The 56,593-nt window shown below is 52.3% G+C and overlaps 1 protein-coding gene across 1 annotated transcript; it reads left to right on the top strand.

Moving 5' to 3' along the window:
• The first annotated feature begins 21,335 nt into the window (after nt 1–21,335).
• HES1 (hes family bHLH transcription factor 1) lies at nt 21,336–24,463 on the top strand. Its single transcript, XM_035133224.3, has 4 exons — nt 21,336–21,822; nt 21,938–22,033; nt 22,693–22,780; nt 23,467–24,463. The coding sequence occupies exons 1-4, from the start codon at nt 21,715–21,717 to the stop codon at nt 24,024–24,026; spliced, it is 852 nt and encodes a 283-aa protein (XP_034989115.1). The 5' UTR covers nt 21,336–21,714; the 3' UTR covers nt 24,027–24,463.
• The last annotated feature ends 32,130 nt before the right edge of the window (nt 24,464–56,593 follow it).

Below are 56,593 nucleotides of genomic sequence, written 5' to 3'. Positions count from 1 at the left end.
GAAAAGCACCGTTTAGGAACATGGGAAGAGGCCGCTGGATCAGGCCAAAGGGGGAAACCGGCAAGCAGGATCTGAGAACAGGAGCAATTCTCTCCTCCTGTGGTTTCCAGCAACCGGGATTCGGAAACATGGCTGCCTCCAACTGTAAAGCCAGAACAAAGCCATCTTGGGTAGTAGTAGTAGTAATATCCCAGGCCGCTGTGTGCTAAACTCCATTCCGGATTGGGGCCTTCCTTAGCCAGAGACCAGCAGCAAGCGGCCAAGGGCTGCTTCATCTCCCGGGAGTCTCCATCCCCTGGCCTGGCTAAAGGCAGCGCGTGACCCGAGAGTTCCCCGGAGGCTCATCTATCGATTCACGGGTCACCAGAGCAGGTCACAAATAAACAGGCAATTCATTAATAATGTGGGACTGGCAGGCAGGGGAGGGGGAAGAGTCGCATGGGGGGCTGGCAGATTCCATTTGGCTCTCCATGGGGCTGACATTGCCTCTCCTGGCAGGCCTCTTAGAGGGGACCTGGAAGGAAAAAGAGGGAGAAAAAGGTGGGAAGGAAAGAAGGCCATGGGGAGGCCAGGACTGGACTGTCAACCCCCCCCCCCCCGCAAGCTCTGCTCCTGTGATTTTAGGCCCTTCATGAGGATGGAGGAAGGAGAAGGAGGAAAAGAAAGGGGGGAAGCAGAGAGATTCCTGTTCCCCATCCTAGGAAAAGCCACACGCTCCATTTGGCAGAGTGTTTGCTGGGCCTCCATCTGGGACACCTGTCTTGGTTCAAGTCTTTCCTTTGCCAGAGGCTTCTTTTATTTCCTGGGATGAGCCACCCCCTATCTTCTCCTCACCTTCCCAAATCAGCCACTCTCTTTCTGAGGGGAGAGAGGGGTGTTCAGGTGTGCGATGGAAGAAACATATAGCCAGCACGTGTAGAGACAAAGTCAGAAAAGCTAAAGCACAGAATGAACTCAGGCTCGCCAGAGAGGTTAAAAGCAACAAAAAGGGCTTTTATGGGTATGTCCGTAGCAAAAGGAAGAACAAGGAAACAGTGGGGTCACTTAGAGGAGAAGATGGTGAAATGTGAACAGAGGACAGAGAAAGGGCAGAACTCCTCAATGCCTTCTTTGCCTCAGTCTTCTCCAAAAAAGAAAACAATGCCCAACCTGAAGAATATGGAGCAGATGATTCAGCAGGGGAAACACAGCCCAGAATAAGTAAGGAGGTAGTACAAGAATACTTGGCTAGTTTAGATGTATTCAAGTCTCCAGGGCCAGATGAACTACATCCAAGAGTATTAAAAGAACTGGCAGAGGTGATTTCAGAACCACTGGCAATAATCTTTGAAAATTCCTGGAGAACAGGCGAAGTTCCAGCAGACTGGAGGAGGGCAAATGTTGTCCCTATTTTCAAAAAGGGGAAAAGAGAGGACCCAAACAATTACTGCCCAGTCAGCCTGACATCAATACCAGGAAAGATTCTAGAGCAGATCATTAAGCAAACAGTCTGTGAGCACCTAGAAAGAAACTCTGTGATCACTAAAAGTCAGCATGGGTTTCTGAAAAATAAGTCATGTCAGACTAATCTGATCTCATTTTTTGATAGAATTACAAGCCTGGTAGATGAAGGGAACTCTGTGGATGTAGCCTGTCTTGATTTCAGCATGGCCTTTGACAAGGTGCCCCATGATATTCTTGTAAAGAAGCTGGTAAAATGCGGGCTAGACAATGCTACCAATCAGTGGATTTGTAACTGGCTTACTGACCGAACCCAAAGGGTGCTCATCAATGGCTCCTCCTCATCCTGGAGAGTAGTGACTAGTGGGGTGCCACAGGGTTCTGTCTTGGGCCCAGTCTTATTCAACATCTTCATGTTTCACATGTACTGCTCTCAAGCCAGGTGTCTCCCATCCTGTATTTGTGCCTTTCATTTTTATTTTTGCCCAAGTGAAGTACTTTACATTTCTCCTTGTTAAAATTCATCTTGTTTGCTTTGGCCCAGTTGTCTAATCTGTTAAGTCATTTTGAAGTGTGATCCTGTCCTCTGGGGCAGTGGTTCCCAACAGGTGGTCCGGGGACCCCCAGGGGTCCGCGAGCTATGCCAGAGGGGTCCGCAGGATGCTATTAGAATAAAAAATATATTAAATATATTTTGTATCATAACAGATTTTTTGTTTTGGCCACTTCCTGCATGAGCAGAGTCTAGCGCAAAACTAGAATTAGATAGAGGCAGTAGTTCTGCTGTATGCCGTTAGGTGGCGCTTTACAAACACTACTGTTTTGCAAAGAGGCAGCGTGCGCATTCTACTAACGCTCACCTCCCCAAGATGCTTTGCGCGCGTCGGCTTCATTTGTGCGCTACTGCGCAGGCACCCTGTCTTCTCCATTCCCCTCCCTCCTCCCTGGCGCGCGCTGCCTCTTTGCAAAACAGTAGTGTTTGTAAACAAAGTGTTGTTTTTCGCGGAAGCTACAGTTCACGTAGTTAAAAATGGACCGTTGGTTAAAAAGTGGTTCGTTAAAACGACAAAGGCCTACAGATGAAGAGGAAGAAAATGTGTTTGATGTTCAAGCAACTGTAAAAAACGTATAAATATAAAATATAAAAAGACTCTTAACTTGGCTCTCACTTTTTAATTTTAGGATTAGGAATTAATGGGGGTCCTTGTCACAATAGCGGCTCGATGAGGGGTCCTCGAGAAAATTTTGTTGGGAACCCCTGCTCTGGGGTATTAGCCACCCCTCCCAATTTGGTGTCATCTGCAAACTTGCTCAGGATGCCCTCAAGCCCATCATCCAAGTCATTGATAAAGATGTTGAATAAGACTGGGCCGAAGACAGAACCCTGTGGCACCCCACTAGTCACTACTCTCCAGGATGAGGAGGAGCCATTGATGAGCACCCTTTGGGTTCAGTCAGTCAGCTAGTTACAAATCCACTGAATGGTAGCATTGTCTAGCCCGCATTTTACCAGCTTCTTTACAAGAATATCATGGGGCACCTTGACAAAGGCCCCATGAAAAAAACTAAGATCATGGCCACTGGTCCCATCACCTCCTGGCAAATAGAAGGGGAAGAAATGGAGGCAGTGAAAGATTTTACTTTCTTGGGCTCCTTGATCACTGCAGATGGTGACAGCAGTCACGAAATTAAAAGACGCCTGCTTCTTGGGAGAAAAGCAATGACAAACCTAGACAGCACCTTAAAAAGCAGAGACATCACCTTGCCGACAAAGGTCAATATAGTGAAAGCTATGGTTTTCCCAGTAGTGATGTATGGAAGTGAGAGCTGGACCATAAAGAAGGCTGGTCGCCGAAGAATTGATGCTTTTGAATGATGGTGCTGGAGGAGACTCTTGAGAGTCCCATGGACTGCAAGAAGATCAAACCTATCCATTCTTAGGGAAATCAGCCCTGAGTGCTCACTGGAAGGACAGATCCTGAAGCTGAGGCTCCAACCCTTTGGCCACCTTATGAGAAGAGAAGACTCCCTGGAAAAGACCCTGATGTTGGGAAAGATGGAGGGCACAAGGAGAAGGGGACGACAGAGGGTGAGATGGTTGGACAGTGTTCTTGAAACTACCAACATGAATTTGACAAAACTGGGAGGCAGTGGAAGACGGGAGTGCCTGGCGTGCTCTGGTCTAAATGATTAAACAACAACAAAAGGGGAATGCATTCTGCTAAGTAAAGGATCTTGCTAGCGCAAGTTAGGAAGGATATTAATAAACAATCTATCCTCTCCTGCCACCCTGAAAGCTCTTTTGCCAGGGCACAGGCATTGCCCCCCCCCCAAGGCTGAGCTGCCAGGCGAGTCTTTACAGGAAATTCGATAAACTCTGCCTGCTGCTCCTAATGCAGATTCGTGAACACTTAACAATGGGTTGGGGGTCAATAGAGAAAAGCCCTTTACAGCTTTCTTCTGTCCACTCTCTGTGAATTACCTGCCCGGAGTGGGTTTCGGGGGTGCGCTCTGCTGCCGGTGTCCGCCACGTCGAGGCTCGCCTTGCCTGTGCTCCTTGCTTGGCGCGTGGCGGCCGCCCTTTCCCACACTCTGCCGGCTGCGCTGCCAAGCCCCGCGGCTCGGCCTGTCAGCGTTACCAGGCTCGGCAGGCGGTAATTCCTGAAGAAAGCCGGGGCTTGAAGAGCTGGCAAGCCCATATTTGCATGTCTGTTTTCCGAGGCCCCTGGAGAGGATTACGTAAGTCCCCCCCCCTTGCCTTCTCTGCTTCCCCAGAAAACATTCTTGGCATAACTCCATGAAAGAGGCTCCAGCCCCACATGGGCAGCGAGGCGGTAGAAAGTGCACCCCCCCCCAGGCCCAGTCTTGGCTCTGGGGAGCCAGGAGGGGTGTTATAAGAATGCCCCGGGGAGAACAATTCACAGAATAGTGGAGTTGGAAGGGACCCCTAGAGTCATCTAGTCCAACCCCCGACAGCGCAGGAATCACAGCTAAAAAGTCACTCCCTGGCAGATGGCCACCCAACCTCTGCTTAAAAACCTCCACGGAAGGAGAGTCCACCACCTCCCATTTGCGCCCCTCTGAGGGCGGGACCTGCTCCAAGGACCCCTAATTCCGAGGTGCCCCTTCCCGCTCTCTGATTGGCACATGTTCATTTGGGGTTTAGCCACACTTACCTTTCCAGAGCTGCTCCGCCGAAACCTGCTCTTTAAAGCTCAATTGGAGCAAATGTCAATCTGCAGAAAACACAAATGGACCTTTGCTCTGATTCAGCTGCAAAGAGCAGGTTTTCCTGGGGAAAGCTGGTGGGAAGGAGCGCAAAACACACACAGACCACCATGAAGCGTTAAGAGTGGGCCTGTGCCTGGAAAGAGGGGGACATCACGCCAGGCACAATTTTTTGAATTATTCTCACAGTGGCCAAACAGAAGTCTCTCTTGGGAAGCCCCCAAGCAGTAAATCATGAGCACAGCAGCAGTCGCCACTCTTCTCCTTGTGGTTCCCAGCAATTGGCATTCAGAGGTGGGCACAGCCGTTATGCCTAGTAGCCATCCTTTGTGGTTTCTCTAATTTTGAGGCTCTCCAAGTCGGTAGCCATCACTGTGTCCTGCAGCAGTGAGTTCCACAGGTTAACTGTGCTGCCTTATGTCACTGACAAACCAGGTCAGTCAGAGAGCACAAATTATTATTATTATTATTATTATTATTATTATTATTATTATTATTATTAAAGCCTGGAGACTTTCACCCTGCTGGCGTGCCTGGCAACTCAGCCGGGGGGCGTGGAGCAGGGCACCTCTTCAAATGCCTGGCACAGCAGAGCCTGCCAGACTGGCCCCGTTCCGGAGTGTCAGAAACTAGAACACAATAATGAGCGCATGCGGTTCAGGGAAGGTCGAGATGAAAAGACACGCTGACAGGCCTTGCAAACTGACACCCTGAGAACAGCTCCAGGCCTGAGGTCATCTCGGCAGCACCAGGTAAGGGGGCGGTGGGGGGGGGGAGAGGCCTCCTTGGGCCCCCTTTCATCCTTCACACTTGGCACTTTGTCTGCGCCTTGAGAGCCAGGAGTTGGTCACAGGAGAGGGGGCTCCCCCAACGGCAAGCGGGGGGGGGGAGGGTGTCTGCAGCAAGAAGCAGCCAGCTTGGCCCCAGGAAAGGGACTTTCCTTCTCCTGGATCTGCATCCGGCGGTTCTCTCTCAACTCCACCAAGAGGAGCCCCCTGGATGAGGCCAAAGGGGCCCGGCACCCTGTTCTCATGGGGGCCACTCAGCTGGGGCCATTCTGCAAAGTCCACAGGCAGGATTCGAGCACAAAAACAGCACACACACACCGCGGTTTCCAGCAATGGAGATTATTCAGAAGCACTGCTCAGTTGGCGAGAGCATGGTTCTGATAACCCCAAGGTTGCAGGTTCGGTCCCTGTATGGGGCAGCCGCCTATTCCTGCATTGCCGGGGGGGTGGACTGGATGACCCTCAGGGTCCCTTCCAACTCTGCCATTCTAGGATTCTGAGCCTGCAGGCAGAGCACAGCCCTGGTGACTGGTGGCCTTCGAAAGCCCCCTCCTCCGTGAACTTGCCTCCCACTCCTCTTTTAAAGCCATCCTTGTTGGACAGCCACTGCGAGAACAGGATGCTGAGCCAGGTGGGCCTTTGGCCTGATCCTGCAGCCTCTTCAACCCATCTTTGGGTTCTTGTTGCTCAATGCAAAGGGGGGTCCAGAAGATCCCCCAGCTTTCTCTAAGTCTATGCAACACTTGGGAGCTCCCAGTGGGACTTGAGCCGACTGAAAACGGAAGTGGCCCCATCACACACACACACACACACAGCCCCAGAGTGGCCAGGAATGCAATTCCAGCAGAAAGGAGGCTGGCACTGCTGGGGGGGGGAGAGAAAATGACCCTGGGAATCCGTTTTTCCTCCAGGAAGGAAGGGCTAATCCTGTTTGGCTCAGAGGCCACCATGTCTGTCAGGAGGCTAAGTGCTGGCCCTCCTGGCTGAGCCCCAGCCGCCTGTTCTTAAGTCTCCTGGGAAACATGGATGATGACGGAGGAGGAGGAGGAGGAGGAGGAGAGACGCCTGCAAGGAAAGAAACCCCTTCCCTCCCCTTCCCTCCCTGCATTAAAAGAAGCAGCGGTGCCATCTCGTATTCTGAGGGGAGAGGGCTGCCATGCCCACCCAAGGCACTTTATTGCTTGGGAGGGATCCTTGAGGTCATCCATTCCAGCCCCCTGCAATGCAGGAATCTCGGCAAAAGCATCCATGGCGGAGGACACATCCCTCGCACACTGGCAGACCATAAAGCAGTCTCACTGCACCCATCAGGCACCCATTCCTGCCTCCGCCTGAAGCCCACCTTGGGGGCCCCTCCACGAGGCAGGATGCTTCCCTCCCCACAGGGCTGTGTCTGTGGTGGACTGGGAAGGGGAGGTTCCCAGAGAGATTTTTGAAGTGTGAGGGGAGGGCATTTGCAGCATAGGGGCCACATTCCCTTCTGGGTGACCTTTTGGGGGTCCTGTGCCAGTGGCAGAATTGGGCGGCGATGAGCAGGCTCCTTTTAGGCCAAACTCCTTCTCTCTCTCAGAGTTCAAGGACACTTCCCAGCCAGGAAGCCTCACCCAAGGATGGTGCGGCCCATCAGGGCTAGTGGGGGGGGGAACGTGATGCCAGGCAGAGAGGCATGGAGGGCCACATTCAGCTCCTGGCCTAAGGTAAGAGGCCTCCCCTGAAATCATTCCCTCCAGGTGTTTGGACATCTTAAACAGCTGGAGGGCACAAGGTTGGGGAAGAGTGGTCGAAAGCCCCTCCCTTATACAGACTCAAAGTTAAATTTTGGGGAGAAACACAGCCGACACCGAGGGTGCTTTGCTCCCCTTCCTTCCCTTCCTTGGTGGTTTTTAAAGAGAGCTCAGATGGCTGCCTGTCAGGGATACTTTACCTGTGAGTCCTGCATTGCAGGGGGGGGGGTTTCTCTGGAGGACCTGGGGGGGGGTCCCTTTCAACTCTATAATTATTTGATTCTGTGATTTTTAAGAGCTACCTTTTGACATTGCCTAGTAACTGTAGCCGTACGATTAACAAAAGCCACACCTGCCTTTCTCCTAAAATAAAAATAAAAATCAAAGGATTGTGTTTTCGGAAAGCACTCTTAATGCATCAGAACATTTAATTGGCAAGGCACTGTGCTCACAAGCAAAGATGCTTAACCCTGTGCTGCATGAGGAGTGAGAAAGCCTCAAGGCTGGGGAGACTTTTGTCCCAATTCTCTCCTCCAGGGCTGGAACTGAGCCCCAGAAGAGACCTGCTTGCCTGGCTTGTGTGAGCTGCTCCAGGGAGGAGCAGGCAGAGGCGCAGGTGAGGTTCCTCTTCCTCTGTGGCCACCCTTCCCCACCCCCACAGCTCCCCTCTCGCACCTTCACCCCCCCCCTCAGCCTCCTTCCCTGGAGTTTTTATCCCCGCACAAATATTTGCGCTTTGCAAGTTCCTCCCCGGGACTCTTGATGCTCTTGTTCAAACCCAGACAGACCACATCAAACACTCTCCGTGCTCCTTGCTCCGTCTTGTGTTAATCATTAATGCAGAGAACAGGAGCAGTTCAGAGAGCCATTCTCCTGCAGCGGTGGCCCCGACCCTGGTCTGTTTGCCTGGGACAGATCAGGAGCTCTGCCCCAAAGAGTCTCCAGTTGGGGGTGGGGAATGGTCAGCGGCTGTAGGAAGCTGGGGTGAAAGCCCAGGGCTGGCTGCAAGGGCCATAGGGGCTGAGGAAGCTGCCTTGGGCTGAGTCAAGCCCTCGGCCCATCTGGTGCATATTGCCTGCTCTGACTGGCAGCAGTAGTGCTCTGCATCAATAGGAGTATAGCGTCTAGATCAAGGGAAGTAATAGTACCACTGTAGTCTGCTCTGGTCAGACCTCACCTGAAGTACTGTGTCCAGTTCTGGGCACCACAGTTCAAGGAGGATATTACTGACAAGCTGGAACGTGTCCAGAGCAGGGCAACCAAAATGGTCAAAGGCCTGGAAACGATGCCTTATGAGGAATGGCTTAGGGAGCTGGGTATGTTTAGCCTGGAGAAGAGAAGGTTAAGGGGTGATATGATAGCCATGTTCAAATATATAAAAGGATGTCATATAGAGGAGGGAGAAAGGTTGTTTTCTGCTGCTCCAGAGAAGCGGACACGGAGCAATGGATTCAAACTACAAGAAAGAAGATTCCACCTAAACATTAGGAAGAGCTTCCTGACAGTAAGAGCTGTTTGGCAGTGGAATTTGCTGCCAAGGAGTGTGGTGGAGTCTCTTCCTTTGGAGGTCTTTAAACAGAGGCTTGACAGGCATATGTCAAGAATGCTTTGATGGTGTTTCCTGCTTGGCAGGGGTTGGACTGGATGGCCCTTGTGGTCTCTTCCAACTCTATGATTCTATGATTCTATGATTCTACTTCTCCTGCTCTCCTTCTTTGTTTCTCTGGCACTTTAAAGAACATAGGAAGGGCCTCTGCTGGTTGAGGCCCATGGCCCATCTAGTCCAGCATCCTTAAAAGGAAGTCTGCAAGCAGGATTCGAACACAAGAACAACTCTCCCCTCCTGGGATTTCCAGCAACTGGCATTCAGAAGCATCGCTGCCTCAGGCAGAGCAGAGCCATCGCGGCTAGGGACCATCAGTGGTCGACTCTCCTTCAACAGGAGGTTTTTCAACAGAGGCTGGATGGCTGTCTCTCATCTGCTAGCTGTGCTTTCGACGCGACAGTTCTCTGTTTCTGCACTGCGGGTTCTGATAGTGTTGAGTTGATTCAATATTTGTATCCCACTTTCCCAGCAACAAATGCCGAGCTCAAAGCAGCTTGGAAGAACCACAACAGCATGAAAATACATCAAACACTGCAGTCTCTATAATACCAAACACAACAGCTTAGAAAGCAAACAACGACAGCAAATTCACCAAAAAAACAATTAATACTAGTCAAAAAAGTCATTGTAACTCATTGCATTCCTTCCCTGCTGCAGCCTCCTTCCCTTGGGAAAACAATCCCTGGAGATGATCTCGGGTTCATTTCTCCACTGAAATCCGGCCCCCCAAGCAGCCCCCGTTTTGCCCACTGAAGCCAGAGAGGCTCTTTCTCGCCAGGGCGGTTTGTGCCAGGCGCGCAGAGGTGGTGCCAAGGAGGTGCCCGTGACTTTGGCTCCCGCAGCACCTGAAGCCTGACTTATTAACTTTATGAACAGAGGCTGAGGGCTTTGATGGCCCCGGAATTGCCTGGGATTGCAGCGCCTGCCTTGTTCCCACGTACTTTCCTCTCCAAAAGGCTTTGTCTTGGCACTCTGAGCTGTTGTGGGGCTTGGCTTTAACAGCCTCCCATAAAGATAGTGGCCAGAGAGAGAGAGAGAGAGAGAGAGAGAGAGAGAGAGAGAGAGAGAGAGAGAGAGAGAGAGCGCCAGCCAGGATGTTGCGGGACAGCGGAGGAGGAGCAGCTGGCCTTGGCAAAGTGGCTCCTGCAGCTCAGGACAAACAGGGCTTTTTGAGGGGGGGGGCTGGTATATATATATATATACACACACACACACAAACAAACATTTTTTTTTTACAATTTTACAATTTAGAATACTCATTTAAACATGCTTAAGATATCAATGACTTCCCTCCTTCTCTTTCCATGGTTCATTTGGCGTATCATAAATCCCTGCATATTTTACAAAGACTAAACCTTTCAGTATTCCATTATTGCATCCATCAAAACTTATTTACACTGTTGAATTTTTCTTAATGCTGCCAACGTTTTTAGGTGTACACAATTATTTCCCAAATATTCAATCAACGTTTTCCAATCTTTTCTAAACGTACTGTCTTTTTTGTGTGTATAAGACGCCCCCTATTTTGGGGGACTCAAAATTAAGAAAATTCAATTTGCACTATCCATGTATAAGATGACCCCTTATTTAAAACTTCAAAAATTTAGGAAAAAATATAGTCTTATACTGTACACAGAAAAATACGGTATGTTCTTGTTTTCTTTTTCTATATGGTAGGTCTGCAAGCTGCGCATATTCCATCAGTTTAAGTTGCCATTCTTCTTTAGTTGGGACCTCACTCATTTTCCATTTTTGGGCTAACAAAACACGGGCCGCAGTAGTGGCATACATAAATAACCTTTTTTGACACCTCAGAATTTCAGTCTGAATTATCCCCAACAGAAAGGACTCTGGGAAAGTACTTTTAAACATTTTTTTCCCAATTCAATATGGATCATTTCCCAAAACACTTTTACCCTTTTACAAGTCCACCACATGTGATAGAACATTCAGGAGGGGCCTGGCTCTAAAGAACTGGGGAGCTGGCACCCATAAGAAGAGCCTACTGGATAACATGAGTTTGACCAAACTGCAGGAGGCAGTGGAAGACAGGAGTGCCTGGCGTGCTCTGGTCCAGGGGGTCACGAAGAGTCGGACATGATTAAACAACAACCACAACCGTCCAGGGATCCTTTACCTTTACCTTTTGGTTCCTTCAACTAATTCCCAGTACCCCTCACCCTATAAAAAACATTGTTCAGAATAACAGTTTGCATGACCCAACAAAATAGCACAATAAGATTGCACATTTATTCAGGATGAAATCAAAATTGTTTAGTTTACTTAATTCAATAACACTGATGAGCTTGATCCGGAGATAGCGGCTTTTGAAACGCTGGTAGTCCTTTACGCCTCTGGTGCCCCCCTGCCACCCCCTTGCCTCTTAGCAGCCCCTAGGGAATCCCACTGCCCACTTGCGGAAGCACTGGTTTAGTTTATCATCATATTTATCTCACTGGGCAGGGCGGGGGGCAGGCATCCAGCTATGACCCCACCATCATGCAAAGGGTTAACTCCAGGAAGCAGACTTGGGTCTGCCCAGCTCAGCAATACCTAGGCCTTTCTGGAGGCTGGTTCTGGCACACAAACACTCTCTGCACATGTTCAGGGGCTATTCTACATCACAGACCTGATTGCTTTGAATCCAAAGAAGGTAAAGAGGAGGAAGTGGGTGCAGAAGGACCCACAGGATTCACTGGAGGTTCCCCCCACAAAAGAGATGGATGACCAATTGTAAAGGGTTTCTTGAGCAGTGATTCCTACATTGCAGGGGGTTGGACTAGATGACCCTCTGGGTCCCTTCCAACTCTAGGCTTCTGCAATTCTCTGATTCTGCCTGTTGATGAAAAGGACTTAGCCAAGAAACCCTTTCCCAAGGATACAAGGGAAGAAAAACAAAACCCTCTTGCCCTCTTGACTCCCTTGGGCTTAAAGGAAGAACACAGTCGCTCTCTTTAGGCAGCCGTGCAAAAGCATGTTCACTCTTGAATGGAGAATGATTTTAAGTAAGTGGGCAATGGGGGGGGGCTGAGGTGGAGGAAGGAGGAGGATGCAGCAGGAAGAATTTAGCCTGGGACTGGATCTGTTCTTAGAAGTGTGGCCAGCCGGTCTCTGCCCTGAAAACTTTTTTAAAAAAAATATTTTTATTGGTTTTTTCACAATTTTATACATTTTAACTTAACCATTTCAAACATTAAAATAAAAGGTTCCTTTGAACCTTCAGACCTCCTTCCCTCCCTCCATGGGTTCCATATTTAAGATTAAATTCACTGCATCTTTTACCATTGTCCATCTGTTATATATCCATAATTACCATAATTAGTTCCACATTACAAGTCTCATTACATCCCTGCCAATGATTTTAACTGTTTCCAGTGGTCTTTTAAATAAATTTACTCCAGTCTTTAGAAAATACTTGATCTTCCTGGTTTCGGATCTTCCCCGTCAATTTCGCCATCTCCCCATAGTCCATCAGTTTCGTCTGCCATTCTTCTTTTGTTGATACGTAGCTCTCCTTCCTTCCATCTCTGGGCTAGTAGCATTCTCACTTGCCATCGTTGCATACATAAAAAGTCTTTGATCCTCTCTTGGTATCTCTTCACCTATTCTGCCCTGAAAACTTTCCGCTCTGATCACTGAGGACTAGCAGCTGCCAGGGGTTGCTCAGCCGTGGGAAAGGGCACTCTGTACACACTCAGGGTGCTGTTTTCTTTGTGTTGCAAGGCTGAGCCACAGTCTCCAAAACAGTCCCTGTTTCTTTTGGAAGGCTGGCCAGAGAGAAGACCTTAAGAACAGAAGGAGAAGCCCTGAAACAGCAGCCCAACATCCCCTGCTCACAGTGGCCCAAAAGTGACATTTAGCAAATCAAATGGATCATTCTACAATGATCCGCATGAAATCAGAACAGGATTTTTAATAATAATAATAATAATAATAATAATAATAATAATAATAATAATACAGAATGGACACCCATGACAGGGACCTATTCGCCCAGCGAATGTCTTCTGTAGTTTCCAGAAAGTGCAGGTAGAGGTCACCTGTGGCATCTCCAGAGGACTGCTGTTCCACAGAGCAGCAACAGCAGCAGCAGCAGCTTATTTATAACCAGCTGGGATTCCTGCCTTGCAGGGGTTGGGCTAGATGACCCTTGGGGTCCCTTCCAACACCGCAATGCTATGATTCTATAATAAGGTAATTGTCCCTGTGTGTATTTTCCTGCCTTTTCTTTTCTTCCACGCCGCTTACCGTTCTGCCCCGCTCCCAACCCCAAGTGTAATACCTGGAATTCAGGGTAGTTCTCCTGATGGAGGAGGCTGGAGCAGTCAAATGCCGACGCCACGACCAATCTGTCAGTCTTGCTGTTGTTTTCGAGTGACGGGTGGCATGCCATTCCTGCCGGCTCAGAGGCTTTCCCTGTGAAACCCAGATGGATTTCCCACTAGGCTTGGCTTCTCCGCCACCACATCCACTCTTAAACTTCTTGCAACCACCCAGGCGGCCTTTTATCTGCTTCTCGATCTCGGAGCTGTTACCTTACGCCCTCCATGAACAAATAAAGCAATCACAGTCCTTGTGACAGATTTGTGCCTCTCTGCCCCGGAGACTTGGCAGGGTCATCTGGCTCCCCAGAAGAGAACTTGGCAGGCTCCTCCGAGAAAGGGGGGCTTCCAGGCTGTGATCAGCTCACAACCCTGGCAGCCCTTGGCATGGTGTAACCCACCGGAGCAAGAGATCAGGGACCCCCATTCCCTCTTCCCTTTCCCCAGGCACCTACTTAAAGTGGGAAGCTGACTGGGGAGACCCTGAGACCCTTTGTGAGGTGGGAGACAACGGGGGTTCCTGGAGGCAGGTTCTGGAGTGTGTGGTTCATTTGTGTCCTTATATCCTGCCTTTTCTTCAAGGAGTTCATATATAGCATATGGTTCTCCTCCTCCCCGTTCTGTCCCCAGAACAACCCTTTGAGGTAGGTTAGTCTGAGAGGCCTGTTGTTTTTGTCCGACAAAGGTACGTATAGTTCAAGCTATGGTTTTTCCAGTAGTGATGTATGGAAGTGAGAGCTGGACCATAAAGAAGGCTGATCGCCGAAGAATGGATGCTTTTGAATTATGGTGCTGGAGGAGACTCTTGAGAGTCCCATGGACTGCAAGAAGATCAAACCTATCCATTCTGAAGGAAATCAGCCCTGAGTGCTCACTGGAAGGACAGATCCTGAAGCTGAGGCTCCAAGACTTTGGCCACCTCATGAGAAGAGAAGACTCCCTGGAAAAGACCCTGATGTTGGGAAAGATGGAGGGCACAAGGAGGACAGAGGACAAGATGGTTGGACAGTGTTTTCGAAGCTACGAAGATGAGTTTGACCAAACTGCCGGAGGCAGTGGAAGACAGGAGTGCCTGGCGTGCTCTGGTTCATGGGGTCACGAAGAGTTGGACACAACTAATCGACTAAATAACAACAGGCTGAGAGGCAGCGACTGGTCCACTTCATTGCTGAGTGGGGATTGGAACCCTGAACCCAAGTCATAGTCCTGCACTCTAACCACTACGCCACATGGCAGCAACAAGGCTCAGCCTGGGAATAAGTTTGCATAAAGAGGAAAGCAAACCTCTTCGCCCCCACTTCCACATCACGCAAGGCCCTTGCCAGGGGTGGGTCCCCTGCAAATGCTCTAAATCTAGGAAGCGGGGGAGGGGTCTTCATGTTTTCCCATTGATGACTTCTGGGTATTTTAAAGGAATAACCTTTAAAACCCTTGGGAGGTGGTGGGCTCTCCTTCCTTGGAGGTTTTTAAGCAGAGCTTGGATGGCCACCTGTCATGGATGCTTGAGCTGAGATTCCTGTCTTTCAGGGGGTTGGACTGGATGACCCTCGGGGTCCCTTCCAACCTTACAATCAGGCGCACCGAGCTGGGCCCCACATGGGGGAGGGCTGTTGTGCATGGATGATGTCACACCCCTGGTGCCCCCTCCCCATCGGGCCACACCTATCAGGGCCCTCTGGTGATCGCTGCAGGGGGCAAAGAGGGCAGAATCACCCTCCAAGCCTCCCTACCGACCCTCGCCCAGGGGTGGTGGGCCTCCTCAATATGGGGGGGCTCTTCCCCCTGCCTCAAAATATTGAGGAGACTGAATCCCCTTGCGCCCCATACAACCTGTCTACAATTCTGTGATTCTATGATCAGACCATTTTTGTTACTCCTTTGTGGGTGGGGAAGATTTCTGCCAGAGGTCAGCAAACTTTTTCAGCGGGGGGTTGGTCCACTGTCCCTCCGACCTTGTGGGGGACTGGACTATATTTGGGGGGAGGGAATATGAACAAATTCCTATGCCCCACAAATAACCCAGAGATGCATTTTAAATAAAAGGACACATTCTACACATGTAAAAACACGCAGATTCCCACCAGACTGCCAGCGCGGCTGGATTTAGAAGGCGATTGGGTCGGATCCGGGGCCCCAGGGAGCATCCCATTCAAAACCAGCTGGGGAAAAGACCTGCATAGGCATTGAACAAAGGCAAAAGGAGCAGCTCCCCACCCCCAGCCAGGTTCCCATTTTGGCTGCCCTGTGTGTGTGTGTGTGTGTGTGTGTGTGTGTGTGTCTTGTCTCCGGAGGTGTGGGGATGGGAACGCGCTGGCTCTGGGAGTTCTGCAAACATGTCTCTTCTTTCCTGGACTTTATTTTTCTCACGGTCTATGAAAAGGCAAGATCAGGTGATATGTGTGGGACTGGCCCCAGCCAGGTGCAGATCAGGTGGGGAAGGAGGAGGAGGAAGCGGGTGGTGGGACTTGTGCTGGCCGTGCTGCCTCTGCTGTGCGTACTTGCAGCAAAGGAGAGAGAGAGAGAGAGAGAGAGAGAGAGAGAGAGAGAGAGAGAGAGAGAGAGAGAGAGAGAGAGAGAGAGAGAGAGAGAGAGAGAGAGAGAGAGAGAGAGAGAGAGAGAGAGAGAGAGAGAGAGAGAGAGAGAGAGAGAGAGAGAGAGAGAGAGAGAGAGAGAGAGAGAGAGAGAGAGAGAGAGAGAGAGAGAGAGAATGCCAAAATGCCAGGGCTGGAGCCAGGTAGCAGGCAAAGCAGAGAGTGCCTGGCAAGGCCCAGCCAGGAGCCTCTTCGTCTTCCAACAACAACAACTGAGGCAGGGTTGGTGCCTGCACCTTTGAAGGGCCACCTTTGCAGGGAAACACTTGCCCCACCCCCAAACCCAAACAGGACCCCCCAAGGCTCCTGCTTCAGCTCTTCAGCCCCTACCTGGCTCGGAGCCCAGGGAGGCGATCCAGAGCGCCACAGGCAGGCTGTGGGTGGCAGCTGGCCAAAGAGGACATGCCATGCCTGTTCCCAAGGATGAGGCACAGAGGAGCCTGCCAGATCCTGGGCCAGTCCATCTCCCTCAGTGCAGCCAACACTGTTGGCAGCAACAGCTCTCCAGCTTTCAGCCCTGCCTGGAGTTGTTGCCAGGGAATAGCTGCCAGGATTCCTGCATTGCAGGGGGTTGGGCTAGATGACCGCTTGGTGTCCCTTCCTCCTCTCTGATTATGTGATTGAACCTGCAGCCTTTGGCTCCTGAGTTAGGGCCCTTTCCCAGCCAGCTTCTGGGCAGAGGGTTCAAAGGCCTGGTCTCTGAACATCAGGGGAAGCCCTTCTCCAGGGGCACCCCCCCCGCCCATGGCCAGGCAGAAGTCTGTCACTGAAGGCCCCACCAGATATGGACCCCTGGCCTTGTTCAGCAGCTGCTCAAAACCTTTAGAATATCCAGACCCTCCCATTGAATTTGAGGGTTGTGGTGGTGTTTTAATGATATTGCTAAACACCTCAAGATCCTGCAGGCTTTTCTCATTGACTGTGTGGGTGCCAGGCCCCCACCACCCCCTGGAGTTGGCTTCTGTGTCAGGGAATGAATATGAAAGAAAGCGATTTATGTCTCTGAATGGAGCCATCATTACTGAGCAGTGAGAGTGGCCTCTTGCAGCCAAAGAGGCATAGCTTAAAAGCATCTCTCTCTCTCTCTCTCTCTCTCTCTGTGTGTGTGTGTGTGTGTGTGAAAAGGCTGCAGAGATTCTCCTTGCATCAGTGCTGCTGTGCTGTGCAGTGATGAGGCAGCCCAGGGGCCGCCACTGTCTCCCCACCCCCCAAATTCTCATGACTGTCAAGCCAATTTCATGGGAAGGAAGCAACAGGATTACCCCCGGCAACTTGTAGGTGCGATTCCAAAGCTCCCTTCAGGCTTCTACCATCAGGCGGCCAATCCTGTCCAGGAAAAGCCCCCCCCCGCCCCCCATGTGGGTGGAGGAAGCAGGGAAGCAGGCTCCGGAGACACCCCACCCCCACCCCAATTTCAGGGTGCCTGGGAAACCCACCCAGAAATGGAGCCAAATTATTATTATCATGATTGTATAATCACAGTATTTATACCCGCTTTTTCCCCTGACAAGGACTCAAGGTGGCTTACAGATAAAAATAAGAACAACTAAAAACTCAAGGGGGAAAACACCACCAGGGAAAGGGCACGGCACCCTTTGAGTGCCCCGGGGCTGCCAGCGCTGCCCCCTTTGCCCAGCCCTTCATTGTGGCTCTCATTTCAGCTGTCCTGGAGCAAAGGAATTGCATGTCATCTCTGGCCAGCCCTTATGTTCTAAATGCCCCCAAATCCTGGGAGATGCAGGTGTGTGTGTGTGTGTGTGTGTGTGTGTGTGAGAGAGAGAGAGAGAGAGAGAGAGAGAGAGAGAGAGAGAGCGTGTGCGTGCACCTTGTGGGTCTTTCATCCCCTGCAAGAGAAAGCCCTCCCCATCAAGCCAAAGGGCAACCCTTTTGCTGGGGGCACCTGCTGAAGCTCTGAAACCTGCTGTCCAAATAAATCCCCTCTCTCCAAGCCTCCCTCTTGAGCAGCCACAGACAGACCCCCGTGAAGAGGAGCCTCCTTCCATGGCTGCCCCAACCCAACCTCGTCCCCAACCCCAGACGCTGAGCTTTCATTTTTTTAAAAAAGGTCTCTAGTCCTCCCAGAGAACTTTGGAACTCCCTGCCTGGGGAAGCAAGATGGGCTCCCTCCTTGCTGGCAGATGGGAACTGACTGTGTTTTGAGGAAAGGGCTAGCGCTGTGGTATTTTTATTGTTGCTATTTTCTGTATTTCTAATAGATCTTTTCAATACATTTTTTTAATTCTATTTGTGTTTAATAACTTTTTAATAATTATCTTTTCCATGATTTTAGCTTTTTCTGTTTGGTGCGTAAAGTGGCTCTGAGTTCCTGTTTGGGGGAAAGGCAGGCTATAACAGCAACAACAACAACAACAACAACAACAGCAATGTTATGAAACAAAACGCTGCAGGCAGCCTCTAGGACTAGGTGGTTTCTGTGACATGCGCCCAGCACCTGTGTACCTATCAAGTCCTTCCCAGCTGCTGAGTGAAGGGAAGATTGTGATTGATGGCTGAGCTGCTTGGACACCAGACTAGAGGGCTCTGGTGACAGTGCAAACATGCCCCAAAACACTGTGAAGTGGCCTATGATGAGCTCAAAAGAATTCTTAAAATCACATTTCAAAAAAGAACCTGAAGCCTTTCTATTAGCGATAATTGGTGATGGGATCCTTATGAAGGTACACAACTTATTTCTTTATGCAACAGCAGTGGCCAGAATAGCATAAATTGGATAGAAAGAGAAAACCCAACCAAAGAGAAACAACGGCTGCACAAATTGCACAAATTGACAGAATTCACAGAACAGAACTTGCAAATATGGCAGCCCAAGTAAGGAATCAGAATGGGGGAAAAGACAAAGGGGGAATAGTTGCAGGTAGGTAGCCGTGTTGGTCTGCCGTAGTCAAAACAAATTTAAAAAATTCCTTCCAGTAGCAAACTAAGTTTGTCATTGGTATGAGCTTTCGTGTGCATGCACACTTCTTCAGATACACGGGTGAATAGAATAGTTTTGGGGAATATTTTTTAAAAATATTATACTAAAATCAATTTACAAGCAGGGGTATTCCTCTGAACAACAGTTAAATACAGGGAGGGATTAGAAGAGGGAAAGTAGGGTGGACTAACAAACTTTATATGATACAGCAACGTTCAAAATACCATGGAAGGTCAGGTTGGGAAGTCTGCACAGAAATTATGTATGGTGGTAAAGTATGATGTGTAAATAAGAAAAATGGGAAATGCATAAACAATTTTTTAAAATGGCTTTCTGGGGTCCTGAAGAGATGCTGTTTCCCCTATCCTAATATACTTTCCCCATTAGTGTTTCATTTTCTAGGCAGAAATTCCACAGGTTAAACCTTTTCTCCCTATGGCAATGCCATTTTGGGGAAAGTTTTGCCATGGTGTTTCTCCCCCTCATTCTGTGCTGTGCCACACCTCCCCCACTCCACCCATGGCAGCTAATTTGTGACTGGCACCCCCCTCACAATTCAAAGTGCCCCCCCTTCGGAAAGGGTGGCGCCCCCTGCTGCAACCTCTTTTGATACTGAGCTTTAAATGGCTGTAAACTTCCCTGGGAGAAGGGCAGGTAAGAAATCAACAGCAGCAAGAATTGGGGACTTTTCGCTCTTGTTTTCCAGAACATGCAAACCGAATGAAAGGTTGAAGAGCTCCTGAAGTTTATACATAGTGAGAAAAAAGCAATTAGCCAAGAGGAAAAGGAGCCCCTCCCTCCATGTAAATGGAGAAAGTTTGTCATGGTTTTTCTGCTGCTCCAGAGAAGTGGACACGGAGCAATGGATTCAAACTACAAGAAAGAAGATTCCACCTAAACATTAGGACGAACTGCTTGACAGTAAGAGCTGTTCAACAGTGGAATTTGCTACCAAGGAGTGTGGTGGAGTCTCCTTTGGAGGTCTTTAAGCAGAGGCTTGACAGGCATATGTCAAGAATGCTTTGAATGCTTTGAGGCTTGACAGGCATATGTCAAGAATGCTTTGATGGTGTTTCCTGTTTGGCAGGGGGTTGGACTGGATGGCCCTTGTGGTCTCTTCCAACTCTATGATTCTATGGTTACAGAGTCTTCTTCCAAATTTTTCAGTACTGTACTTAGATCGCTCACGCATCTACCGGTAGATACTGAAGCCATGTTTTGTATTGCAAGCTTCTTATACTGCCAAGGTAACTTTGAGGCAATACTTAATAGTTACTGAGGTCACGACTAAGAGTGCAGATTCCCTAACACGTTTTCACAGAGGGGGCTTGTCAGTAACAGTGGTACGAATTAAAAATAAAAATCATAGTATATCCATTTCTAAGCAAGATATATTTCCACACCCGGAGGATGGAGCGTGACCTCGAGGAGAACCGCTGGTCTCTGCCCAAAAGTCCGCCCTCGCCTCCCCGCACTCTCAGCTCCTCTGGGTCGCCAGAAGGAGCACCGCGGAGGAAGCGTCGTCGCCCCCCAAAAAAGAGAGTTGCAGCCCCCCACAAGAGGGAAAACCCCTTGGTTTGATGCAAGGGTCCTCCTCGCTCCCCAGAGGCGGGCACCTCGAACATTTTGGGAGAGGGGGACCCCCAGATGTGCCCCGTTCCCCGCTTGCACATCTGGGCCGGACAGCATTCTTCAGGGGTGGGGATGAGGAGGAGCACCCACCCCCGCCCCGGCCTGCTCTGAGTCCGCATTCCTGCCCGCCCCCCGATGGCTGGGTTTTCCCAGGCTCTGGGGCGTCGGCTGCAGCTGCTGCGGGCCGCCCGCCCGGCTTCCCTCCCCGACGGCTCTGTCCAAGCCGCGCGCCAAGAAGCGCACACCGCCCGCCGCTCAAGTCCCCGGGGGGGGGGCAGGAGGAGGAGAGGGCGGCGGCTGCAATAAAACTTCCCGGCACGTGCTGGGCTCGGAGCTGCTGCTGGCGAAGGCCCCGCTGCCCTTTACTCGCGAGGAGCGGTCGTTGTGCTCAGGCAACTCCGCGCCCTGCATTTCTCTCCTCGCCGTCGGGATCCCGGCCCCAAAGAGGCGGCTGCGCTCCTGCTCGACGGCATAGTCGAGAGGTGCAGGGACAGGTGCATGTCCTCCCCAACTCCCGGCCGCATCCTGCATTGGGGACGAGGTCGGGGAAAGCCTCGCCCCACCTTCACGTGAGCAGGACACCAGCTAAGGGGGTTCCTTTCCCCCCACCCACCCGCCAGCGACCCTCTCTCCGGCCCTAACGGTGAGCGGCCGGGGGTCCTTAGGGGACCCCCATTTAACCGCCGTACAGGGTGCTCTCGGGGAGAAAGCTCCTTCCGCTGGAGAGCGAGCCCCCGAGGCCCGGCTGCGAGGCGGAGCCCCGAACCCGTCCGGTGTCCGGGCGCAAGGCGCGGCAAGGGTTAAAGCAAAGCGAGCGGCTCCTGATTGACAGGGCGGCCCCTGGTGCCCGGGGTGGCGGTGGCGCGGGGGGGGGGGTGTCCGGGCGTGCGCCATTGGCCGCCGGGCGTTGCGCCGGGCGGCCAATGGGTGCGCGCCGTCCACGAGCGGGGCCGCGTGCCTCCGGCTCCCATTGGCTGAAAGTCACTGTGGGAAAGAAAGTTTGGGAAGTTTCACACGAGCCGTTCGCGTGCAGCGCAGCCTATAAATAGGCGCCGCCGGGCGGGGAGGCGGCCGGGATTGTGCCGCGCGGGGAGGCAGCAGCAGCAGCAGCAGCGCCCGCCCGACTAGACTGAGAGCGCGCGCCAGGCAGCCGCCTGCAGGAGCAGGAACAGCCGCCGCCGGTGACCCGCCCTGCCCGCCCCGTCCCTCTGGGCTGCTCCACCGCGCGCACCCGCCTGGCCGCGCGCGTCCCGGTTGCCAGGGCGGCTTGGGAAGCAGACGCCGCCGCCACCACCGCAGCTCCGGCTCCTTTGGACTCTCCACCACCCGGAGAGCTGCTCGCCTGGCACCCTCGACGGCGCCCTCGACGGCCGCTGCCGCTTCTTCTCACGACTAAAGGGATTCGCGGCGGCGGCGGTTTGCCCCGCCGGGCCTCTCTGGGGGCCAGGATGCCCGCCGACCTGATGGAGAAGAGTTCCTCGTCGCCCGTGGCCGCTACCCCGGCCAGCATCCACGCGACGCCCGACAAGCCCCGCACGGCCTCGGACCACCGGAAGGTAACAGCCGGCGGCGCGGGCGGGGGGCGTCGGGGGGCCGCTCTTCTCCGCTCCCCTCCCCGTCTCCCTCCCTCCCTCCCTTCCTGCGGGTCTGACCGGCGCTTGTCTCTTGCAGTCGTCCAAACCCATCATGGAGAAGCGGCGGCGCGCGCGGATCAACGAGAGCCTCGGGCAGCTCAAGACGCTCATCCTGGACGCGCTCAAGAAGGACGTAAGTAGCCCGGAGAAAGCGGCTCGGCGCTCCGGAGGAACCTCCTGGGCATCGGCGCGTAGGTCGGGCAGCGGGTCGGGGGCCGCAGAAGAGGGTCCTGGAGCGCGGGCCCCCATCTCCGGCTCCCGAAGGCTGTGGCGGGGCAGGAAAGGCCAGGCGAACCCCAGGCAGGCTGGGCATTCAAGGAGCCGGCCATTCTGGAGGCAGAACGCCGCCCTGCCCGGGAAGGCTACTGAGCATCATTCTCACAACAACCCTGTGAGGTGTGCCCTTCTCCCACTTCACCCCATGGCCCTCCAGTATCCAAAGTCTTCCCATGTCCTTATTGCTATTAAGTATTGTTGTTGTTATTTATTAAATATCAATCAAATGTTCTTTGTAAATTTATTAAGTACTATATATTAACACCCCGACGATAAATCCCACCCTCACAATTATTGGGGATAACCTTGTGGACTTGACTGGGGGTGACCTGCTGCCGGCGGCCCCCTTTTTCTGTGCCCTTTTGGGACCTGGGAGTGAGGGTCTTCCTTCACTTTCCAGCTGAGATTCATCCCTCTTTCCCTCCTGTGCCCAGACTCTCTCCCTCGCCCGCCCGCCCGCCCCCCAGCGTGTAGCCCCCTGGTGCTCACTCCCCCCTCCCTCCTTTTGCCTTGCAGAGCTCCCGGCACTCGAAGCTGGAGAAAGCGGACATATTAGAAATGACAGTCAAGCATTTGAGAAACCTGCAGCGAGCGCAGATGACGGGTGAGCGGCTGGCCGTGCTGTGTGCGCGCGCGAGAGAGAGAGAGAGAGAGAGCGTGTGTCCCCCTCCCGACCCCCCTTCCTCCCCCTCTCCCTCCCTCCCTCCCTCTCCAGAGGTGATTTCTTCCAGACTTCCGCCTGCGGTTTTGAATGCCATTCAAGCTGTGTTTTACTGACTTGGCGAAGGCGGTCTTTCCCACGGTCTGGGTCTTATTTATAGCCACAACTCCAAGTTGTTACTGTTCCGGAAAAGAGGTGCGGGGGGGGAGAAGGGAGAGGGTGGCAGCTTGCAGGCAGAGGAAATGGGGACGGGATAATGAGAAGCAAGGGACACATCCTGCTGCTCCTGCTGTAGGAGGCGAGAGCCCCCCCCTCCTTCCTAAGGCTTCCCTTTGTTTAAAGCTGTGTGCAACCTTGGCATGCAGCCTCTGAATGGAGGGTGTTTCTGCACTGCTGAGATCTACTAGGCCATTGAATCATAGAATTCGAAGGGACCCCAAGCATCATTCCTGCAGTGTAGGAATCACAACTAAAGCATTTTGTGTGTGTGTGTGTGTGTGTAGTGTCACTGTCCAGCCCCTGTCACACTTTTTCTTGGCTGTTTCCCTCCTTCTCAAGGCTGAATGCTCTGGGCTCTGTGTGTCTCTATCTTTCTGACGGTTGCCTCTTTCATTCCCTTCTTCTTCCAGCCGTGCTGAATACAGACCCCACTGTGCTGGGTAAATACCGGGCCGGATTCAACGAGTGCATGAACGAGGTGACCCGCTTCCTCTCCACTTGCGAGGGGGTGAACGCCGAGGTGCGAACTCGACTGCTCGGACACCTGGCCAGTTGCATGAGCCAGATCAACGCCATGAACTATCCCTCCCATCAGCCACCCTCCGCTGCACTGCCGCCGCCACCCCACCCCGCACCCCCTGGGGCACAGCACGGCCCCTCTTTCGGGCAGCCCCTGGTGCAGATCCCAGCTGGCGCGGTGCCCCCTGCTGCAAACGTTGTGCCTTGCAAGCTGGGCAACCCGGCCGGGGAAAGCGCCAAGGTGTACGGTGGCTTCCAGCTAGTGCCAGCCTCCGACGGGCAGTTTGCCTTCCTCATCCCCAGCACAGCCTTTGGGCCCCCGCACAACAACGCCGTCATCCCCCTCTACGCTGATGGGGGCATGGGGTCGGGGCTGCCCCCAGCTGCCTCCGTCTCTCCTGCGTCTGGTGCCCCATCGCTTTCGGCAGATTCGGTGTGGAGGCCTTGGTGAAAGCAGGCAAGGGGGCTGGCGGCCTGCCCACCCTTCGGCCTCTGGACTTTGGGTCAGGACTTCGAGTGGCCCCCTACCCCTGTGGCCAGGGCTCTGGGGTCTCTTCCTCCCAGGGAGCCAGTGACCTTCTGGCTCTCTGGCTGTAAATAGCTGTCTACTGTTCATATTGGATTGTGCCTTCATTTGTACCGTAGCAAATGCTCTCCTCTCCCTTTTCTTTTCTGTGGCTTTTCACGTGGCCTGTGCAAGTGTGCACATGCTTGTGAGAGAGTCCACATTTCCAAGTCCACCTCTTTCCCCTCCCCCCCTCTGGCTTTGTCTCTGCCCGACTCCTTTTATTTTCAGTGACACCAAAGACCTGTTTGTTCTTAACGAGGAAAGCCTTCCCTTCCTTTTGGAAGTTATTTGATAAAAATAAAAAAAGACATTAAGCATTGTGTGTGCTGCAATAGGCTGGTGTGGGTGCAGCTCTCTCCTTTGTGCAGGAGGCGGTGTGGTTGTGGGTGGGGGGACAAAGCCAGGAGGATGAGGGTGCAGGACCCTGAGCTGGGGCTCTCCTGACTGCCGTGAGTCTGCTATGTTTGCCTGGCTGCTCATAAAGGGCCAAATCACATGGCCTCCTAACCTGATAAGCTCCTTGCTAAGTCCCTTTTATCTTCAAAAGTGACTCCTGAATTTAATCCACACAGCAGCAAAGAGGAGGGAGGCCGTGATAAGGCCGCCTATCAATGCTATGTGCAAAAAAGACCTTTTCCTCCTGTTCTGAAGTGTCTCACATATGTACACACACAGATTTCCTAATTTTTCCCATGCGGCACAAAAATGGCAGTATAGCCTTTGCTCACTGCTTGGCCCCAAAGGGACTGTGCCCTAGGCCTAGAGGGACACTGCATCTCTGGTTCCAAGGGTCTCGGATAGCAGATTTGTGAGTCTCTGCCTGGGATCCTGGGAAGCCCTTGTTGCTCTAGAGTGGACAATGGATCCTAAGGCCTGCTCTCCATGTAAAGCACCTACCATACTCCCACAGCAATGCCCCTGAGCTAGCCACGGGGAAGTGATGGACTACAGCCTGCAGATAAACACTCACTAGGGCCTGGAGTTTGTGAAAGCACCAAGACCAAGCCTTTTGCAGCCAGAACTAGGGGCAGTTTTAAGTCTTCAGGAGAAAAGGTCAGGAAGCCGGTACTGTATATTGATTCTTTCCTATGTAGCTTTGGCAAGTTCCTGGGGGGAAAGGGGAGCCAGCCCTGTCTGGTTGGCAGACACTGGCAAATTGTTGGCTAGACCAAGCACATTTGGTGGGTCATAGAATTGTAGAGTTGGAAGGGACCCCAAGGGTCATCTGGTCCATCCCTTGCAATCCAGAAATCAAGGTCCACACCTGGCTGAACATCTGTACCCCAGGCTTGGTATGCCCCTCTGAGGATTCTGCACCATGTGGAGGGCCATGGAGCCTCTGTCTTCGGCCCTGTGTTGCTGCTGCTGCTCAAATTTGCAGGTGGTACAAAGTGGGGAGGTTTGGCTGACACCCTGGGAGATCAACCCCAGATGAGAAAAAACAAATGATCTTGTCAGGGTTGGAACCTAGAACTGAAAGCAGCAAGATGGATTTCAACAGAGCAAGGTAAAAATCTGCAGCTGGCTATAAAAGATCATAGGAGTAGGGAGGCCTACTTCAACATAAGGTAATCCTTGTTGTTGTTTAGTCGTGTCTGACTCTTTGTGACCCCATGGACCAGAGCACGCCAGGCACTCCTGTCTTCCACTGCCTCCCGCAGTTTGGTCAGACTCATGTTCGTAGCTTCGAGAACACTGTCCAACCATCTTGTCCTCTGTCGTCCCCTTCTCCTAGTGCCCTCCATCTTTCCCAACAGCAGGGTCTTTTCCAGGGAGTCTTCTCTTCTCATGAGGTAATCCTAGGCTGTATCAAAATCTCTTTTCCCTTCTGTTCTGGTCAGGCCACCTCAAGAGTATGGTGGCTATTTCCAGGCAGGGCATTCCAGGAGTTCTTTCTCCAAGGAATGATGGAAACTTGTTCAGGCTGGAGAACAGAATGTGAACAGGAACCTTGACTCTGTTCTCCCAATACCTGAGGGACTGGCAGGGGCAGACTGGTTCTCCATTGCTCTGATAGAATGGAAGGGGTGAGGCTAGTGGGCATGGAGAGGGGCAGACTCTCAATGAGAGGAAATAGCAGATTCTGGCTGAACATCTGAAGGTCCTTCAGAGCTGGGCCACTGTATTCTGCACGGGTCAGACCTCACCTGGAGTACTGTGTCCAGTTCTGGGCACCACAGTTCAAGAAGGATACTGACAAGCTGGAACATGTCCAGAAGAGGGCAACCAAAATGGTCAATGGCCTGGAAACGATGCCTTATGAGGAACGGCTTAGGGAGCTGGGTATGTTTAGCCTGGAGAAGAGAAGGTTAAGGGGTGATATGATAGCCATGTTCAAATATATTAAAGGATGTCATATAGAGGAGGGAGAAAGGTTGCTTTCTGCTGCTCCAGAGAAGCGGACACGGAGCAATGGATTCAAACTTCAAGAAAGAAGATTCCACCTAAACATTAGGAAGAACTTCCTGACAGTAAGAGTTGTTTGGCAGTGGAATTTGCTACCAAGGAGTGTGGTGGAGTCCTTCTTTGGAGGTCTTTAAGCAGAGACTTGACAGGCATATGTCAAGAATGCTTTGATGGTGTTTCCTGCTTGACAGGGGGTTGGACTGGATGGCCCTTGTGGTCTCTTCCAGCTCTATGATTCTATGACCAGGGACAGAGGCTTCTTGCAGAGGTGGTGACCTTCCCTTCCCCATGGATCTGAGGCTTGAGGGACTGCTGTCCAGGACGCTGAGAAAGGAGTCCATCAAATCATAGTGAAGAGTTGGAAGGGATCCCGAGGGTCATCTAGTCCAACCCCCTGCAAGGCAGGAATCACTCATCCCAGACATCCAACCTCTGCTTAAAAGCCTCCAAGACAACAACGGATTTTTGAATAAACAGAGATTGAGGTCGCGGGACTGATGACTTAAGGGAGGTGGGGGAACAGGTGGAACAGTGGGGGAAACGAAGCCCATCTGCAGGGAATCAGCTCAGACCGCTGCCCCCTCCTGAGGGGCGAGGAGCAGAGGCAGAAAGGGAAACCGGAGGGGGTGGCCTGCTGACTTTTTAGACTCTCGCTTCACCCACTGCCCGGGTGTGGCCCGGGACAGGCTAGCTGCGAGGGAATGCGGCCCCCAGTAGGGAAAAGGGTTCCCCTGACTGAGGATCTCTTTGCAGCTGTCAGGTCCCCTTGCAATGCTTCCTTTTAGGGGGGAGCGGGGAAGCAACACACTTTCCCCCTAGAACAGCTTAAGCGGGGGGGGGGGTGCATCCCTGCGGGGCGGGAAAGCAAGCCCCCCCCCCAGGGGGGGACACATAGCAAAAGAGGATTTGCGCAGACCAAGAGCAACATTTTCCAGCAGGGGCCGTACCTCTGCCCCCACCCCATTCATCCTTGAGTCCCCCCCCCGCGCGCCCCTCAATGCTTCCTGAGCGAAGGCCGGGCTGCTGTGTGCTTCGCCCCACGGCGCTTGGCCCGCCCCACTTTCATGCAGCTCCGGACCTCCCAGGAAAGCAGGGGCAACCACCCCCACCCTAAGTCATTTTGCACGCTCCTTTCCTCCGCCCCCGGGCCTGGCCGGGCGGCGATGATTTAACACCCGCCACATCTGGTTGTGATCAGGTCCGGCGTTTCCTTTGCCTCCCCCCCACCCAATGGATAAAACATGTGGAGAGGGGCGCTTGCCTTCGGAGCAGCAGCAGCAGCGGCAGCAGCCCTCCCCCCCCTCTCCTTAGTCATGCCCCATTTGCAGGCGAGATGGGGGAGAGCCGGATAAAGGGCAGGCTTGCGTTTCAGTACCCCCCCCGCCCCCGCCCCCCTTAATAACTCAGCCCGTGCTGAGAATTCCTCGCAAATCCCTCCCAACAAAGGCGGCCGAATTCCCGCTGGAGAGACCAGGTGCCTGCCTGCCTTGCGCTCAGGTGTTGAGGAAAGGAATGCGGCGGGGGGAAGGGGGGCTCCAGCCCCTGTCAGTACAGGCCCACAGGCCTCCCTCCTTGGAAAGGCCCCAGGCGCCCAGGCAAAGGAGCCCCTCCTGTCAAGGGTGCATTTTTGGACAGTTTGGGGGCCCCTGCTGCTGGCACCCGTCTGCCGCCAGGCAATGGAGTCTGCCTCCGAGGGTGACGCCAAACCGCTGCATTAGGAGCACCCAACTGGGCCGTGTGCATGAAGGTCCTGGGCTGCCCAGTTGCGCCCCTGCCCTCGAACATAAGTCGCTTGATTCGAGGAAGAGGTCGCCCCCCTTCCATGTTCCATCATAGCAGACTGGATGGAAGCGGCTGAGGTCTTCCATCTCACCACTGGCTCAGGGTAACTCAGGATTCGAACCCGGGTCTCTCCCAAGCCCATAGTCAGACACGCTAACCACCAAGGCACGCTCTGGTCTTGAGTCCTGGCCAGACTGGGGCATAGCTGCCAAGTTATCCCTTTTTTTAAGGGATTTTCCCTTATGCTGAATAGGCTTCCTTGTGAGAAAAGGGAAAACTTGGCAGCTATGGACTGGGGTCACGAAGCAGCCCTCCTGCTGCTGCTGCTGCTGCTGCTGCTGCTGCCCACGTTTCCCGCTCACTTGGCTGAGAATCCGGGCGCCCGGAGCCCCTCCTGCCCTGGCTGCCACCGCCTCTAGGCTTCACTCCGCCGGGGACTCTGCGCCCCCTTGGCCCGCCCGGCTCCCGCTGCCCCCCCCCCCGGCTGGAGCGCTCCCGGCTGGAGCGGCCTCGGCGCAGCTTTCGGTTCTGGGCAGGCGGCCGGAGCTGTGTGCGTTGGCAGCCGGGGAGCCAGGGAGCCTTTCTCTGTGTCCCTGCGCCCGGCCGGCTGCTAAGTGCTCCGCGTTGAACTCCGTCCCAGGCAAGGTCGTGAGAAAGGAGCGACGGGCAGGCGGCCAGGGAGCGAGCGCCTCCCGCCACGCGAAGTCATGCCGGCTGACAGCGCTCGAGCCTCTGCCCAGAGCCCTAGAATCCTACTATGGTAGAGTTTGAAGGGACTCCCCAGGGTCATCCAGCCCAACCCCCTGCAATGCAGGAATCTCAGCTAAAGCCTTCATGGCAGGTGGCTGTCTAACCTCTGCTTGAAAGCTCGCCAAACAAATCACTGATGTGTAGAGTTGGAAGGGATCCCCAAGGGTCATCTAGGCTAACCCCCTGTACAGTAATGCCGGAATGACAGCTCAAGAATCCTGGACAGAGCCTCTGTTGACTACCTCTGGTGATGGAGAGTCCACCCACCCCACTGCCGTGGAAGAGCTCTCAGAAGTTACTCCCAATGATTCAGAAGCTCCTTGAGAGAGTGCTTCTTCCTTCCACCTCTCTGCTTTCCTTAGAGCTTCCACCTTTCAAGACTGACCCAAGGCATTCTCCCTCCCAAGTCAAAGGACAAAGGGGTTCTTCTTCTTGGCTTTTAGGGTGCTGCTGGCCTCGCCTGTCTTTTTCACAGGGAAGGGATCCCTTGCCTTGGCCCTTGAGCTCACCAGAGCTGACTTCGGGGTTTGCCTGCTGGTTCTTTGTACCCAGTTGCACCGCATGGCTGCAAAACCTTCCTGTGCTCAAAGGCTCTGGCAGCCGTTTTCTCGGAAAAGAGATAATTTTCTGCACGCTTCCATTTTTAAACTTAGATTTTGAGTATTACCCCCTGCAAGCTAAATCCGGCATCCTTTGCATAAATCACAAAGTGTGAAGCAGTGGCTTTAATGATATGCCTCCTGATTTTGTTCTTCTGGAAGCTCTGAATTTGAGAAACTTTCACTGATCAGAATGTTATTTGGGGATGGATGGGTGAATCAGATGAGGAAGATGGAGATTAATTATTTCTGCGAGTAAGCTCAAGCTAGGACCGTTTGCTGGAGAATTTGTTCCCCATCAGTGCTTCCAAATTCCCTTTGCCTGCCCAGCTTGGAGACGCCCCAGGGGCTGGAGGAATTCCCTCTCTGCTCTGTGACTCCCCACCTATTTAGACAGCTTTTTATCAGGCAGGCGATCTGCCAGAATCCCCCACAGGGACTTATCTACAGGATGTTTACAGAAGGAGGTTCAGGTTGGCTGGGAGAGGAAGAGGAGGAGGTGGGGATCTGGTTTCTACAAAGCAACTTGGAGGAGGGCAGTCAGGTTACCTGGCCTTTATCTCTTCACCACCAGATCCTTTCCCAGCTCAGCAAAACTGCCAGAACGCCAAAGTCTTAGCCCTGGAAACAAATTCACATCCATGCCACAAACATAGCCCCACACCATCCCAGAGTTTTGGGTAGCCAGAGAAGAGATAGAAAGCCACTATGATGCTTTATTTTGTAGTCTGATGGAGTTCAGAATTCCAGAAGCAAACTTGAGAGCTACACAGAATGCTTTTTTGGGGGGGCAGGATGACCCCAAGGTCCGGTTGCCCAGCCAAGTGGATGAGGGCCAGTGGCAGTGGAGAACAGTTTTTGAAAACTGAAGGGAGTTTAACTGGGTCTCGAAATCTGTAGCCTTTTTGGAGGATCACCAAGGGAACCAAGGGAACCGGCTCACCACCCACTCACCATCCCAAAACAATGCAGGGAAACATTTTGACAGGGTGTCTTTCGAGTTGGGGGAATTCCAGCTCAAGAACAGAGTCAGCCGAGGCTCTCTCCATCCTCCCCAGCCCTTAGAAGGACAAAACCATTCAGATTGCAGGTGGGGCGGGTTTTGGAAAGCAGGTTGGCTTGCTCAAGGCTCAGTTCATGTCTATCTGTGGCTGGAAGGTTGGATCCTGTGCCCTCTCCCATGCTCAGCCTCTTTCAGAAATAGGACACCCAGCAGGGAGCTTGAGGCTGCCCTCCAAGGAAGAGGAGTGGGCTTTGGAACGTCCAGCACAGGCCTGGGCTGGCAGCCAGAAACTCCTTCTGAGCCACGCAGCTCCTGCTTCATTCTTCACGGCAGAGCGCCTGGGGGACTCATCACATTCCAGAGAGGCAAGCAGGGGAACAAGCCCTTCCTGCAGGGGGGCATCGTGGTGGCTCCGTTTGGGAGCGAAGCCTCAAATATGCGATGGAAGCAGCCCAGTCCTGGGGTACTCAGAACAGGCACAGGAAATGCACCAAGAAAAGGCTCTGGCTGGCCCTCCAGGAAGTGTGCCAGGGTTTGTGTGTCTTTGCCTATGGAACTCCCTCCCACAAGAGGCAGGGATGGCCACCAACCTAGATGTTGGATAGGGAAAACTCATGGAGGAGAGGGCTATCGATGGCTACTAGCCAGGCTGGCTCTGCTCTGCCTGCACAGCTTCCCTTGGGGGCTCCTGGCCAGCCACTGTGAGAAGAGGGTGCTGGACTGGATGGGCCCCTTTGGCCTGGTCCAGCAGACTCTCCTTATGTTCTTTACTCATATTCTTATGAGGCAGGACAGAGAGAAAAATCGGACCGAGTTCCTGCTGCTTGTATACCAGGATGGCAACCATCTGAGATGCGTGCAGGACTCTGAATGGGCACCTTTTCAGCAGCAGCGCCACCCGGTGGGAGAAGGCCTGTAACTGCACAAAGGACCTGCTGTTGGAGCTTTTCTCCACCTGCTGGTGCATCTGAATGCAAACAGGGTCAGGGTCCCCTGGAATGGTTTGCTCCGCCCGTCTAGCAGGAAACCCAGAAAATCACCCTCCAATTCATGCCTTTTGTCTGACTTAATGGGTCAATTGAGAGGGATCATGGCAGATCTCTTGTGTGTTGTGCCATGCAGGGTTTCATCCCCACCCCCATTGGCTGAACCCTGCCTTGTCCCTCACCCCACCCCCACCTGGAATGCAGCATTAAAAGATTGTTGGGGGGGGGTCCTCTCCCTCTTTATCAGCCCAGATAAATGCTGTCCTCATCAATGGGTTGGGAGCCAACTACTGTACTTTAGGCTTTGTGATAACCTATGGTCAGCCGTTGTTGTTGTTGTTGTTGTTGTTGTTGTTGTTGTTGTTGTTGTTGTTGTTGTTGTTTTTTAAAAAAGCAACCTCTCCTTCCTGCCTCTCCCTTTCACATCACTTGCTTGAAGCTGTCAGAAGTGATGCGCTGAACACAAAGTCTGCCCAACCCACTTGCAAAAGTGCCCAGCCATGTCATATTTTTGGTAAGGTTAAGTCCAGCTGGTGATGATTGAGGAGCTTCAGGGGTCCTCCTTCTCTACTCATGGAATCCCCTTAGCTCTGCAGCAGGTCCCGCTGAGCACTAGGGAATAAATTGACTTGGTGGCAGCTAAAGGTAAAGGTAAAGGGACCCCTGACCATTAGGTCCAGTCGCAGAAGACTCTGGGGTTGCGGCGCTCATCTCGCTTTACTGGCTGAGGGAGCCGACATACAGCTTCCGGGTCATGTGGCCAGCATGACTAAGCTGCTTCTGGCGAACCAGAGCAGCACACGGAAACGCCGTTTACCTTCCCGCCGGAGCGGTACCTATTTATCTACTTGCACTTTGATGTGCTTTCGAACTGCTAGGTTGGCAGAAGCTGGGACCGAGCAACGGGAGTTCACCCCATTGCGGGGATTCGAACCGCTGACCTTCTGATTGGCAAGCCCTAGGCTCTGTGGTTTAACCCATAGTGCCACTCGTGGTGGCAGCTTGTTGTTGTTGTTGTTTAGTCGTTTAGTCATGTCCGACTCTTCGTGACCCCTTGGACCATAGCACGCCAGGCACTCCTGTTTTGCACTGCCTCCCGCAGTTTGGTCAAACTCATGTTGGTAGCTTCGAGAACACTGTCCAACCATCTCATCCTCTGTCGTCCCCTTCTCCTAGTGCCCTCAATCTTTCCCAACATCAGGGTCTTTTCCAAGGATTCTTCTCTTCTCATGAGGTGGCCAAAGTATTGGAGCCTCAGCTTCACGATCTGTCCTTCCAGGGAGCACTCAGGGCTGATTTCCTTAAGAATGGATAGGTTTGATCTTCTTGCAGTCCATGGGACTCTCAAGAGTCTCCTCCAGCACCATAATTCAAAAGCATCAATTCTTCGGTGATCAGCCTTCTTTATGGTCCAGCTCTCACTTCCATACATCACTACTGGGAAAACCATAGCTTTAACTATACGGACCTTTGTCGGCAAGGTGATGTCTCTGCTTTTTAAGATGCTGTCTAGGTTTGTCATTGCTTTTCTCCCAAGAAGCAGCCGTCTTTTAATTTCATGACTGCTGTCACCATCTGCAGTGATCAAGGAGCCCAAGAAAGTAAAATCTCTCACTGCCTCCATTTCTTCCCCTTCTATTTGCCAGGAGGTGATGGGACCAGTGGCCATGATCTTGGTTTTTTTGATGTTGAGCTTCAGACCATATTTTGCGCTCTCCTCTTTCACCCTCATTAAAAGGTTCTTTAATTCCTCCTCGCTTTCTGCCATCAAGGTTGTGTCATCTGCATATCTGAGGTTGTTGATATTTCTTCCGGCAATCTTAATTCCGGCTTGGGATTCATCTAGTCTGGCCTTTCGCATGATGAATTCTGCATATAAGTTAAATAAGCAGGGAGACAATATGCAACCTTGTCGTACTCCTTTCCCAATTTTGAACCAATCAGTTGTTCCATATCCAGTTCTAACTGTAGCTTCTTGAGGTGGCAGCTACTCCTGTGTAAATAACTTTTGGTCTGACCTCTCAGGTGGTCCTTCAGTCACATGCAGCAGGCGATCTTTCCAAAACAGCACACAAATAATCTGTTGAGCAATCAATCTGGACACTTTTCCAGTAATGGAAAAGTTGCTGGTGGATTAACTCAGCGATGGGGGGGGGGGGCCTGTGAACTACAACTCCCATCATCCCTGACCATTGTCCATGGTGGCTGGAGCAGAGGGGAGCTGGGGTCCCAAAAATATTTGCAAGGCCACACACAGGCTTCTCATCTTAACTAGCACTACCCTAGGCTGCATCAACAAAAGTTGAGTGTCCAGATCAAGGGATGTAATAGTCCCACTCTATTCTGCCTTGGCCAGACTGTGTTCAGATCTGGGAGCCACAATTTAAGAAGGATGTTGACATGCTGGAAGGTGGGCAGGAGAGGGTAACCAGGATGATCAAGGGTCTGGTAAACCAAGCCTGATGAGGAACAGTTGAGGGAATTGGGTTTGTGCAGCCCCGGAAAGAGGAGCCTGAGATGTGATAGGACAGCCATCTTCAAATATCTGAAGGGCTGTCATATGGAAGTCGGAGCAAGCTTGTTTCCTCCCGCTCTGAAGGGTAGGACTCGAACCCATGGCTTCAAGTCCAGCTAAACATCTGGAAGTTCAACAGTGGAAGGGACTCCCTTGGAAGGTGGTAGACTCTCCTTCCTTGGAGGTTATTAAGCAGGGGTTATTTAGCTGCGATTCCTGGGGGTGGCTGCGTGGTCTCTTCCAACCCTACATTTCTATGGTTCAAAGATCTCTGGATTAATGCTAACCTATGGATTAATTGAGTAGCATGTGCAATCGATTCGGAGGTGCCTTCTGCAGCCGTGCAAGTAATCCTGAGGCTGGGTGGGGCCCCCCTGGGTCGAGGGCAGGCTAGCTGCAATGGAGGCCTCAGCACCCTATACCGGCTCTGGGATACTTCTCAGAGTCAAGGAGCATCAAAGGTGTTTTAAGGCTTCTGTTTATTCTAAAGGGTCCTAAACGATTGCCTAATTTTCAAGTCTTGGATTTCCCATCAGCTAACAAACTCAAAGGTCCTTTGTTGGCTGATAATGCAACCAGCTGTTGCCAAAGGACTCGCCCTCATTTGCCCTTCTGTCCATCACTCGCTGGGGATCCCAAGTGGGGAGGGCTTTGCTGCTCTTGCACTTGGGTCTTGCTGCTGGTGGCCCATTGGGACCTCCAGCTGGCCACTCTGGAGAACAAGAGGCTGGACTAGATGGGCCACTGGCCAGGGAACCTCTTCTTAGGGAGCCTCCCTGTCCAGAGGCAGTCTATCGAGATCCCTAGGTTCTGAGTGTGAGGAGGTTGGACTGGATGGGCAGTTTTATGATCTCCCTCTTTTCTCCCATCTTCCATGATGGTCAATAGGGCACCTTTGAAATGGAAATTGCCCCCCCACCTCCTCTGAGCAACAGCTTCTGGTGCCTCCAGTACCCCTTGAGTGCCCCAGAGGTGACCCACAAACCAATTGGTCTTGCTGACGGGGGCCTTTCAGGACCTCTCATTCCTACTCCTGCTCAGTTGAAGTGGGGAGTTTGTGTGTGGGCCTCTGCTGCCCTACTGGGTCCCTGGTGGGCAGAGCAGCTGGGGGGGAGGGGCAGGGACTGAGCCCCTAAGAGTAGACGGCCAGAAAAGGATGGGGTGGGCTGTGGGGGGTGGTCCTCTCTTCCCAATCTCTGCTCATAAATTGGAAGCAATAAATATCTCCTTATCTGGGAGTCCTCCCTCCCTCCCTGCTGGCTGCCAGACTGCTCTTATCTCGGGGAGCTTTCCCAGTTGGCAGGTCATATTTTAAGCTGATAAAGAGAGGCAGGCAGAGATTAAATGGGCCCTTTTGGCGGTGCTGCTGAGAGATTCTCAGGCCATATTTCTCAACTCGCCACCTTCCCCCTCTTCCTCCTTCTCCTCCTGCTGTTGCTGCTGCTGCCTCTTCTGGAGACCCAGGGAGAGGCTGGCTGCTTCCTCCTCACCTGATTCCTCCTTCACACAGCACAAAGTTAAACTATGGAACTCCTTCTTGACTGCTGGACCCCCCCCTCTTGCTCTCAGTCTCATCCACTCCATCTGCCAGAGCCTGTCTTCACACGCAGGGTTTGAGACCCATCAGCTCCCCTCACCTGGTTTAGCCAGCCTGTCAAAGGCATTCCCAGGATTGTGGCCCCTGTCTCCTGGGGACAGACAGCTTCTAGGAGCCGCAGGGGAGAGCTGAATGCCAGACCAAAGGTGGGCCAAGTACCCCGGAAACAGCACAATGTGTCCCCCATCAGAGGTACCAACCCCTCTCCCCCCACCCCATAATCATCATGTGCTGCCTCCCCTTGGTGGAGTTTCCCCACAGCCTCTCTGACTGTTGTATCTATTGCCTCCAGGATCGGATGCCTTTGCTGTTGCTTGGGGAGAGAAGGGGGGGCGCCTTGAAATCCCCTCCAAAGAGTGCAGCCTGTGAGAGAGGAAAGGGTGGGGGGCCCCCACATCACTTATTCATGGCAGATGAAACACGGCCCCCAGCAGCCCTTTTGAACGTGCCCGGCCTCCGCATTGTCCGTGCTCCTTTCTCTTTGCGGCTGGGCCAGGCCAGCGCTGGGCCCTCATTGTGGCCAAACAGCAGGTCGCCCTGGCAGGCAAAACCCCTCTCCTCGCCCAGCCCCACACTCCCTTTGTGCAGACCAATGGAGAGGCGCTTTGCTCGCCGCTCGGAAAGGTCACCCCCCCCTGCCGGGGCGCCGTACCTGCGCCTTTGTGGCGGAGGCCTTGCCAAAGCGACATTTATTTCCAGATTACCACCACCTGCTTTTTCTGCAGTGAGAGCCCTTTAACCGTTGAGGCTCCAGGACGCAAAGGCAGGGAAAGGCCTTCGTGAGCCAGGAGAACGGGAGCTCTGCTCCAGCAGCTGACCTCGCCACCACCACCAGACCCAGCTCCACTGCTTCCGCAGGGAACTTCCGAGGAGAGCCCTTCACAAAATCATGGGATTGCAGACTCCCGAGGGTCCCCAAAGGTCATCTAGTCCAACCCCCTGCAATGCAGGAATCTCAGCTGAAGCATCCCATTAAAAGCAGAGGCAGCCTTTGGAAACCTGCAAATGGCGGCTTCAGATCAGCTTCCCCAGAAGGACCTCAGGAATCCCCAGTGCCTAATATACTGAGTCAGTATTGTCTGCACAGGCTGGCAGCAGTTCAGTCAGGGAGCCCCACCTGCAGACATCTGCAGGGATTGAACCTGGAGAGGTGTTCTTCCCCTGTAAAGAGCAAAACAATGTCCAATATACTCCCCAAATGGATGGCTACTAGCCATGGTGCGTTTCCTGCATTGCAGGGATTTGGACTAGATGACTCTTGGGGGTCCCTTTCAGCTCTCTGATTCTATGGCTATGCTCTGTCTCCAATGGTTTCCCATTGGGGCATCCCAGAGGGGGCCCATCTTAGCCCAGCATCCTGTTCTCTCCATGGCCAATTGGATGCCTCTACCAAGATCATGGCCACTGGTCCCATCACCTCCTGGCAAAGAGAAGGGGAAGAAATGGAGGCAGTGAGAGATTTTACTTTCTTGGGCTCCTTGATCACCGCGGATGGTGACAGCAGTCACGAAATTAAAAGACGCCTGCTTCTTGGGACAGGTAGGTAGCCGTGTTGGTCTGGGTCGAAGTAAAATAAAAAAATTCCTTCAGTAGCACCTTAAAGAACACGGCTACCTACCTGTAACCAGAACTATGGAAGGCACCACATTGAGCGGCATGAAATGGTCTTAGTTGGTCTTTAAGGTGCTACTGAATGAATTTTTTTATTTTGCTTCTTGGGAGAAAAGCAATGACAAACCTAGACAGCATCTTAAAAAGCAGAGACATCACCTTGCCAACAAAGGTCCGTATAGTTAAAGCTATGGTTTTCCCAGTAGTGATGTATGGAAGTGAGAGCTGGACCATAAAGAAGGCTGATCGCCGAAGAATTGATGCTTTTGAATGATGGTGCTGGAGGAGACTCTTGAGAGTCCCATGGACTGCAAGAAGATCAAACCTATCCATTCTGAAGGAAATCAGCCCTGAGTGCTCACTGGAAGGACAGATCGTGAAGCTGAGGCTCCAATACTTTGGCCACCTCATGAGAAGAGAAGACTCCCTGGAAAAGACCCTGATGTTGGGAAAGATGGAGGGCACTAGGAGAAGGGGACGACAGAGGACGAGATGGTTGGACAGTGTTCTCGAAGCTACGAACATGGGTCTGACCAAACTGCGGGAGGCAGTGGAAGACAGGAGTGCCTGGCGTGCTCTGGTCCATGGGGTCACGAAGAGCCGGACACGACTAAACGACTAAACAACAACAACAACATTGGGAAATCCAAGATCCAAGCACAAGAGCAACTTTTCCATCCAGCGGTTTCCCCCCAGGAACTGGTATTCAGAAGCATCACTGCCTCCGACTGAGGAGGGCAGAGCACAGCCATGATCCTGGCCAGTGGCTGTCGATGGTCTTCTCTTGTCCTTTCCCAAAGACATCTGCTTTGGTGGCCTCCAGTGGGAGAGAGTTCCACAGCTTAACTCTGCATGGCGAGTCCCATCGTTCAGCCAGGCGCTGTGAGTTCTGCACTTCCACCATCCCTTGTGCGAAGAAATCCTTTTTTTTACTTTCTTTTCCTCTCCCTCCTCCTTGACCCAAATAGCCCTGCTGCCTCCATGGGGCATAACAATAGGCGAGGCCCCCATGGATGAGTGCAAGGTGTCTGCAAAGATGGAGGCCAGAGAGGTTGGGGCAGCTCTGGCGGGAAGCCTCCCGGGGCTCTCTCCCAGTGTGAGAAGGCACAGAGGCTGCCGGCACTTTTCATCCTTCCACGCAGGAGAGCAGCCACTTCCCGCTGCTAGGAATTTGTCCGCCCCTTTCTCTCCTCCACGTGGGTGAGCAGTGGGGCCTGGCAGCCCAGAGGATGATGGGATAACTTGATTAAGGCCGAGAGCCAATGACCGGGCGCCATGGAGCCCACCTCAAAGGGAACGCTGCTTCTGGCCCTTAACCTCTCCTCGGGAGTTTGCAAATCGTCCATTAAGGCAGGAGCCCCCCTGGATGCAGACAAATCGGCCGCCAGTTCGCTCACATGCACATCCATCACACCCAGGAGGGCTTTGTGGCCTCACTCTTAACACATGGATGTTCCCCCGGGGCTGGGAAATGTCTGCTCTGCAGGGAGGTCGGGCCAGAGTCACTCGCATGGAGGTCTGCTGCTCTGCAGTGCAGTTAAAGCCTTTCTCGGTTGTTTTTCATTGCTGTGTATGCATCACGACTCCTTTGTGCCATTTATACAAATGCTAAAAGGATTTAGGAGAAAGATTTCTGCTCCTACGGAAGGAATGTCAGGTTAGCTTGGCCATGCCCCCGCCCCCGATTAGAATTATTATTCTCCAACTTCTTTAAGGTTCCGTTTTCATTACTGACCGTTCAAAAATAGCCTTGTTCTCACCTAGATCTAGAAAAGGTGGCTGAGCTGGAGCAAAGGGCAGGCGCAGGGGGCCACCCCAAGGAGGACCCTCTCTCCCCTTTCCAAGATGAAAAGGCTATGGGGGGGAGAGATGAGGTAACAGCAGGACTTGGGAGGGGGCAGAACAGGGCAGAGGGGCAAGGAAGGAGGTTCCAGGGTCCGCGTAACTGTGGGCTGGTGCATTTATTGCTTTAACAAATTGCTACTTCATTGCATTTTGTATTCCACACTGGATTTGACAAAGAGACAGTACATAAATATTTCAAAACAATAAACATTTTTAGGGGGGGAATTGGTCACAGCTTTGGTTTGGAAAGAGGAGAGCAACCCTGTGGGATCAGGCCCACCTAGTCCAGGATCCTGCTCTCCCAGAGGACAACCGGATGCCTCTGGGGAATCCCACAAGCAGGACCCACAGTCTCCCTGGAATGGCTCTGCTCTGCCCTTCCCAGTTGGAGCCCGCGATGCTTCTGAACACCAGAGACTGGAAACCACAGGGGGGGGGAGGGGGCTTGGATCCTGCCTGCAGGTTTCCACAGGGATCTGGTTGGTCACTGTGAGAAGAGGATGCTGGACTAGATGGGCCATGGGCCTGATCCAGCAGGCATCCTCTTACGTTCTGAATCTCTCTGAGCACCACCAGCCTTGGGAACAGCCTCACACGAGGAAGCGGTGGCTTAGGAGAACTTGCCCAGAACAGCCTGAGGCTCAGAGCTCATCCAGACTTCCTTTTTTTAAAAAAAATACCTTTATTTCAAATAAAAATTTAAAAATTATTTACATCAGATCTTTACAAATGTAAACAAATAAACTATATAACAAAATACATCAAACCAAATTCTCCAAACTGAAATTGTACATACCAAAATCATGTCTCGAGATGTATTCCATTTCCACAAATAAACAAGGCTTCCAACCCTTCTCCATCATATCTAGTTTCTTTTTTGTTGTTGTTGTTATTTCCCACAGGTTAGTTTATGTCGGCTTTACACTAGAATTTTTCCTCTCTATTTTTGATTTCATTTTTTATATTTCACAGATATCGTTCCAGTTCTGCCAGTAAAATATTGTTGTTGTTATATATTTTTAGATACTCTCTGAGAATTTTCCATTCCTTTGATACTTTTTGATATTCTATGTCCCGTACCCAGCCCGTTAGTTTTGCTAACTGTAGGTATTCAATCAGCAGGGCTTCCCACTCTGTTATGGTAGGGGGCAGTTTGTCTTTCCATTTCCTTGCAATCAGGATTCTAGCGGCTGTCAGGCTATACATCATTAGCGTGCTGTCTTCCCTTTTAAAGTTATCAGGTAAAATGCCTAGGAGGAATATTACAGGTTGTTTTTTAAAAGTTGTCTTGAATAGTTTTTTGATTTCATTATAGATTTTATCCCAATAATCTTTAATTAGATCGCATGTCCACCACATGTGGAAATACGATCCAGATTCTTTCCCGCACCTCCAACATTCAGGACTCCTCCCTTTATACATCTTTGCTAGCTTCTGTGGGGAGAGGTGCCACCTATATAGCATTTTCATGCTATGTTCTCTCAATGAATAGCACGCTGTGAATTTCAGGTCTTTGGTCCACAGCCGTTCCCATTGCTCCGTTGTTATATTATGTCCACAGTCCTGCGCCCATTTGATCATGACCGTTTTGGTCAATTCCTCTTTAGTCTCCCACTCTAATAGAAGGTCATATATCCCTGAGATATTTTTCTTTCTCTTTATTAATAATTCTTTTTCAAATCTCAATGTTTCTTTAGCCAATCCATTTCTAATATCTACAGCTAATTTTTGGCGCAGCTGAAAGTACTGGAGCCAGTCCGTCATCCTTCCTTTGATGTCCTCATAATTTTTTAGAGTTATTTCTCCATTCTCTATTTCCGTAACCTCTCTATATGAGGGCCAGCTCCAATCCATGTTCCTTCGTTTAACAGCAATGGCCTCTGTTGGGCAAGCCCATAATGGAATTTTAGGTTCTAAAATTCCTCTAAACTTAATCCAAATGTTATACAGGGATTTCCTTATGGTGTGGTCTAGAAATCCTCTGTGTGATTTTATTTTCCCGTATAACAAATATGCGTGCCATCCAAATCTTGTATTGTGGCCCTCTAAATCCAGTAACTCTCTTTCTTTCAAAACTATCCATTCTTTTATCCATACCAGCCCAGCAGCCGCATGATAGAGTTCCAGATCGGGAAGTGCAAAGCCTCCCCTTTCTCTCTTGTCTATCAACAATTGATGTTTTATCCTTGGTTTTTTCCCGTTCCAGACAAACCTCGCTAGATCTTTCCTCCACTCCTTAAAACAGTTTTTCCCACCTAGTATGGGCATTGTCTGGAACAGGAACATCAATTTCGGTAAGATGTTCATTTTTACCGCGGAGATTCGGCCCCATAGAGATAAGTGGAATTTATTCCACATTTCCATATTTTTCTTTATTTCTTTCCAGATTTTACCATAATTATCTTCCATCAAATTTAAATTATTGTTTGAAATCCAAATTCCTAAATACTTTACCTTCTTTTTTATTTCCAATTTGGTTATGTTCTCTAATTTCTCTTTTTCCTCTTTATTTAGGTTTTTTGTCAACATTTTTGTTTTTTGATAATTTATTCTTAAACCCATCGAATCTCCAAATTGTCTGATTGCATCTAGGGCTGCTGGTATTCCTACCTCGGGGTCCTGTGTTGTAACAATTAGGTCATCCAGACTTCCTTTTGAGCGGTGTTTCGTGGCACAGATCCAGCCTTTAACGGCACTCCGTTTCTGAGAACCTCCCCCCCCCCTTTGCCACTTTCTCACGAAATTTCCCCATGAAAACCTGCTCTTTACCAGTGAATCAGAGCAAAGAGCATTCGGACACGGGACTTCAAAGCTCAGACCTGTGTCTAGAAAGTGCGGGGCAAAAGGTAAGTGTGGATGAGTCCTCTGTGTTACGCCTGGTCCAAAACCCGCTTGCCATGGCTGCTTCCACCCAGTGCAACTGTTCTCTGGGTGCGAGAGGCTGAGGCAGGTCCTGTGAGCTCAGGGGAGCAGGGGGGTAATAAAAGCAGCACCCAGCTGTGACTCTCAGCTGGGCCACACGGCCCGGCTGCCCTGGTCAGAAGCCTCTGCTCTGAGAACTCCCCCCCCCTTGCCAAAATCAGGTTCCAGTCACAAAACACCAGTCTGGGGCTGGAATGATTTACGGAGTTCAGCCAGGAGTGGAGTCAATTAAGGTCACATTTCTGTGTTGCTAAACAACAGGCCGCATTCTGAGTTCAGAGCGGGCGGCTGAAAAGACGCCAAAGCACCGCCCCCCCCCCTTTGGAACGGGCCTTTTGAGGCGGCTCAAAGAGGACAAAACAAAAGGCGGGTTCTGCGGTGTCCCTCTTCTCCCACCATTGTCCCCTCCCTGGAAAGCAAAGGGGCTTCTAATGTGGCTGGGGAGGGTTTTTAATTGTCGCCTGCACACAATGTGGCCTCACTGAGGTTGCTGTCATTCCAAGGGTCTCCAAAACACTGCGGGAGAAGAATACCCCTTGAGAAGCACCCAGCGCGGGGGCAGGACCCCACTGCCCTCAGGGTGTCCTTCTCACCTCGAGGGACAAAATCCCCATCCACCCGTGGAAGAAGTCCCCTGCAATGCTAGCTTCGCAGGCCCAGCCCTGCGGCAGACAAAGGCATCTACCTCAGGTGGCAAATTTTGAGGGATGGGCAGTGCTCTGCAGCCCCAGGAGAGCTTGCTGCCCTGGCATGGCTGGCGTACCACCAATGAGGCGACCTGAGGCAACCCGCCTTGGGCGGCATGCTCCTCCCACCCCACCAGGGCATGGGCCCATATCTGTGGGTGGGAAGAAACATCCATGATCTTGCCTCGGGTGCCAAAAGATCTGAGGTTGGCCGTGCAGCTCCCCGTGAACCTGAGAACACAAGAAGGGCCTGCTGGATCAGGCCATTGAACCTGCTAGCCCAGCATCCTGTTCTCACAGTGGCCAAGCAGATGCCCCAGTTGGTCAGGCCCCTCCTGGAATACTGTGTCCAGTTCCGGGCGCCACAATTTAAGAAGGATATTGACAAGCTGGAAGGTGTGCAGGGGAGGGCGACCGAGATGATCAAGGGTCTGGAAACCAAGTTGAAAGAGCTGGTTATGTTTAGCCTGGAACAGAGGAGGCTGAGAGGAGATAGGATAGCCATCTTCAAATACCTCAAGGGCTGCCACACGGAAGATGGAGCAAGTTTGTTTTTTCGGGCAGGACCCGAACCAATGGCTTCAAGTTACAAGAAAGGTGATTCCAACTGAACATCAGGAATTACTTTCTGACTGACGGTAAGAGCTGTTTGACAGTGGAACGGTCTCCCTTAGAAAGTGGTGGACTCTCCTTCCTTGGAGGTTTTTAAGCAGAAGTTGGGTGGTTTGTAATAGACCCCCAGCCAGATGGGGAATGTAGAGCCCATTTCAATGTTCTTTACCAAAGGGTCCCCCTTTGCCTCTATCAGAGGGCTCAGAGTAGCCCCCCTCAAAATTGTGGGTCCCTCCCAAGTGGCCCACCTTCCTGCCCTCTGTTCCGGCTTGTGGCCATCTGTCGGAGATTCTCCAGCTGCGATTCCTGCATTGCTGGGCTGGACGACCCTTGGCTTCCCCCCCCAGCTCTGCAGTTCCATGATTCTACGGTATGAGTCTTCTTTTGGAGGGAGGGTGCCATCCTGTTGCGAAGCTCGGAGACCTTAGCAGCAGTGATCCAGGAGCAGAGGAGGCGAAGGCTTAGATTCATAGAACTGTTTTATCAGAGGGGACCCCAAGGGCCATCTAGTCCAACCCCCGCATTGCAGGAATCCCAAGTAAAGCACCCCTGACAGATGGCCGTCCAGCCTCTGCTTAAAACCTCCCAGGGAGGAGAGGGGTTAGCAGCAGCAAGTTCTCAGCTGTTCCTCCTGGGGCTCAGATGGAAATCTAATTGGGCGGGATGTGAAAGGCAGGCAGGCAGTTCCCTCCCTCTGAGGAGGTGAGAGGAGGCAGGCGGAGCTCGGCATCTGGAAGCTATTACATGCAAGGCAAAGGCAAGCTCTCTCCCAGGACTTCGCTTTGATGCTTCCGCGGCTGTTGCGTCTTGTGCTCAGCACATGGCAGCCCAAAGCTGTTCTGGGCCTGGCAGGAGAAGCAAGACATTCCCTCCCCACCTCCTTCTGCAGCGGCCGCCCTGCAGGCTCACCCATGTGGCCACTGGGGGTGTCTCAGGGAGCCTGTGAAGACCACATCAACGTTTTCTAAAAGATGTGGCTTTGCAGATCTGAGCCAAAGTCTGTCCACATGCAATACCTCCTGACTCGTTAAACTGTGGAACTCTCTCCCGCAGGAGGCAGTCTGGATGGCTTTAAAAGAAGACCAGACAAATTCACGGAAGAGAAGAGGCCTATAGATGGCTCCTAGTCAGAATGGCTCTGCTCTAGGCAGCAATGCTTCTGAGTGCCAGTTAGAATCATAGAATCATAGAGTTAGGGAAGAGACCACAAGGGGCCATCCAGTCCAACCCCCTGCCGAGCAGGAAACACCATCAAAACGTTCTTGACATATGCCTGTCAAGACTCTGCTTGAAGACCTCCAAAGAAGGAGACTCCACCACACTCCTTGGCAACAAATTCCACTGTCGAACAGCTCTTACTGTCAGGAAGTTCTTCCTAATGTTTAGGTGGAATCTTCTTTCTTGTAGTTTGAATCCATTGCTCCGTGTCCGCTTCTCTGGAGCAGCAGAAAACAACCTTTCACCCTCCTCTATATGACATCCTTTTATATATTTGAACATGGCTATCATATCACCCCTTAACCTTCTCTTCTCCAGGCTAAACATACCCAGCTCCCTAAGCCGTTCCTCATAAGGCATTGTTTCCAGGCCTTTGACCATTTTGGTTGCCCTCTTCTGGACACGTTCCAGCTTGTCAGTATCTTTCTTGAACTGTGGTGCCCAGAACTGGACACAGTACTCCAGGTGAGGTCTGACCAGAGCAGAATACAGTGGTACTATTACTTCCCTTGATCTAGATGCTATACTCCTATTGATGCAGCCCAGAATTGCATTGGCTTTTTAAGCTGCTGCATCACACTGCTGACTCATGTCAAGTTTGTGGTCTACCAAGACTCCTAGATCCTTTTCACATGTATTGCTCTCAAGCCAGGTGTCACCCATACTGTATTTGTGCCTTTCATATTTTTTTTGCCCAAGTGTAGTACTTTACATTTCTCCTTGTTAAAATTCATCTTGTTTGCTTTGGCCCAGTTGTCTAATCTGTTAAGGTCATTTTGAAGTGTGATCCTGTCCTCTGGGGTATTAGCCACCCCTCCCAATTTGGTGTCATCTGCAAACTTGATCAGGATGCCCTCAAGTTGCTGGAAAACACAGGAGAGGAGAGAGTTGCTCTTGTGTTCGAATCCTGATTGCTGGTTTCCCTTTTGGGCATCTGGTTGGCCACCGTGAGAACAGGTTGCTGGACTAGATGGACCATTGGCCTGATCCAGCGGATTCCTCTTAGGATGTTATGATTTCCCCACCCCACCCCAGGACATGTGGAGTAGCCTTGACCCCAACACAGGTCAAAGCATTCATAGGACCACGTAGAATCATAGAGTTGGAAGAGACCACAAGGGCCACCCAGTCCAACCCCCTGCCAAGCAGGAAACACCATCACTATCACTTCAGGGCATGAAAATCCACTGGATAAACAGCCTACTACAGGAAAAGAACAAGATTTGCAGCTGTGGAACTGTTCCCCCGCCCCCCCAGCAGAGAGGCAGTGCAGCCCCTCCCCTGGGACCTCGACAACTCCTTGAGAGGAGCATTGGATCTCGCCCACTGTTCCCCATGACTCTTGGATGCTCCTTGAAAATGCCCAGAATCTCGCAGAGGCTGCGAGTTACACCTTTGCATTGCAAGAGGCCAAATCAGCAAACAACTGGGTCATGGCACCCACAGCAAGGACAACCGACAGCCGGCATTGTGCTGTACAAAGCAGTAGTGGGTGGGTGTTTGTGTACACCTTTTGGGTTATCTGTTTCCAGAGGTCTGGGCAAAGCCAGGAAATGGAGTTCAAAAAAACACACATCATGATAAGAGGTGCAGACAGACTACATTTTTTGTCACCAATATAACATGACTGATTGCCAGAAAGGGCACCTACACGGAATAGGAATTTGGTCACTGGCAGCAGCAGCAGACCACCCCCCTGGACCTTCACCCCAGAGCAGGAGAGATCTGAGCAGAAGGGAGAGCCTGGCCTGACTCATTCCCATCCTCCTCGCCTCACCCTGCCTTGTTCTCATTCCCCTGCTGCTCCTCTGCAGCCTGAAAGGATTAGAGACCTTTTACTTGCCGCGTACTTTTCAGGTGCCCCAGACAGCTTTATAGCATTCCCAGCAATTCCTTGGAAGCAACTGTATCGGTGTGCAAAGAATTTTTGTTTTTATCTCCTGGTGTTTGTCCCCACGCCAGAGAGAGAGAGAGAGAGAGAGAGAGAGAGAGAGAGAGAGAGAGAGAGAGAGAGAGAGAGAGAGAGAGAGAGAGAGAGAGAGAGAGAGATGTTTTTCGGTGGCCACCCAGGGAGCTGCATCCCAACACCCTCCGCGCACGGCCACAGGCAGCCCATGGGGGCCACTGCGGGTGTGTCCCACCCTGTGCTCTCCAAGGAGCACATCTGGAAGACTGTGATGCACGAAGAGGTGGCACCCGCCTACAGGAGGGTCAGGAACAGGGGGATGGCGGAGAAGCGGAGCAAATCTTTTGAATCAGGCTTCACCAAAGGGAGGCAGGCAAAGGCTTGCGGTGCCAACACAGAGAAGCCCCAGGAAGCCCTGAAATGGCAGGCATGCCACATAAGACCTTGTCATGGGCAGAAGGAAGATAGTATCAAAAGGCACATGCACTGGGCAAATGGGTCCCACTTCTGGGTTTGTTGACTGCTGAACAACGGAACAACTGAGTATAACAGACATTTACTTATTTATTTACTTTGTTGTTGTTGTTGTTTAGTCGTTTAGTCGTGTCCGACTCTTCGTGATCCCATGGACCAAAGCACGCCAGGCACTCCTGTCTTCCACCGCCTCCCGCAGTTTGGTCAAACTCATGTTCGTAGCTTCAAGAACACTGTCCAACCATCTCGTCCTCTGTCGTCCCCTTCTCCTAGTGCCCTTAATCTTTCCCAACATCAGGGTCTTTTCCAGGGAGTCTTCTCTTCTCATTTACTTACTGCATTCATATGCTGCCTTAGTTCTCCCTTCCCCATTGATTCCCCATTCTCCCCACACAACCCTGTGAGGCAGTTTAGGCTGAGAGGCTGTGACTGGTCCCAGGACAGCGAGTGAGCTTTGGGGCCGAGTGGAGATTCGAACCCTGCTCTCCCAGGTCCTAGCCCAGCACTCGAACCTCGTCTACACCATCCAGACTCCAGCATCTAAAGTTGTCTGGCTCCTCCCCCTCGGAGAAGCAGTCCCCAAATGGCCACAAAGCCCATCGGAGGGAGCCCATTCTGGCGGGAGGTGTCTCTGTTTCTCCCGCCCACTGGGCTGCTTTCGGTCCCTTTGCTCACTCATTTCCTTTTTCATTCCTCTCCTGTGAGAAGGGGGATATATAAAATATGTTATTGCAGGTGCTGGGGACAGCGGGTGTGTGTGTGTGTGCTAATTAAGCCCCGAGGAACTCTGTTCGTTTTCTGCAAAAAAAATTCTTTTAATGCCAGGAGGGTCCACGTTGTGCCACACTTTCCGAATGCAATTGGGGAAGGGCGTTTTTAAAAGCACACAAGCACAGCTGCAGCCCCAGGGGAGGGAGACTCTGTCCAAGCTGCCACTTGAACGCAGAAGTGACCGAACACAAGGAGAGCCTGCAGGATCAGGCCCAAGGCCCCTTTAATGCAGCACCTTCTTCTCAAAGTAGCCAAGTTGCGTGAAACCCACAAGCAGGACCTGCGTGCAAGAGCTGCTCTCCCCTTCTAGTAGAGCCATCCCGGGCAGAAGCCATCCTTAGGCCTCCACAGCATGAATGTGTCTGACCCTCCTGGGGTCCCTTCCAACTCTGCTGTTCTAGGATTCCAGGTGGCCCAAAGCTCTACCACATCAGGGTCCATTCCAAAGTCTGCCCCCCAGACACTTAAAATAGGAAGTGTGAGTTGTGCAACTTCCCAACTCCCCCCTCCCCGCCCTGCCTTGCCCTGGCCTGGCTACCACCTTCCCCTCTGAGCACACAAATCCAAAACACATGCTGTGGCCGCTCACTGCGCTGCGCCAAGGCTGGCTGGGCGCCAGCGGCTCTCACGCCTTGTCAGCTCCTCCTCGGTTTCCACAGCGGATGTTCCCAGGCTGGAGAACAGCTGGGCTGCTGTCCCAAAGGCAGCAGCCAAGACAAATGAGCAGGAGATTTGCGCTCTCTCTCTCTCTTTCACACACACACACACACACACACACACACCCTGAGACAGAACAACTGAGCAAAGCCCCATTACGCACGCATGCACACACACACACACACACACACACACCAACCATCCTGGACCCCCTTCTCCCCCACAGCCTTTCCAGAGGGTGACACCTTTCTCTCTCTCCTCCTAAGAACACCAGAAGAGGCTGCAGGATCTGGCCAAGGGCCCATCCAGTCCAGCATCCTGTTCTCACAGGGGCCGACCAGATACCTCTTCCGGAAAACCCAAAAGCAGAATTTGAGAACAAGAGCAAGCAGCCCCCTCTCCTCCTGTTCTGTTTAGCCACTGATACCAGGAACCTTCCTGTCTCTGACTGTGGAGACAGAGCAGAGCCATCAGGGCTACTGGCCATCGAGAGCCCTCTCCTCCTCCTCCAAAACTTTGCCGAATCCTCTTTTAAAGCCATCCAACTTGGTGGTGATCTTTGCCTCCTGGGGGAAGGAGTTCCATAGTTTGACTATCAAGAAGGACTTGTTTCATTGGCCCTGAATCCTTCAGAATGACCTCGTCCAATTCTGCCATTTCATGGATCTGCAGACCTTTTCTCCAGCGACCCGAGGGCTGCGTCTGCGTCAAGAGGAAGCTCTGATATGCAGAAGCCCAGGAGTGTCCCACCCAGGCTGGGAATGGAGAGGATGACTCTCCAAGCCCTTGGCAACCAGAGATGGATAGGTCCTAAGCTCTTTGCCGCTGGACTGAGCCTGCATCCAAAGCATCCCATGGTGTAGAAAAGGTGACTAGCCTGGCCCAGTGGCCCAGGGGCCCAGTGTGGGGGCCCAGGGGTGGCTGTCCTGGGTGCAAAATGGTCAGGGGCGCAAAACCTCAACACCCAGGGCTGTTTCAATACAGTTATGTGCTTCCATTGCTGGGCTCCGTAGAAAACGGCTTCTCCATGAGAACCAGGAAGTGACCTTAACAGACAACTGGACTCTTCTTTCCTTATCTCTGCTGCTATGGTCTTCTGGGCAATACGGATGCCATTAGGCCAGGCATCCCCAAACTTCGGCCCTCCAGATGTTTTGAGACTACAATTCCCATCATCCCTGACCAGTGGTCCTGCTAGCTAGGGATAATGGGAGTTGTAGGCCAAAAACATCTGGAGGGACAAGTTTGAGGAAGCCTGCATTAGGCAGTTGAATGCACATGTGTCTGTTTTCTTCCCCTCCACGTGGCCCTAGTTGCTGACAACCACACTATGCCACTGGCCAGAGGGCTATCAAGGGCTGCTGGCTGCTAGCCACTCTTGCTATGCTTTGCTTCCACAATCAGAGGCGCCAATACTTCTGAATCCCAGTTGCTGGAAACCACAGGGAGAGAGAGTTGCTTTGGAGCTCAGATCCTGCTTGCTGGTTGGCCCCTGTGAGAAGAGGATGCTGGACTTAGATGGGCCATGGGCCTGATCCGGCAGGCTCTGCCTATATTCTTACCAACCTGCCACATTACACAGGCTCACAGGTGGACAAGGAGGACCAGTCCTGCTTTGCACCCCGTCTTGCAGGGCAGATAGCACGGGGGGGGGGGGGAGAGAATGGGGTTCAATGAGAATCTTCAGCTCCTTGTGCATCTGGTCTCTGGGGCCCATGAGGCCAAGGAAGTGGGTGGTTGACAAAGGAGGAGGCTGTGCTCCTTGTCCATCTTCCAGGGAGAGAAGCCACTGTGCTTGGCTTGGCCCAGCCCAGCTCAACTTTCCTCTTGTTGTGGGAGGGGAGAGTTGCTCTTGGGTGCGAATCCTGCTTGCTGGTTCTCAACAGCCAGCTGTTCAGCCGCTGTGAGAACAGTGGGCTAGGTGGGCCATTGGCCTGATCTAGCACTGGCTCTCCTCGTGTTCTTATGTCTACTTTCCTTCCTTCTGAGCCGCCACCACCACACCCTTCCTCTTGCAGCCTTCGCTCGGGGTCCAATTCAACTGCATCTGGGAGAAGCCAAGCAGGAGGTTCCATCTGGTGAGCAGAGACATCAGAAGCCAACACACACACACACACACACACACACACACACACACATGGGAGGGAGGGAGGGGGAGGAGGAGCTGCAGCAGCCCATTCATAATCCTCCAAACAGAACTTGGATTTCTCTTGAACATTCCAGCTCCCAGGAGCTAGCAGGGAGGAAGCCACCAGACAGCCACATCTGGCCTCAGTTTGCTCCCGGCCGCCTTGTGGGGAGGAAGCCAAGCCCAGCAGCAGGCCAGGCTCTGAGGGCCTGTCCTCCTGCGGCTAGGAAGCACAGGTGTGAGAACCCAGGACAGCAGAATCTCCCTCGGGGTGGTTTCAAGAGATTCAGGCCGGGGTGGAAGGAGGCTCCCTTTAGCCACCACAGGAAATAGCTTGATAGACTCTGACGCCTCCTCTAGGAGTTTCCCCACTTGCAGGAAGTTTTTAATGCTTGATGTTTTGCGTACACACGCGCTAAGTCCTGTCTGTGGTGCCTACCCCCTTCCCCAATAAAGAGGCAAGAGTCAAGAGTATGGATTAAAAATTGGCCACAACTTTATTGAATTCCAGAAGTTGGAAACTTGGCCCAGGCCTTGGCAGGTAACCCTCTCAGCCCGTCTGGCTGAGGATATGCAGGTTGACGAGGCCAGTGAGAGGGGACTGTAAAGCACAAACTTACACAGCATGCCCTCCACTAACCCCATCCGGGAGTTTGACCTACGAGCCGCCGCTCCAGGGCCAGGGACTCCCGATTTTTTGCCCTTTATAGATGGGCCCCTGCAACGCCGCCGCATGGAAGGGAGCCTGTTTGCATGGCGGGTCATAGGCCAACTGGCCAAGGTGGGTGTCACCGGCCAGGTAAGCCCCGCACGGTGTCGCAAACCTCGCCCACCTGAGAGGAGGGGTGAGGGCGGATATTGCTGTGTTCTGTTGTCCCAGGGTGGATGGGGCAACTCAGTCAGACGCAGGGTACAATGGGAGGTGGTGGACTCTCAGCTTTTGGTGAGGAACATCAGAAGAGGTTGTGGGATCAGGCCAAAGGGGGTCCATCTGTCCTCACAGGGGCCAAACAAATGCTTATTGTGGGAAACAGGCAAGCAGAACCCAAATGCGAGAGCCCTTCCCCCCTCCTGTGGTTTCCAGCAACTGGTGTCCGCATGCGTTGCTGGAGGCAGACCACAGTCATCCTGGCTCGGAGCCGCTGAGAGCCTGCTTTTCCTCCTCCACAAACCTGTCTAAACCTCTTTTCAAGCCATCCAAGCTGGTGGCCCCCATTGCCTCCGATGGGAGCAAATTCCACAGTTTAGCCGAGTGAAAAAGCACTTCCTTTTACCTGTTGTGAATCTTCCAACCTTCAGCTTAATCGGAAGAAAATCAGCAGTTGAGGAAATCCTTCTTGGACGGAACAGATCTTTCTGGCTCCTTCCTTCCCAGCTGTTCTCAGGAGCTACAGCCGGGAGCATCTCCTCATTTGTCCAGGGCGGCTCTTTCCCTCCCTTCTTCTTACTGAGGTTCATTGTTGTTTTTTCGTCAGGAAAGGAGCACGGAGAATTGAGCAAATTAAATTTCATCTGCAAACAGGTGGGTGTGAAATCGTAGCAGCCCCAGGCTGTGGGGCCTCCATACCCATAGAAGAACTCATGTATGTGTGTGGGGGGGGTTGCGTGCAAATTGCCAGACATGCTCAGACTGCTTCCCCACCCCCGTCCCCCCCCCCCGTCCCACAAAACCAATATTGAGGGCCTCCCCCTCCTACTTGCCCTGTGGTTGCCTTGAGGATTTCCCTGTGAGCAAAAGAGTAGATTTGATTATGCCAGAAGAACGTAAAGCCTCAAAAGGAGCTCCTCAGGGGGCCCCAATCCCTCCAGCCAGCTCATCTCCGCTTAATTCTCAGCTTGCTGGGCCTCTGCACTCTTTGAAGCTGGATTTCAGGACTCCAGGCCTGCTCAGGAACAACAGGGCAGAGGGAACCACTGCAGCTCAGGTAATAAACAGGATGCCCTGAGATGAAGGAAGAGTGGTTGCCTAACACACACAGGGGCTGGGATGGAGGCCAATGGCAATCATTTGCTTCCACTTGATACTTCAAATATTTGTGTCTCACAACCACACTCCCTACATTCCCACCATTTGAATCATGTGGAGTTAAAAGGGACCCCAAGGGTCATTAGTCCAAGCCCTGCAATGCACGAATCTCAGCTAAGCATCCCTGACATTTGACCATCCAACCTCTGCTTAAAAACCTCCAAGGAAGGAGAGTCCACCACCAGCGGCAGAGCATATGCCCGCGCTGCCCAGGGTGGGCGAGCTCCCGAGGGGGCTGGGGTGCGGAGGGGGACCTCCCAGGCACGGGATAGCCGCTCGGGTGCCCGGAGTGGCACTCGCACCCTGAAGCCGGGGGCGGAGTGATTTGGCGTGCCGCCCGCCCGTGACTCCCAAGCCTCCCCCAAGCTGTCAAAACGAAGGGGGACCAGGGGATGCTGCCGGCAAAGTGGCACAGCTCCCCCCCCTTACCCCAATTGCTCGTGGTAGGCTTGGGAGTCGCGGGCGGGCGGCGCGCCAAATGTCACCCCCCTCAGTGAGGGCACCCAGGGCGGACCACCCCCACCGCCCCTCCTTCCTACCCTCCTGTCCACCACCTCTTGTGGGAGCCTGTTCAACAGTCAAACAGCTCTTACTGTCAGGTGGCTGGCCTCTAACCTCTCTTTAAAAACCTCCAAGGAAGGAGAGTCCACCACCTTCCAAGGGAGTCCATTCCACTATCAAACAGAAAGTTCTTCCTGATGCTTAGTCGGAATCGTCGTTCTTGTAACTTAAAGCCATGGGTTCGGGTCCTACCCTCTGGAGCAGCAGAAAACAAACTTGTTCCCTCTTCTATGGGACAGCCCTTGAGATATTGGAAGACAGCTCTCATATCTCTTATCAGTCTTCTCTTTTCCAGGCTAATACATAACCAGGTACTTCAAGCGCTCCTCATCAGGCTTGGTTTCCAGACCCTTGATCATCTCGGTCTCCCTCCATGGGCGTAGCTGGGGGGGGAGGCAGAGACACAGCAGCCCCCTAAATCAAGTAAATTAAAAACAACAACAACACTGAGCTAACTGAGGTTATGCCCCCTAACATAAAGCATGCCTCCCCCTAACCTAAATCCTGGCTACAACAAGGTGGTCTTCCTCTGCACACCTTCCAGCTTGTCAACATCCTTCTAAAATTGTGGTGCCCAGAACTGGATGCAGGACTCCAGGTGATGCCTGGGGTGGGACTATGACTTCCCTTGATCATTCGAAGGGGTCATCCACACTTCTGCTTGCCTCTTGTTTTTTCACCTGTGCTCAGGTGTTCCTTGTTGGCTTCCCGTACCGCGTCTCAGGCCAGCCACTGTGAGAGCCGGACGCTGGACTGGACCGGCCATTGGCCTGATCTGTTAGGGCTCTTATTCTGTTGGAAGTGCAAGAGGAAAAGGGAGCAGAGAGGCATCCGCAGAGGGGGCCTTTCATCCTGGAAACTTGGGCGGGTGATGTAGGAGCTCCCCCCCCCTTCCCCAGTGTGAAAAATCAGTGGCTTAAGGACCCCCCTTGGGGAGAGGCAGCCTCTGCATGGCTTTTAAAAAGAAACGGATGGGCCTGCCTCCATCGGAGTTCAAGATCAAAACAGAGAACTTTCGCCTTTTGATGGCGCATGTTGGACAAAGTCTCCATTACACTCGCATTAGGTGCCCCTGTTTTGTAACAACACCCCCGGCAGTGGGGCTAAGCGGATTAGAGATATTGGCCTGCCCTTCTCTTTGCAAATGGGCTGTCAAAAGAAACTCTTGTTCCGCAGCCTTCCCTCTGAAGCCCGTGGCGTCCTTTCCTTCGGACGAGGCAGGGTGCCCTGGGACCCTCCAGCTCTTTGGCCGCTGCTCCTCCCCCCCCCAACTTCTGCTCCCAGTTCTTTAATAAAGCAGGGTGGAGGGAGGGAGCATGATTAGCACTCGGTCCCGCAGTGCTGGGAAAGGCCAGGATCACCATCTTTTGGCTCTTCCCCTCCTGCCTTTTGGAAGGAGAATTGACTCCTTACAGCTGTGCCTGGTTTCTGCAGAAGCCCAGAGACGCACAGATGTTGGCATTTTCCCTGGGTTAAGACGTCTTCCAAAGCCCTTTCTTCACATTTGTTACTTCTTTATTACCCGGGGGGGGGGGTGTTGTCTTCCCTTCTGAAGAAACCGGCCTGGGATAATGAAGAGAGCGGCCGTTGCCAGGCGCGAGATGATCCGGGGCCTCCTTTCTCACCCTCCCCAGGACGAGGTCTCCTTTGTGGCGGAGCAGCAGGTAGCCGCGGCCGGCAAGGTCACTGCCCCATCCAGCCCTGGGGGGGGGCTCCCTTTGTGCCGCCTCCTCTCACTTGCTGCACATTTGTCCAGAGATGCGAAAGGTCAGCCGCATGCCGTGGCGCCATACCTGGGCCTTTGTCTCCGGAGCTGGCCAGATCTTACAGAAATAATTTGCTGGAAAGCAGTTGCTGGGGTGGGGGAAGGAGGGAAGGAGCCTTGCTTGCAACATCTGCATGGAGAGGGAGGGAGGGAGGGAGGGAGGGAGGGAGGGAGGGAAGCAGAGAGCCAAGAGCTCAGGAGGATCACAGAGCTGTTTCCCCACCTTCCTGAGGTTGTTGGACTCTGTGCAGGAGTTGGACCATGTTCAGGAGGAGGTGGGAGGCAGTCAGGGGCTCTTCTCCTGACATCTGGAATTAGAATCACGGAATCATAGTCAGAGGGGTCCCCCAAGGGACATCTAGTCCAGCCCCCTGCAATGCAGTTAATCTCAGCTAAAGTATCCATGGCAGATGGCCACCCAAGCTTTGCTTAGAAACCTCCAATTGGTTCCTAGTTCTTTATCTGGGTTTCCCCCTGTTTGATGTGAAGGACCAAGGACCATCGAAATGATGCCCTGACATCTTAATAAACTGGCACCTCAAGAGAGTTCAGGATCACCCACCCAGTCTGAATTGTAGAGGCAGCTCCCCCCCCAAAAAAAGCAGACCCGAGTCACCCCTTCCTTGTTTTCTTTACCTTAAAGAAAATGGATCTGAGGACCTGATTAATGACCTCAGTGCTTTGACGCTAATGGGATCCTTTGGTCGCAGATTAGCCAATGTGAAGGGCTTCCTTCTTATCTATGTTGGATACCTGAGAGTCGCCTCTTAGTGGATGTCTGGGGTGTTTTGCACCTCAGCCAGGAGAGAAAGCCCAGGTCTCTCCCCTGGAGTGAGCTGTTAGAAGGGGCCATTCTCCCCTAATTGGGCACTCAGGAAGCCCCCTTTCAGAGGGTGGCACAAGGGGAATGTGTTGGCAAACAGCATCCTGTTTTGGAGAGGCAAGAAGAAAAATAAGCTCCCCCCCCCTTTTAGGATGAGTTACATTAGGAAAGTATTTGGAATCACCTCTTGGAGACACAAGGGGCTCAGGTCTTGACTAGCACTGACATTAACCCCATGGGATCCTGTGATCTTGCAGTTTTCCAAGAAGCTCATCCACCTTGGCACCTGAATATCCCACACAACAGCCCTCTGTCTGCAGGCATCCTGTCTGTCCAAAAATGTTGCCCATCTGATTTTGCCGCTCTTGGGCTAGGAGAGAAAGCGGTGCTCCAGCTTTTCATTCTGCCCAACCATTGCCTCATTCACTCCTCCAGAGATGGGAAAGAAAACGCTCCAAGTAGCAAATTTCAGTGCGCAACCCTGTTTGACAGCTATCCTGTTTCATCCTGTATTATCCAAATCTTCTGCCCATCAGATTTTGCCACAGTTGGACTAGAGAAGCAAACCGTGGTCTGGCTGTTAGCTAGCTCCGTTGGTTAGAGTGTGGCACTGATAATGCCAAGGTTGCAGGCACGATCTCCATCTGGGGACAGCAACAATTCGAGGATTTTATGATTCTACAAAATAAAAGGAAGTCCGTCCTCATGCAGCGCTATGGAACTCCCTGCGACAGGAGGCAGGGATTGCCCCCATCCTGGATGGCTTTAAAAGAGGAGTAAGGAAATCCATGGAGAAGGAAAGGACTA

This window comes from Zootoca vivipara, chromosome 5, assembly GCF_965207765.1.
Source record: "Zootoca vivipara chromosome 5, rZooViv2.hap1.1, whole genome shotgun sequence".
In the NCBI taxonomy this organism is placed as follows: domain Eukaryota; kingdom Metazoa; phylum Chordata; class Lepidosauria; order Squamata; family Lacertidae; genus Zootoca; species Zootoca vivipara.
This window is presented reverse-complemented; position numbering and strand designations above follow the sequence as displayed.

What these genes read in the sequence shown, in the direction of transcription:
- HES1 (XM_035133224.3), top strand. Translation starts at nt 21,715, where the DNA reads ATGCCCGCCGACCTGATGGAGAAGAGTTCCTCGTCGCCCGTGGCCGCT. An exon ending in CGGCCTCGGACCACCGGAAG is followed by an intron (nt 21,823 to 21,937) that starts GTAACAGCCGGC and finishes TGTCTCTTGCAG; the next exon opens with TCGTCCAAACCCATCATGGA. An exon ending in TGGACGCGCTCAAGAAGGAC is followed by an intron (nt 22,034 to 22,692) that starts GTAAGTAGCCCG and finishes TTTGCCTTGCAG; the next exon opens with AGCTCCCGGCACTCGAAGCT.